Consider the following 54,391-nt stretch of genomic DNA (forward strand, 5'->3'; position numbering starts at 1 on the left):
GCCCCTGTACATTTTCAGCTAGGTTCAGGGGATTCTACAGCCCATCTACCAGTCCTTATGCTTATATTTCACTATATTCATTCTGTTTCTGTAAACTGCCTGCCTAACAGCAGACCGACTCCTGCCCTGTATATTCCATTATCCCCGCGCCTTTTAGTCAGAAAGCATTCTGGTTTCTGGCCAGACAGCGTAGTTCAGAGACGGACATTATTTATCCAGTCAGGTGGCTCCTTCCACCGCACCGCAGCCATCTTTGTAGAGGACTGGCTTTATGACGAGCTGTGTCGTTTCGGCGCCGCCATCTTGGTAGTGGAGGGGCCTGTGACAGTGATGGCCGGAAGGGATGAGAGTGCGCTTCCTCCGAGCCTCGCAGACCGCTAGAGTGAGGTATAACGGGCATGAGCTGGGACTGACGCCTGCGGAGCGGTTTCTCAGGAAAGCTGACCGCAGCGGAGGAGGATGTCGGCGAGCGCGGTCTACGTGCTGGACCTAAAGGGCAAGGTGAGAGGCGCCCCTTGCCAGACGGTGGCACAGGCTGGCCTCACCCAGCTGGCAGTTTTAAAATCCCCCAGTCATGGCGGGATCTGTGCCCTGGGCAGGCGGCAGTATAGGCGTTCTATACTGGGGATATAGAGCGGACACGTAGTATTGTATGGCTAGCCGCAATTTAATGCGGTCACGTGACTGCAGGCTCCAGCTGCGTCCCATCAAGCCTGGTCAGTGTATACTGGGAAACTGCTCGACCAGCAATTACCAAGGAGCTTCACAGCGCTGATGAGGAAAGATCAGTGCATCCCCAAGTACTGCAAACTCAGAATCGCAAGGGGTTCCCATACTCCTGGAATTTCTGGGGTTCTGGCAGCGTAGGAGTCGCCCACAGTGATATTTGGTCATGAGATGTCTTAGGAGGATTCTCAGGGTGCGCACAGTGAATCCGATCTTCAGAGTATGTACAGGAATTGTACTGTAGAACCGAAGATCTGGACTGAGATAGAGGAACTACAGTTAGACCTCATTCCGTGTGACGGCCGTCTAAGTAACACGGCCATTTTTAGCACCAGTGAAAGTCTATGGGGCTATTCACATGGCCGTTCTTTTAACGGGCAGTGAATAGCGTCCGTCCAAAAAACAGAACATGTCCTATTTTTTCACAGTCAGACGGACTCCATTGAAATCAATTGGACTGTTTTTAACGGCCTATTGACAGTGCACCTGTCTAATGGCCGTTAAAAATGGGTACACTTTACCCAGGCCATTTAGGGGTTTAAAAAAAAAACTCGCCTCATCCACTTGCTCGCGGAGCAGCAGTCTCTTCATTGAGCAGGACCTGCCATCTCCATGGTGACGTAACCACGTGGGAGCGCGCAGTGACATTATCGCGCACCTTCGGCAGGTCTCGTTCTGTGAAGAGAGAACAGACTGCTGCAGTGCGAGCAAGTGGATAAGGTAAGTTTATTTTTTTGTAAAATCAACAAACAAAAAAATGCGGAGGGCCACTATGGGGGCATCATTTAAACCATGGGGGAATTTATTTAACCCCTTAAGGACTCAGCCCTATTTCACCTTAAGGACTTGGCCATTTTTTTGCAAATCTGACCAGTGTCACTTTAAGTGCTGATAACTTTAAAACGCTTTGACTTGTCCAGGCCATTCTGAGATTGTTTTTTCGTCACATATTGTACTTCATGACAGTGGTAAAATAAAGTAAAAAAATACCAAATTTACAAAAAATTTGTAAAAAAAATTTGCAAATTTCCAAGTTTCAATTTCTCTACTTCTATAATACCTCCAAAAATAGTTATTACTTTACATTCCCCACATGTCTACTTCATGTTTGGATCATTTTGGGAATGATATTTTTAATTTTCGGGGATGTTACAAGGCTTAGAAGTTTAGAAGCAAATCTTGAAATTTTTCTGAAATTTTCAAAAACCCAATAATAGGGATCAATTCACGTCTGATGTCACCTTGCGAGGCTTACATAATAGAAACCACCCAAAAATGACCCATTCTATAAACTACACCCCTCCACGGTATTCAAAACTGATTTTACAAACTTTGTTAACCCTTTAGGTGTTCCACAAGAATTAATGGAAAATAGAGATACAATTTGAAAATTTCACTTTTTTGGCAGATTTTCTATTTTGTGTCAAATCTGTTTTTATTGGTAAATAAAAGCATATACAAAGTACATACAGTGATAACAGTCTCCTTAAGGAAACCTATTGCAAAAGACAGACTAGACATCTTCACCATTAACACAATCAAGTATCAATTAGGCTTCTAGGGCTATGACCCGACACTACAGGCATGTGAAGACCTCCAATCTTATCGTAATTTCTGATATCTCTAAATGTACATATGGAATATCAGGTGAGTACATACAAAAAGACACTAACAACACATATAACTAATAGAACATATTAGTCCTGTCGCCTATGATGTTGTCCAATGATTACTAATACCTTCCATCCACTGTGTCATATAACTCGTTCCCCAAGATAAATTATTGAGGTTCCGTCAAGACCAGGCTCAATTGGCAGCATATTCCTCCTTAACAGGGTCGAGTTACTTGGGGCGTGTATGATGGGAACCTCACATCAGCTTACTTTCCTAATACCCGATCCTTGTCAATCTCCTCCATATCTATCTTCCTAGTGTACTTTATCCACGGATCCCAGACCTGCAAATATTTATCTCTTGTGTTATAAGTCCAACCCACTAATTCCTCCATTCTGCACATATCGCTCATTTTCTCATGCCACATCCTAAGGGACGGCGGGTCCTTATCTCTCCATTTCATAGGGACTAACAATTTTGCAGCTGCGATCATATGTGTGGGAAGACTCATTCTATTTGGTCTGAATCCAGTTAGGGGTAACCACAAAAGAACTAGTTCTGGGGTAAGTTTCAGGTCCACAGAACATATCTCGTTGATTAATTTTTCAATATCTCCCCAAAATGCCTTCAAACTCGGACAGAACCACCACAGGTGTGATATAGAACCTCTGTCCTTCCCGCACCTCCAACATGAATCATCGGATACCAAACCCATTTTGAATAACATCTCGGGGGTTCTATACCACCTAGTTAGAATTTTTAGGGAATTTTCCTGCGTCAGAATACATTTAGAAAATCCGTGTGAGTGTGACAAGATATAGTTTTTGTCCCTATCATCCAGTTTGCAATTCAGTTCTCTCTCCCATGCGCCAATGTACGTGGGAATACTTTTGAACTTATCTCTCAACAATTGCGTATAGATGAGTGAGATGCATTTCGGGGGGATCTTGGGAAGCAAAATGTAGGATTCCAACCAGGTAGGATCTGCAAGCGGAACAAACTTGGACTTTTTGAGCTTATTACACGTGATCTCAAAGTCCCTGACCTGCAGGAAGTCCCAGCTGGCAGCATTTCCCCCTTCTAAGGAGGCGTAATAGTCATTCTGATGTGACAATTTCACAAGATCTCCTAATACTTTCCCCGGACAGGAGTTCCAGATGGGGCCTGGGTCGACCAATGATTTGTTCAGGATCTGGGGCAACATTTTAAGAGGTGTTAGAGGTGACAACTTCCCTCTCCCCATGTTAAGCTCTTCTGCTCTATTACATGCAATAACTGTACTTTTCGTGAGGACACTGACCAGGGAATCTTTATCTGGTTTTTTGAAAGGGAACCACAGCATGTAGTCTGCTGAGTTTCCCATGAGGGCACGCTCCATCTCCACATGCAATGGTGAGGGTGTGGGCCTCACCAAGGCAATCCATCTCTCCAGATGTACAGCCTTTACATACTGCTCCACATCTGGGAGTGAAACGCCTCCCTGCTTTTTTCTCCTAGTAAGTAACCCAAAGGGTAGCCTAGCCTTTTTGTTCGCCCAGATATATCTCCCTATGATCCTCCTGAGTTTAAGTAGGTAACTGGCCGGTAAATACAGTGGAAGAGATCTTAGGGTATATAACAGCTGAGGCAATATGTAAGCCGTAATCACATTTTTCCTCCCTAACCAGGAAAGGAATGGCAGAGAGCTTTTGGTGAGAAAGGTTTCTATCTTATTCAATAGGGGAGGGAAGTTTAGTCTGAACAACAGGCCAGGGTCGCTAGAGATATTAATTCCTAAATGCTTGATAGAAGTATGTGGCCACTTGAAGGGTGTCAGTTTCTTAAGTTTAATTAGCTGTGCGGGGGATAAAGATATACCTAGCGCTTCAGACTTGTCCATGTTAATCTTAAAGTTGGACAGAGCCCCAAAGTGCTGGAAAATAGTCAAAACCTCGCTCATAGCCTTTTCAGGATCAGTTAGCATAAGTAGTAAATCGTCAGCGAACGCTGCCATTTTGTGGGTGTGTGTACCTAAGCGCAACCCCTGAATAGCAGAGTTTTGCCTAAACTTTAGAAGCAAGGTCTCTAAGGTGAGTATAAAGAGTGTGGGGGACAGGGGGCATCCCTGCCTCGTGCCATTACGTATCATGAAGGCGTCCGACAGAGTTCCATTAACCATGACGCGCGCTGATGGTGAGGAATATAGCGAGAAAATGGCATTAATAAACTGCACTGGGAAGCCAAATGCCTCCAGTACACTCCGCATGTATAGCCAACTGACTCTGTCGAACGCCTTCTCTGCATCCGTACCTAACAGTACCATTGGTATCCGATTCTTCCTAGCATGACAAACCGCATGTACCACCCTGCTAACATTATATCTCCCCTCTCGTCCTGGCACGAACCCCACTTGTTCCTCCTCCACAAGCTCAGGCAGAAGCTTGGAAATTCTGGAACTAAGCAGTTTAGCCCACCACTTCAAATCAGTGTTAAGTAGGGAAATGGGCCTGTAGCTTCCACATACTTCTTGGTCTTTCCCCTCCTTATGAATCACTGTAATATGCGCTGCCTGAGCTTGTGGGGGTAGAGACTCCCCTCCAAGTAATGAGTTGCATAAGCTGACAAAGTAAGGAACAAGTATATCTCTAAACTTTTTGTAATAAGCAATGGGGAACCCATCCGGCCCCGGGGACTTCCCAGTCGGAATGGTATCTAGGACCCGTGCCACCTCCTCTGCAGTAAAAGGCTTCAGTAGTTCGCGGCTATTCGCCTCTGAGACTGACGGGATCATAATAGAGCTTAAGAATTTTTTAATCTGCAGGGCTAAGTCTGGGTGGGTACCTCCCTCTTTCAAGTTGTATAGAGATTCATAAAACTTGCAGAACTCCCTTGCTATGGCTGGCGTGTTTGTTAGCTTACTTCCATCTGACGTTTTTATCCCTTGAATGAAAGACTTATCTCTCTGATGTTTTAAAAGAGCGGACATTAGCTTGGAGCTTTTATTACCATGAAGGTAATGTTTAAAACGTAGGGCCTGTAATATTTTTGCTGTTTTAATATTAAGGAGATCTCTAACCTGCCTACGTAGGGAAGCTAGGGAGTTGTATATCTCATCTGACTGCGATTTTTTGTGTAAACCTTCAAGTGTAGATATTTGCAGTAATAGTGAGTTCAGTTTTTTCACTCTATCTCTTTTTAACCTAGTGCCCAGACCAATAAGCTCTCCTCTGATCACTTCTTTATGTGCTTCCCACAGAATGGGCCTTGAGATCTGATCTGAGTCATTATTTAGAAAGTATTCTCTCAGTTTTTGTGCGATTGCCTGCGCATGAGTTGCATTATCTATTAACGTGGTGTTTAAACGCCAGGTCCAGGATCTACGCGGTAAGTCCGCAAACCTCACACTTACACTTATGGGAGCGTGGTCAGAAATAACTGCATTGTCTATCGTAGCCTCCGTGACCAATGGGAGCGCATGGTTGGATAAGAAAATATAGTCCAACCTCTGGTACGAATCATGTACTCTAGAGTGGAACGTATAGTCCTTATCTTCAGGATGTAACAATCTCCAGACATCCGAGAGACCAAAGTCCGACAGCGCAAGGTGAAGTCTGCGGAGTTGCTTAACGGGCACATTCCTACCTCTGGATGTGGTGTCTTTTATGGGGTCAAAGATCATGTTCAAATCACCCCCCATGATCAACAATCCTTCCGCAAAGGGCTTCAGGATGTCTAGCGTCCGTAAAATCCACTTAATCTGGTTATAGTTTGGAGCATATAGATTTGCCATAGTAATCGTTAAATTAAGAATTTTCCCTTTAACTAACAGGTATCTACCTTCCGGATCCACCATTTTAGCTAACAGTTGGAACGGGACATTCTTTCCCACTCCTATAGAGACGCCCCTTGAGGCCGACGAGTGAGAAGCATGAAACCATTGGGGGAATTGTTTGCTAATCATATTAGGTATATGCATATGCCTGAAGTGAGTTTCCTGTATAAAGGCAATATCAACACGGTCTTTCTTTAACGTGTGATATAGCTGACTCCTCTTTTGAGGGATATTAGCCCCGTTAACATTAAGCGAGTATACTTTCACTTCAGCCATATCCAAACCAACAGTTATCTAAAAGAGCCGCAGTACATTGGATGTCAAGCAGGACAGGACATAAACAATAACATGTAAAAACGAAAATGAACAGAACAAGTGGGCTATAGAGCCCAATGGCGTCTCGCGACGCAGTGAGGCACACTCTGGCCCAATATCTAAGGCCAGTGGGGGGTGACATGTGTGGAGAAGTCACAGGACCCATCTCCATCCACCCGGTCTATCAAGCTGGAAAAAGAGTACCCGTAATTACATCAAATAAACAACTTATGAGTACAGTGGGAAAAAGTTGTAGATTATTATGAAGTAGAACCGTAAACCCCTGACTGGGGAAACCGTCTCTGTTATCTCAGAGAAAAACCCTGTCACATGAGGTGTCTTCCATAAGTACAGAGAAATTAAACACTTTAACATGAAGAAGGACTTCTCTTATGGGAAAAGAGTCCTGTATCTCAGGTGGCTTTCTTCCTCGGCGAGCGACCCTTGCTCGCTGTCTGCCACTGCAGGTTCTGCGGAAGCTGAGGCAAGTCTGGCGGGAAAGACGTTGGTAGCCATGATGGGATTTCTAGCGGTTCCATCTGTAATGCGTCCCACAACCTGGGCAAATCTTCTGGTGCTCGCACCGTATATTGCCTACCCTCAATTGTGGTTGTCAGGCCAAAAGGGAAGAGCCACTTCACCGGGAGCTTCTTCTCCCTTAAGGCATTAGTTAGTGGACGAAAGGCCCTTCTTTTCGCCAACGTACTGGTCGCCAAGTCCTGAAACAGTAGAATCTTATGTTCCTCCAGTAAGAGATCACCCGCCTCTCTCGCAGCTCTGAGCAAGGCCGCAGTATCTAGGTAATTCAAAAGAGCACAAACCACATCCCTGGGGGGTTCTGTAGCCGGCGGTTTCGGGCGCAGGGCTCTATGGGCGCGTTCAATAACAATGGCGTCTGCGCGCTCTTTGCCCACCAGCATCCCAAATAAACTGCGAACTGTGGGTGTCAGCTCCTCTGCAGAAATCAATTCTGGTATCCCTCTAAGGCGTATGTTCTTGCGGCGCCCTCGGTTCTCCTGGTCTTCCAGGTGCAAAAAGGCAGCATTCACCTGTTTACAGACCGAGGCAAGTTGCGACTGCATCCCCGCACTGTGCTGAGTCATGAGGGAGTGCGAGTCTTCCAAGGCCTCCACTCTATGGCCCATATGTAAGACCTCCGCCTTGATGTCCGACAGTTCTTTCAGGACTGGCGACAGAGCTTTGTCTAGCGATTGAGCTAACGACTGTTGTAGGAATGCTCTGGTGATTGGTAAAGCGTCTCGCTCACCTTGTATTTCAGAACAGGCATCCGAGCTGTCGCCATCAGAGTCCTCTTCCCGCGCCTCTGCAGCTAACGTATGGCGCGCTGCTTTCCCCCGCTCCGGCTGAGACGAAGGGGTCTTCTTGCTGAGGTACTTGTTCATATCGCTCTGCGAGCTTTTCAGTTTCGGGGTGCTCTCCACTTCTCCTCTCTTCTCTCTGTTAGTCTTCCTCATAATCTCGTCGGGTAGCTATGAAATAGGCTTAAAGACCGGGCTTTTGGTGAGGAGCTCAGGCGCACACGTCCTCCACCATGCTCAGCCGGCTCCGCCCCCCCAGATTTTCTATTTTAATAATCTTTTTCCAGTTACAAAGGAAGGGTTAACAGCCAAACAGAACTCAATATTCATGGCCCTTATTCTGTAGTTTACAGAAACACCCCATATGTGGTCGTAAACCGCTGTACGGGCACACGGCAGGGCGCAGAAGGAAAGGAATGCCATACGGTTTTTGGAAGGCAGATTTTGCTGGACTGTTTTTTTTGGACACCATGTCCCATTTGAAGCCCCCCCTGATGCACCCTAGAGTAGAAACTCCATAAATGTGACCCCATCTAAGAAACTACACCCCTCAAGGTATTCAAAACTGATTTTACAAACGTCATTAACCCTTTAGGTGTTCCACAAGAATTCATGGAAAATAGAGATACAATTTCAAAATTTCACTTTTTGGGGAGATTTTCCATTTTAATAAAAAACATTTCCAGTTGCAAAGCAAGGGTTAACAGCCAAACCAAACTCAATATTTATGGCCCTGATTTTGTAGTTTACAGAAACACCCCATATGTGGTTGTAAACTGCTGTACGGGCACACGGCAGGGTGCAGAAGGAAAGGAATGCCATACGGTTTTTGGAAGGCAGATTTTGCTGGACTGGTTTTTTGACACCATGTCCCAAATGAAGCCCCCCTGATGCACCCCTAGAGTAGAAACTCCAAAAAAGTGGCCCCATTTTAGAAACTACGGGATAGGGTGGCAGTATTGTTGGTACTAGTTTAGGGTACATATGATTTTTGGTTGCTCTATATTACACTTTTTGTGAGGCAAGGTAACAAGAAATGGCACCGTTTTTTATTTTTTGTTATTTACAACATTCATCTGACAGGTTAGATCATGTGGTATTTTTATAGACCAGATTGTCACGGATGCGGCGATACCTAAAATGTATACTTTTTTTTATTTATGTAAGTTTTACACAATAACAGCTTTTAAAAAAAAAAAAAAAAAAAAAAAAAATGTTTTAGTGTCTCCATATTCTGAGCCATAGTTTTATTTTTTGGGAGATTGTCAGGTAGGGGCTAATTTTTTGCGGGATAAGGTGACTGTTAGATTGGTACTATTTTGGTGGGCAAACGCCTTTTTGATCGCTTGCTGTTGTACTTTTTGTGATGTAAAGTGACAAAAAGATGGTTTATTTTTTTTATGGTGTTCATCTGAGGGGTTAGGTCATGTGATATGTTTATAGAGCCGGTCGATACGGACGCGGCGATACCAAATATGTATACTCCCCCCCTTCTGTATTGGAATGCATTGGCTGTATGAGTAATACAGTGAGTATTACTCATACAGCTTCCGGGGCCTGTGAGATCCAGGGGGCTGGATCTCACAGGCTCTTCACCGGAAGACATCGCTCTGCTTATCATGCCATCGGGTCCCCCCAACAGCCACATGGGGACCCGATGGCGGCGCCGCCGGATAAGGTAAAACCCGCAAACCGCAGGTCTGAATTGACCTGCGGTTTGCGGCGATCGCGCCCCCCGGCCTTGTGACAGGATGCCCGCTGAAATCATTCAGCGGGCATCCTGTCACAATTAATTTAAACTTGGGACGTACCGGTACGCCCTGAGTCCTTAAGGGGTTAAAGGGAACCTGTGACCGGGATTTTGTGTATAGAGCTGAGGACATGGGTTGCTAGATGGCTGATGGCACATCCGCAATACCCAGTCCCCATAGCTCTGTGTGCTTTTATTGTGTAAAAAAAACAATTTGATACATATGCAAATTAACCTGAGATGAGTCCTGTCCCTGACTATCTCGCGTACAGGACTCATCTCAGGTTAATTTGCATATGCCAGGCGTCCACTGTTCTCCCATCTGAAAAAGAAGGAAAAAAATAAGCTAAAATAACAAATCTTCAGGAGCTACCCTTCAGAGCAGGGAGGTCTTGCCTCCTATTGACACTAGAAAAAAACTGAAGCGCTCTCTCTAGGCTGGAGGGAGTATAGCTGCCAGGGGAGGAGCTAACAGATTTTACTAGTGTCAACGCCTCCTAGAGGACATATCTATACGCATGGTTTCTGTGTCCCCCCAATGAATATGGGCGAGAAAGAGATTTTACTGGTAAGTTATACAAACCGGATTCCAAAAAAGTTGGGACACTAAACAAATTGTGAATAAAAACTGAATGCAATGATGTGGAGATGGCAAATGTCAATATTTTATTTGTAATAGAACGTAGATGACAGATCAAACGTTTAATCCGAGTAAATGTATCATTTTAAAGGAAAAATACGTTAAAATTTTCACGGTGTCAACAAATCCCCAAAAAGTTGGGACAAGTAGCAATAAGAGGCTGGAAAAAGTAAATTTGAGCATAACGAAGAGCTGGAAGACCAATTAACACTAATTAGGTCAATTGGCAACATGATTGGGTATAAAAAGAGCTTCTCAGAGTGGCAGTGTCTCTCAGAAGCCAAGATGGGTAGAGGAGCACCAATTCCCACAATGTTGCGCAGAAAGATAGTGGAGCAGTATCAGAAAGGTGTTACCCAGCGAAAAATTGCAAAGACTTTGCATCTATCATCATCAACTGTGCATAACATCATCCGAAGATTCAGAGAATCTGGAACAATCTCTGTGCGTAAGGGTCAAGGCCGTAAAACCATACTGGATGCCCGTGATCTCCGGGCCCTTAAACGACACTGCACCACAAACAGGAATGCTACTGTAAAGGAAATCACAGAATGGGCTCAGGAATACTTCCAGAAACCATTGTCAGTGAACACAATCCACCGTGCCATCCGCCGTTGCCAGCTGAAACTCTACAGTGCAAAGAAGAAGCCATTTCTAAGCAAGATCCACAAGCTCAGGCGTTTTCACTGGGCCAGGGATCATTTAAAATGGAGTGTGGCAAAATGGAAGACTGTTCTGTGGTCAGACGAGTCACGATTCGAAGTTCTTTTTGGAAATCTGGGACGCCATGTCATCCGGACCAAAGAGGACAAGGACAACCCAAGTTGTTATCAACGCTCAGTTCAGAAGCCTGCATCTCTGATGGTATGGGGTTGCATGAGTGCATGTGGCATGGGCAGCTTGCATGTCTGGAAAGGCACCATCAATGCAGAAAAATATATTCAGGTTCTAGAACAACCTATGCTCTCATCCAGACGTCATCTCTTTCAGGGAAGACCCTGCATTTTTCAACAAGATAATGCCAGACCACATTCTGCATCAATCACAACATCATGGCTGCGTAGGAGAAGGATCCGGGTACTGAAATGGCCAGTCTGCAGTCCAGATCTTTCACCTATAGAGAACATTTGGCGCATCATAAAGAGGAAGGTGCAACAAAGAAGGCCCAAGACGATTGAACAGTTAGAGGCCTGTATTAGACAAGAATGGGAGAGCATTCCTATTTCTAAACTTGAGAAACTGGTCTCCTCGGTCCCCAGACGTCTGTTGAGTGTTGTAAGAAGGGGAGATGCCACACAGTGGTGAAAATGGCCTTGTCCCAACTTTCTGGGGATTTGTTGACACCATCAAATTCTGATTCAACATATTTTTCCCTTTAAAATTGTATATTTTCTCACTTTTGTTCCGTGATTTATGTTCTATTCTGAATAAAATATTAGAAGTTGTCACCTCCACATCATTGCATTCAGTTTTTATTCACGATTTGTATAGTGTCCCAACTTTTTTGGAATCCGGTTTGTACAAAAATCTCCTGTTGTATCAAATCTTCTTTTTGCACAATAAAAGCACACAGAGCTATGGGGACTGGGTATTGCGGATGTGCTAGTGGCCATCTAGCAACCCATGTCCTCAGCTCTATACACAAAATCCCGGTGACAGGTTCCCTAGATGGGGACAAAAAAAGAGAAAATTTATACACCATTATTTAAGATGGGGGGCCTACATTGGGGGCATTATTAAAGCTGTAAAAAAAAAAATCATACACTAGGGGGGACATTATTTTAGCTGGGGGCCTACCATCCTGTGGGTGTTCTCAGAAGGGTGGGTCTAGAAATAACTGCCAATCAAATTCATAACGGACATGAAAAACGGATGCAGAATGGAAATTTGAAATGGACACACTGCCAGAAAATTGATGCACACACTGGCTAACAGTGTGTCCGTTTTTAATGGATGTTTTTTTCACTGTCGTGTGCATGAGGCCTAAGGCTGGGTTCACACCTGAGCGTTTTACAGCGCGTTCCTACACGCTGTAAAACGCTCAACAAGGAGAAACCAATGCTTCCCTATGGGGGGAATGGTTCTCACCTGGGCGTTTTACAGCGCATACGATCGCGCTGTAAAACGCCCGACGCCCCAAGAAGTACATGAGCTTCTTTGGGGCGTCTTGTCGCGCGTTCCCGTACATAGACTTTCGGGAACGCGCGACAATGGGCGTTCACTTGTCTCTGTATGCGCGATTGCAAACGCCCGTACAATCAAGCCTACAGAGCGCTCCATCGCGAACGTTCAGGTCTGAACCCAGCGTCAGTGTGGTCACACTTGTGTTTCTGCAGATTTGTGATACGTGATAGGGTAGCATGCTTCAGGAATAAAAACCTGATACATGACAGAAAGCTATGACCGTCAATGGAGAAAAGGAACAGATCATAATGGATCCTGTGGAAATGATCAGTGATAAGCGAACTTGGGTTTTCAAGTTCGGCGTACAAGGTTTGGGTTATCTAAGAATTCCGTTATGGATAACTTACAGTCCATGGTAGCAGAATCCATATCGGAATTCTTAGATAACCCAAACCTTGTACGCTGAACGTGAACACTAGAAATTATATATCACAGCAGCCAGATGCTCATTCACAATCAGTATTGCGTCTGAGAAGGGTCCGTTGTTGCTGTTTTGCCCTCAATGTGCCATCTATAATCCGCCTGCACTGCCAGACTGGAGATATGATTTCCTACCACACCTGAGGGGATAGGGAATGAGCGAACCTTCCATGCGATACATACGATGTGGGCTGTGGAGGGGTTTTCTATTGATGACACCTGGCCCCCTGCTGCTGTTTGAGGAGGTGGTGGTGCTCCATGCCATACATACGATGTGGGCTGTGGAGGGGTTTTCTATTGAGGACACCTGGCCCCCTGCTGCTGTTTGAGGAGGTGGTGGTGCTCCATGCCATACATACGATGTGGGCTGTGGAGGGGTTTTCTATTGATGATACCTGGCCCCCTGCTGCTGTTTGATGAGGAGGTGGTGCTCCATGCCATACATACGATGTGGGCTGTGGAGGGGTTTTCTATTGATGACACCTGGCCCCCTGCTGCTGTTTGAGGAGGAGGTGGTGCTCCATGCCATACATACGATGTGGGCTGTGGAGGGGTTTTCTATTGATGATACCTGGCCCCCTGCTGCTGTTTGAGGAGGAGGTGGTGCTCCATGCCATACATACGATGTGGGCTGTGGAGGGGTTTTCTATTGAGGACACCTGGCCCCCTGCTGCTGTTTGAGGAGGTGGTGGTGCTCCATGCCATACATACGATGTGGGCTGTGGAGGGGTTTTCTATTGATGATACCTGGCCCCCTGCTGCTGTTTGAGGAGGAGGTGGTGCTCCATGCCATACATACGATGTGGGCTGTTGAGGGGTTTTCTATTGAGGACACCTGGCCCCCTGCTGCTGTTTGAGGAGGTGGTGGTGCTCCATGCCATACATACGATGTGGGCTGTGGAGGGGTTTTCTATTGAGGACACCTGGCCCCCTGCTGCTGTTTGAGGAGGTGGTGGTGCTCCATGCCATACATACGATGTGGGCTGTGGAGGGGTTTTCTATTGAGGACACCTGGCCCCCTGCTGCTGTTTGAGGAGGAGGTGGTGCTCCATGCCATACATACGATGTGGGCTGTGGAGGGGTTTTCTATTGATGACACCTGGCCCCCTGCTGCTGTTTGAGGAGGAGGTGGTGCTCCATGCCATACATACGATGTGGGCTGTGGAGGGGTTTTCTATTGATGATACCTGGCCCCCTGCTGCTGTTTGAGGAGGTGGTGGTGCTCCATGCCATACATACGATGTGGGCTGTGGAGGGGTTTTCTATTGATGATACCTGGCCCCCTGCTGCTGTTTGATGAGGAGGTGGTGCTCCATGCCATACATACGATGTGGGCTGTGGAGGGGTTTTCTATTGATGACACCTGGCCCCCTGCTGCTGTTTGAGGAGGAGGTGGTGCTCCATGCCATACATACGATGTGGGCTGTGGAGGGGTTTTCTATTGAGGACACCTGGCCCCCTGCTGCTGTTTGAGGAGGAGGTGGTGCTCCATGCCATACATACGATGTGGGCTGTGGAGGGGTTTTCTATTGATGACACCTGGCCCCCTGCTGCTGTTTGAGGAGGTGGTGGTGCTCCATGCCATACATACGATGTGGGCTGTGGAGGGGTTTTCTATTGAGGACACCTGGCCCCCTGCGGCTGTTTGAGGAGGAGGTGGTGCTCCATGCCATACATACGATGTGGGCTGTTGAGGGGTTTTCTATTGATGACACCTGGCCCCCTGCGGCTGTTTGAGGAGGAGGTGGTGCTCCATGCCATACATACGATGTAGGCTGTGGAGGGGTTTTCTATTGAGGACACCTGGCCCCCTGCTGCTGTTTGAGGAGGAGGTGGTGCTCCATGCCATACATACGATGTGGGCTGTGGAGGGGTTTTCTATTGAGGACACCTGGCCCCCTGCGGCTGTTTGAGGAGGAGGTGGTGCTCCATGCCATACATACGATGTGGGCTGTGGAGGGGTTTTCTATTGAGGACACCTGGCCCCCTGCTGCTGTTTGAGGAGGAGGTGGTGCTCCATGCCATACATACGATGTGGGCTGTGGAGGGGTTTTCTATTGAGGACACCTGGCCCCCTGCTGCTGTTTGAGGAGGAGGTGGTGCTCCATGCCATACATACGATGTGGGCTGTGGAGGGGTTTTCTATTGAGGACACCTGGCCCCCTGCTGCTGTTTGAGGAGGAGGTGGTGCTCCATGCCATACATACGATGTGGGCTGTGGAGGGGTTTTCTATTGAGGACACCTGGCCCCCTGCTGCTGTTTGAGGAGGTGGTGGTGCTCTAGTGTAATTACAAGTGCTTGCCCAATTCAAGTGAATGGAGTGAGTACTATTCCATTCACCTTAGAGGACGTAGCACTCGCACATCTCTATACAGGCGTTTTCTGGTCACACTGCGCAGCCCTCACATCACGTTTCCATGGAAATCTGAGTAGAGGATTAGAAGTTTTCCTAGGATTCCCTACAATGCTGGTGACCTGCAAGTTTCCGTAGATTAAGCAGGCTACTTAAGGAGAATTACGTGTAGGCGTTCCATATTTTTGTGCTTGCAGCAACAATCTTGGAGGTAAGATTTTAAAGGGAACCTGTCACCATGAAATTCTAGTAAGCAGGAGAAGCTGAACAGATTGATATTATTTTATGGGAAAAGATTCAGTATAACTTGTATTTCATTCATTTAAATTCCTGCTTTTTCTGGGCTTTGAAGTCAAGGAGGCGGTCCTATGGGTGATTGACAGCCATCTCTGTATAGACAGTTATAGAGGGAAGGCTGTCAATCACTGATGGGACCGCCTCTGACTTCAAAGACCAGAATGAGATGGAATTTAAATGTATACCGTAAAATACAAGTTTTATTGAATCTTTTCCCACAAAACTATATATCAATCTGCTCAGCTTCTTGTGCTCTATAACATGGTGCCTGTAGCTCAGAGGCCATGTTCAATGTGGCAGGTTACCTTAAAGCGGTTGGCCACTCTGTTAGCACTTAAAGGGAACCTGTCACCTCCAACAAACATCCCAAGCCGGCAGAAGTACCTGAGAGTAGCCAGCAGCGTGTTTGTAACGATCATTTTCTTCCTGCAGGCAGTTGAAGCAGAAGCTGTAAAAACATTCTTTAATCCCCTGCCGGCGCGCTTCTCTAGTCAGGCTTGAAGTCATGGAGGCAGCGGCCTTCTTGCTTCAAGTCATGGTAACCACGCCCCCTTCCCTGCCCCTTCGCTGTGACTGACAGCACTTATGCAGAGAGTTCGGCTGGCTTTGTCAGTCACAGCGAAGGGGCAGGGAAGGGGGCGCGGTTACCATGACTTGAAGCAAGAAGGCCGCTGCCTCCATGACTTCAAGCCTGACTAGAGAAGCGCGCCGGCAGGGGATTAAAGAATGTTTTTACAGCTTCTGCTTCAACTGCCTGCAGGAAGAAAATGATCGTTACAAACACGCTGCTGGCTACTCTCAGGTACTTCTGCCGGCTTGGGATGTTTGTTGGAGGTGACAGGTTCCCTTTAACTATAAAGAAATTGGGGAGATATTACACTTACTCCTGCCTGCGCCACGGCCCCTGCTGCCCTGCTCGCGCCGCTGCCTGTCTCTTCCATCCCTGCAGGTGCCATGGAGGAGCCACCTCGTCCATGCCTGAAGGAGTGTGCTGCTATCTGGGTCCTAAAGCACCCTGCTTGTATCAGAGGTGCTTTCCTTCTGTACTGGCACTCCTGTCTGTGCAGGGCTGGCAGGGGCTTAGCAGGGACACTTGTTAAAAGCTAAAATAAAGAAACTTTTGCAGGAGGAAGGGAGACTGAGGGGAAGCTGTGATGGCTGATCTGACTGCAGCCTCTGCCCCCTCTGTTTCGCCTGTACTGAGAGGATCCTGCCAACGTGTGAGGATGTAGCAGAGCCAGGAAGGTGGTGAGGACCACAAACTGAGAAATCCCAGTGTCTGTCCTGTTTATGGCCCATCTGCACTGTGTTCTTATCCCAGACATGATATTACAGCCAGACCAACAGTTCAGGAGCTTTAACCCCTTGTGAGGTCTGTGATATCAGCAGCAGCCACTGGTCTCACCATCTATAATTGTGTGCCCTCTCCTTACTGCACACTGTATATGGTGATATGTGACCCCCACCACTGCATATAGAGATCCGTGAGCCCCTGTACATTGTATATAGAGATGTCTGACTATACTTGTTTCCCTTTTTCCCCAGGTGAAGGGCAGTCATATTTTCATAGATGACTTCTAGGCTGTCAGCTCGGAGTAAGTTGTGTGATGATAGACAGGACGCTCCTTTCTATGTGAGCAGATCAACTTGTACAAATTTATTCATCACAGTTCTTGTGCAGCAAAGATCTGTCCCCCCACTCAAAAGATCCCTCTCCTCCGGCAGTCCGTGCACCTAAACAAGGTTCTTGTGCAGAAAACTGGCGAAAAGGTACATAAATTGGTTGGGGTGACTGGTCACGCCCCCCCCTGCCATTGCCACACCTTTTTTTTTTTTTTTTTGTCGCAGTTAAAAAGTTGCAAACGCATAGGGCCAGATTTATTAGCTCAAGTCAGAATAATGGTGTGAAAAAGTTGCAAATTTTTGCGCAATCGCTAAAACTGCGCAAAGATTTGCGACTTTTTTCTGCTCTGTGCTGTGCTCGCCAGTTTTCTGAAAGTGGGCGTGTTTTCTTATGTAAATGAATCTCTAGACAGATTTACTATAGTCGCAAAAAAAAAAAGTCCAATTTCACTCCAGTGAGGACCATGCTTATCTTATGAGATTTTTTACGAAAAAGTTGCATGTTCTATTAAAGACGTGCAACTTTTGTAAAGCTATATATCTGTAAAGAATAAATCAAGGCAACTGGACGTACTGGTGATTTATTCTTTACAGATATACAGGGAGTGCAGAATTATTAGGCAAGTTGTATTTTTGAGGATTAATTTTATTATTGAACAACAACCATGTTCTCAATGAACCCAAAAAACTCAATATCAAAGCTGAATATTTTTGTAAGTAGTTTTTAGTTTGTTTTTAGTTTTAGCTATTTTAGGGGGATATGTGTGTGCAGGTGACTATTACTGTGCATAATTATTAGGCAACTTAACAAAAAACTAATATATACCCATTCCAATTATTTATTTTTACCAGTGAAACCAATATAACATCTCAACATTCACAAATATACATTTCTGACATTCAAAAACAAATCAGTGACCAATATAGCCACCTTTCTTTGCAAGGACACTCAAAAGCCTGCCATCCATGGATTCTGTCAGTGTTTTGATCTGTTCACCATCAACATTGCGTGCAGCAGCAACCACAGCCTCCCAGACACTGTTCAGAGAGGTGCACTGTTTTCCCTCCTTGTAAATCTCACATTTGATGATGGACCACAGGTTCTCAATGGGGTTCAGATCAGATAAACAAGGAGGCCATGTCATTAGATTTTCTTCTTTTATACCCTTTCTTGCCAGCCACGCTGTGGAGTACTTGGACGCGTGTGATGGAGCATTGTCCTGCATGAAAATCATGTTTTTCTTGAAGGATGCAGACTTCTTCCTGTACCACTGCTTGAAGAAGGTGTCTTCCAGAAATTGGCAGTAGGACTGGGAGTTGAGCTTGACTCCATCCTCAACCCGAAAAGGCCCCACAAGCTCATCTTTGATGATACCAGCCCAAACCAGTACTCCACCTCCACCTTGCTGGCGTCTGAGTCGGACTGGAGCTCTCTGCCCTTTACCAATCCAGCCACGGGCCCATCCATCTGGCCCATCAAGACTCACTCTCATTTCATCAGTCCATAAAACCTTAGAAAAATCAGTCTTGAGATTTCTTGGCCCAGTCTTGACGTTTCAGCTTGTGTGTCTTGTTCAGTGGTGGTCGTCTTTCAGCCTTTCTTACCTTGGCCATGTCTCTGAGTATTGCACACCTTGTGCTTTTGGGCACTTGTGATGTTGCAGCTCTGAAATATGGCCAAACTGATGGCAAGTGGCATCTTGGCAGCTGCATGCTTGACTTTTCTCAGTTCATGGGCAGTTATTTTGCGCTTTGGTTTTTCCACACGCTTCTTGCGACCCTGTTGACTATTTTGAATGAAACGCTTGATTGTTCGATGATCACGCTTCAGAAACTTTGCAATTTTAAGAGTGCTGCATCCCTCTGCAAGATATCTCACTATTTTTGACTTTCTGAGCCTGTCAAGTCCTTCTTTTGACCCATTTTGCCAAAGGAAAGGAAGTTGCCTAATAATTATGCACACCTGATATAGGGTGTTGATGTCATTAGACCACACCCCTTCTCATTACAGAGATGCACATCACCTAATATGCTTAATTGGTAGTAGGCTTTCGAGCCTATACAGCTTGGAGTAAGACAACATGCATAAAGAGGATGATGTGGTCAAAATACTCATTTGCCTAATAATTCTGCACTCCCTGTATACCATGATTTATTCTTTACAGATATATACCATGATTTATTCTTTACAGATATATACCATGACCTGGATAAATGAGAACCTTGAGACATTTTGTAAAGCTGCTTACTGACTGATAAACTGCTACAGTCAAACCACATTTATTACAGTCTTAAAGGGCCGATCATAAATCTGACTTGCCTAAAACTGACTTTAGCCTTATGTGAAAGTGGAGTGAGCTGTCAGAGTAATGATAAATCTGGCCCACAGTTTGCAAGTTTTTAACGCCACTTTTCAGAAACAAGGAAAATGATAAATCTCCCTCTCAATTCATTCTGATCATGGCTTACCCCCCCCCCCAGAAACATGTGTGGGACGGGTAGTAAACTCTCTCTTTACTGCTCGGACTGGGGCGTTCCTTTTATTACTACGTCTGTACAGCTTACTGCCGGGACTGGGGTGTACCTTCTATTACTACGTCTGTACCGCTTACAGCTGGGACTGGGGCGTACCTTCTATTACTATGTCTGTACAGCTTAGTGCTGGGACTGGCGCGTTCCTTCTATTGCGATGTCTGTACAGCAGTTATTTACTGATGACTGAGTTTTTGATGTCTGAGGGGCTCTTGTCTCTATGGAAACACAGGTGGGCGGGGATGACATGTGACTTCTCCTCTGAAGATGCTTGCTGCAGTGCATGCTGGGATTTTTACTTTCACTTTACAGCTGCTCCTCCCACACATCCGGTCTGAGGAGCTCCTCCAGGGAAGTGTGTCATGGTTAACAGGTTAGAAAAATTATAAATAGACAGTACATTTAGCTTTAGATATTAATACTTCATGGTTTTGGCTATTGTCTAGGGCAGGGCTGGCCAACCTGCGGCTCTCCAGCTGTTGTAAACTACAACTCCCACCATGCACTGCTGTAGGAAGACTGGGCATGCTGGGAGTTGTAGTTTTGCAACAGCTGGAGAGCCGCAGGTTGGCCATCCCTGGTCTAGGGCACTTTGGATTTTTGATACTTAGGGAGGCCAACCCCTTTAATCACTTCAACCCCCCCTAGCTGAAATACCCTTAATGACCAGGCCACTTTTTACACTTCTGCACTACACTACTTTCACAGTTTATTGCTCGGTCATGCAACTTACCACCCAATTGAATTTTACCTCCTTTTCTTCTCACTAATAAAGCTTTCATTTGGTGGTATTTCATTGCTGCTGACATTTTTACTTTTTTTGTTATTAATCGAAATGTAAAGATTTTTTTTGCAAAAAAATGACATTTTTCACTTTCAGTTGTAAAATTTTGCCAAAAAAAACAGCGTCTAATATACCTGCTACCTGGTCCTCTGGTGGTCCCTTTTGTTTGGATCGACCACCAGAGGACACAAGTAGCTGTGTAAAGTAGCACCAAACACCACTACACTACACCCCCCCCCGTCACTTATTAACCCCTTATTAACCCCTGATCACCCCATATAGACTCCCTGATCACCCCCCTGTCATTGATCACCCCTCTGTAAGGCTCCATTCAGACGTCCGTATGTGTTTTGCGGATCCGATGTTTGGTGCTACTTTACACAGCTACCTGTGTCCTCTGGTGGTCGATCCAAACAAAAGGGACCACCAGAGGACCAGGTATATTAGACGCTGTTATCAAAACAGCGTCTAATATACCTGTTAGGGGTTAAAAAAAATCGTATCTCCAGCCTGCCAGCGAACGATCGCTGCTGGCAGGCTGGAGATCCACTCGCTTACCTTCCGATCCTGTGAACGCGCGCGCCTGTGTGGGTGAAATTTAGGTGACTGTTATAACCAGTGGCGTACATAGAGAAGTACGGGCCCCATAGCAAGGATCTAACCAGTCCCCCACACAGGACAGAAGGTTTTCTGCCTAAACCCCTTTCAATGACCCTTGGGCCATTTTTCCAGTGTATCATTTGCTAACAGTTGTTCCTTTAGAGCAGGCATGTCCAAACTGCGGCCCTCCAGCTGTTGCAAAACTACAACTCCCAGTATGCCTGGGAAGCTTACAGCTATTAGGCCCCTTTCACACAGGCGAGTTTTCCGTGCGGGTGCGATCCGTGCGGCGAACGTATGGCACCCGCACTAAATCCTGACCCATTCATTTCTATGGGGCTGTGCACATGAGCGATGTTTTTAACGCATCACTTGTGCGTTCAGTTGAAATCGCAGCATGCTCTATATTATCCGATTTTGACGTGACGCAGGCCCCATAGAAGGGAATGGGGTGCGTGAAAATCGTTTGGCATCCGCAAGCAAGTACGGATGCCGTGCGATTTGCACGCACGGTTGCTAGGAGACCATCGGGATGGAGACCCGATCATTATTATTTTCCCTTATAACATGGTTATAAGGGAAAATAATAGCATTCTGAATACAGAATGCATAGTAAAACAGCGCTAGAGGGGTTAAAAATTAACTCACCTTAGTCCACTTGCTCGCGAAGCCCGGCATCTCCTTCTGTCTCCGCTGCTGATGAACAGGACCTGGGGTGAGCTGCTCCATTAAATAGAGCTTAAGGACCTTCGATGACGTCACTCCGGTCATCACATGGTCTTTTACCATGGTGAATCACCATGGTAGAAGATCATGTGACGTACCATGTGATGACCGGAGTGACGTCATCGAAGGTCCTTAACCTGTATTTAATGGAGCAGCTCACCACAGGTCCTGTTCATCAGCAGAGGAGACACAAGGAGATGCCGGGCTTCGCGAGCAAGTGGACTAAGGTGAGTTAAATGATTTATTTATTTTTTTAACCCCTCTAGCGCTGTTTTACTATGCATTCTGTATTCAGAATGCTATTATTTTCCCTTATAACCATGTTATAAGGGAAAATAATACAATCTTCAGAACATCAATCCCAAGCCCGAACTTCTATGAAGAAGTTCGGGTTTGGGTACCAAACATGCGCGATTTTTCTCACGCGAGTGCAACGCATGACAATGTTTTGCACTCGCGCGGGGAAATCGCGCATTTTCCCGCAATGCACCCGGCTCTTATCCGGGCAAAAAAACTGACGCCCGTGTGAAAGAGGCCTTAGGGCATGCTGGGAGTTGTAGTTTTGCAACAGCTGGAGGGCCGCAGTTTGGACATGCCTGCTTTAGAGGGTAGAGTCCTGACCAGGTTTTCATCTCCAGTAGAAGAGGAGATAATCCAACTAAGACTGGGCCTCCTCTTTCCCTAGGCCCCATAGCAGTTGCATGGTCTGCTGCTATGGTAGTTACGCCCCTGGTTATAACTCTCCCTTGGAGAGTTAGTTTCCCCCTAACCTGGACACAGGCCTCTCACCCAGTTAAGCCAGTACTCTCTGCTCTGCACTGATGAGGGGCAATCACCCCAAAACAGCTGTCTGCAGATGAGGTGCTGGCTTATTTAATATGCAAGTGATGTCTCAAGGCTTATTGGAAGAGCTGAACATTGACTTATAGGACAGCTGCCTTACATCTGGTGGCATTAGAGGCAGAGCTTGTTAGGAGCTCATTTGCATCCCTTCCCTCCCTGTTCTAACTAGAGTTGTTGCGATACCAAATTTTTGATTCAATTTCGATACTATGAAAAAGTATTGAGATACTGGATACCATGCGAAAAAAAGAAACCAAAAAAAGCCACGTGCACTCCAAATTTTAAAAAATGGCGAATCGCACAGTTTATTTTTTCTGTTCCAGCTTATTAAATATTTTAATAGTTTGGACTTTTCGGACGTGGCGATATGTGATATGTTTATTTATTGTTTATATATTTTATATGTGAAATTGGGAATGGGGGTGATTTATACTTAAAGGGGTTCTGCACTTTGTTTTAACTGATTATCTATCCTCTAGCCAGCAGCATGTTTTCGACGATGGTTTTCTTCGTGAAGGCATATGAAGCAAAAGTACTGAAAACATTGTTTTATCCCCTGCCCGGCGTGATTTTGTAGTCATGCTTCAAGTCACGGTAACCACGCCCCCTACCCTGCCCCTTCGCTGTGACTGACAGCCGGCTGTTCGGCAAAGGCAGCCGAACTGTCGTGCATAAGCGCTGTCAGTCACAGAAAAGGGGGCGTGACTTGAAGCATGACTACAAAATCACACGGGCAGGGGATAAAAAAAATTGTTTTCTGAGCTTTTGCTTCATCTGCCTTCAGGAAGAAAACCATCGTCTGAAACACGCTGCTGGCTACTCTCAGGTACTGCTGGCAGCTGAGGATGTTTTTTGGAGATGACAGGTTCCCTTTAAATTCTTTGAGGGAGTTGGGGGTCGAAGTGTGATAAAATGCAGGGGTCGGACTCAACTTTGGCTTACCGACTTCACTGCCCTCATCATTGACACTTTGTGTGCACAGTATAAAACGTGTATGTAGATATTCTGTAACTTTTGAATTATTGATTGAAGTCATTTTATTACATTGAATCTTGATTTTGGGTATATACCTGACACAGATGCACTATTATGCTTGATAAATGCTTGTGGGAGCTGAACGTTGCATAGGTTAATTAAAGGATAATCTTTTTGCTAGGGAAAAAATAATATTTTAATCCATATTTGGCTCAGTGTGCAAGCGTCCACCCTGTCCATTTAGTGTTTCCAAATGGTAATGGCACATACAACAGTGGACAATATGACTTTGTGGACCTAATGCCCAAGCCCTCATTCTAAGAGCTATAACAATTTTTTTTAATCTTTCTGTCACATAACTCATTATACTGTCATTGTCTTTTCACTTTGTATAAAGAAATAACTATCTCTTCATCAGTATCTGTTTGGTGGGGGTCTAACACCCAGAACCCCTGCCAATCCTCTGTTAAGAGGCCAGGCTCTGTGAGCGGTGCTGCCTCCTCCCATGCCATGTGATGTCACCATATATCAGTTGCATGGTCTATATGCAGTTCAGACGATTCGTCATTGGTTCTGATTTCAATACTTTACAGTTGAAACTTCCAAAAAGTTACCCCATTTTGGAAACTACAGGATAAGGTGACAGTATTGTTGGTATTATTTTGGGATACATATGATTTGTTTTTTGTGAGGCAAGGTCACCAAAAAATGGCTGTTCTGGCACAGTTTTCAATTTTATTTTATTTTTACAATGTTCATCTGACAGGCTGGATCGTGTGCGATTTTTATATAGCAGGTTGTTATGGACGCAATGATATGAAATATGTCTACTTTCTTTGTTTCAGTTTTACATAATAAACATTTTTTTTTTTAAATACAATGTATTTGTGTCTCCGTTTTCTGAACATCATTTTTTATATTTTTCTGCCGATCGTCTTGTGCAGGGGCTCGTTTTTTTGCAGAAAGAGTTGTCGTTTTTATTGGTACAATTTTTGGGTACATATGGTATTTTGATCATTCATTATTACACTTTATGGGTCAAGGTGACCAAAAATGTGTTGTTTTGGCACAGTTTATTTATGTGACTGGTTGTTACGGAGGCGGCGATGCCTAATATTTATTCATTTCACTTTAACACAATAATAGCATTTTTGAAACAAAAAAAATTATATTTTAGTGTCTCCATATTCTGAGAGCTATAGTTTTATTTATTTATTATTTTTTTTTGGGGGGGGGGGGCGATTGTCCTATGTAGGGGTTCATTTTTGCAGGATGAGGTTACTGTTTTATTGGTACAATTTGGGGGGGCATATGCCTTTTTGATCGCTTGGTGTTGCACTTTTTGTGATGTAAGGTGATAAATGTCTTTTTGACAGTTTATAAAGTTTTTTGTTTTTCTATATTTTACTATTAAATCAGGGGAAAGGGGCGTTTTTTTTTGTTCATTTTTTTTTTTTACTTACTAAAATTTTTTAACTTTTTTTCTTTTTTTTTTTTTTTTTACTTAAAAAAAAAAAAAAAAAAAAAACAACTCTGTCCCACTATGGGACTTAACTTTTGGGGGTCTGATCCCCTCTACACTGCATCACAATACATCTGTATTGTATTGCCTGTTAGCGTATTACTCTCTGTAATACACTAACAGGTTGCCTAGGAAACCCAGCCTGGGGCTGGATCTCCTCGGCCCCCTTAGAAGGCAGGTCCTGATGCTTTGCCCGATGGGCTTCCTCACCTGCCGCAAATGCTCTCTATGCTGCAGTCAGCGCTAACCGCGGCATAGAAGGGGTTTATCTGCCGGCATCGGCTTTTACAGTAATGCTGTTTGATACAGCAGGGGCCCGGCGATCAGGGACTGCAGGACCCTTGCATGTGATCGGGCGCGCACCGCTCCAGTGCCCGCCTGATCACCATGACATAATAGTACATCAAAATGCAGCAAGTGATCTGCTGCCATCACTTACTATTACGTCATGTGTCTGGAAGGGGTTAAAGTGGTTGTCACGTCAGCAAATGGCATTTATCTTGTAGAGAAAGTTATTACAAGGCACTTACTAATGTATTGTTATTATCCATATTGCCTCTTTTGCTGGCAAGAATGGTTTTTCCATCACAGTATACACTGTTCATATCCATGGTTATATCTACCCTTCAGTCCAGCAGCAGTGGTCATGTGTGCACAATATAGGAAAGAGCACAGGGACCGCAGGAGCACATATAGTGCAGCACTTTTTTCTATAGTGTGCAATCAGGGCCACCGCTGCTGGATTGCAGGATGGTCATAACCATGGAAATGAGCAGTATATAATTTGATGGGAAAATTTATCTAGCCAGCAAGGGAGGCAATATGGGCAATCAAAGTGCATTAGTAAGTGCCTTGTATTAACTTTCTTTCCATGACAAATGCTATTTGCTGAAGTAAGACAAGTCCTTTAATTTGCAAATGTATTTATTTTATGCGCTTGTATAGCACTACTATATTCCGCAGCGCTTAACAGACATTAGCATCATGTTGTCCCCAATAGGGCTCACAATCTAAGATCCTTATCAGTATATCTGGAGTGTGGCAGGAAACCCACACAAACACGGGGAGAAGATACAGACTCCAGGCAGATGTTCTTCTTGGTCAGATTTGAACCTAGGGCACCAGTGCTACCACTGTGCTGCCCATATATCATGCCTGTGGTGCAAAGGGGACATCGCCATTGCTCTTGTTGCACCCAAGCTCCGCTCCTTTCTACGACCAGCCCCTTCCTGGCTGCTTTAATTGATAGGGCCTGGCATTGGAAAAGCAGCTAGGGAGGAGCTGGGCACAGAAATGAGTTGAACTTGGGTGGAAAAAGAGCAAAGATGACTCCTTTTGTTAGGCACTAAAAGCCTAATTTGCATATTAAGAAAAGGTATTGTAACTCTGGAACAGCGTCTTAGATCAACCAAAGAAAAGCTTTTTCCGGTGAACCACAGCGATGTATCTTCGGAAACAGTTGGATAGGGAGGTCGCTGGTGACAGATTTCCTTTAATTCTATCATTTAGACTTTAATAGTCCCACAAGAGGACTTTGACATTTGGTCCTCTGCTTACATAATACACTATACTATACTCTAAAATGTATTCTTCTGATCTGGGCTGTTTAGAGCATGAGCCCCTCTGTCATGTGAGAGCCAAGCTCCTGCTCATCTATACTTGGAAGAGCCACGCAGCACTTAGACTATGCTGCCGTTAATAGTCACAGCCTAGCTGAAGTACCAATCATGACTGCCGTAAAAGTGGTCAGTAATGTTTTCAATTATGTTTGTCTGACATTCTAATCAATGTATTTGCCTAAGAAGCAGAGTTTCACATTGGAAACTATTTACTTAGGTTATACTTTAGACATTGCCCTTTTTTTTTTATTCTTTCAGGTTCTCATTTGTCGTAATTACCGTGGAGATGTGGACATGTCTGAAGTTGAACACTTTATGCCGATTTTAATGGAAAAGGAAGAGGAAGGGGCGCTCTCGCCAATTTTGGCTCATGGAGGAGTCCGCTTCATGTGGATCAAACACAATAATTTATATTGTATCCTTATTCTATGTTTAGACTATAGTATATACTTGTGGCCAAATTAAAGGGGTTCTCTGGGAATTAAGAAAATGAAAATACTTTAATATTTTTATAACTATATTTCCAAATACCTTTCATTAGTTAGAATGACTGACTGACTGATTTTGTCTAGGGAGCAATCATCAGGGGAAATAAAATGGCCACCGTCCTAGTAATACACACAGAACCTGTCCCAATCACACAGGAGGACAAGTTACTTCAGAGCACTGAGCTAAAGAGCTGACTCATTCTCCTCTGATCTGCTTGTCAGGGATGATCTTGAATACAGCTGATAAGATCTTGAGCTGAATCTCTGTAGAAAAGGAGTTCATGAGGAGTCATGAAGTACAGACAGGATAGACTGTGGTAATTTGGGGCTGTGGTAATGGAGACTGCATACAAGTGCTGTTGCTCATTATCCACATCCCCACCCTCCTCTGTACTTCAAGTTTCCACATGACCTAAATTCCGCTGAAGATTACAAATCTGTGTTCAGGATCATAGATCCTGACCAGCAGATCAGAGAGGAGGATGAGGCAGTGTTAGGGAAGTGTTCTGAAGTAACTTGTTCTGCTGTGTAATTAGGACAAGTTTTGTGTGTACTAATAAAACGACGGCCATTTTATTTTCCTAGATGAGCCCATTATAACTAAGGAAATGTATTTAGGAAAATTTTATAATAAAGTAATATTTAAGTATTTTCGGTAGCTTCTTAATTTCCGGAGAGCCCTATTTAAGTATTGTTTAAAAATCGAATTAATAATTTTTAACCATTGTAAGGGGTTACACTCTCAGGCTGGGTGGCGATGACAGATTCTCTTGCAGACCACAGGGTTAAAGTCCAAATGCTGCTTTATATCACACTCCGGCAATACAGGCAACCCCCAGTTATAAATCGCTGGGTAAGGTGAAGGTCCAGCACTACAACACATAAACCAAACTAAAATAAACACCTGCCCGTCTGGGCTCAGGCTAATACAGTGAAGATCCTAGCTCACCTATTGAACACAGAGAACTGTGCTTCTCTAGCCAGCAGCGCAGCCAACTTCCCAGGCTTTCTCCAGGCATTCCTCTCCCCAGACTGACAGCCTGGACTGTGCTTTATTTCCCCTTGATGATCCCAGCTGGCTTCAGCTGGGATCCCTCAGGCTGGGGGAAAACCTGTCCTGGATTTTATTTACCTCACCCAGTTGAGGAAGCTGGGTGGGATATACACCCCTTCCAGGACTTTACCATACACTTTTCTGTTCACCTTACCACACTATTTTAATTAATAATAAGGCAGTAAGACTCAGTCTGAGACAGACTAGTTGATGAGACTTCTACCTTATGACCCTATTGAAAAAGTTGGAGTTGGTAGGCAGCGTAATTGAAGCAACCAGTCTTCCTCAAATGATTTGGCTGATTAGCACATTTCTAGAGTGGCACTGTGCTGGCAGCAGAGGAGGATAAGCGGAGCTAGACAGCAGTCATGTTATGCCATGCCCCATCTCAGACTGCAATTCTTTTTGCAGAGATAGCAGTGATGGCCTCTTTAGTGTGGTACCAGGAAACGTACCAACCAGCCAAGTGATGGCATCATCTGCCCATGTCTCTGCATCTTTGTCAGGAAAGTGACAAAAACAGACAGAACTAGATCAGGATTGTGGCTCCTTTTGAGCTTCATTAGTTAGTACTGGTGGTTTTTAGCAATCCATCATGTCTACAATAGCAGCGACACTACTAAGAGAGAATACTTTTTTTTTTTTTCATTTTAGATTTTCTGTTCTATTATATATTTTGACATCAGTTTCTTTTATGTTTCACTTTTTACTTCTTTTTCATCTACTTGTTTTGACTGCTGTGGCATGTGTTTTGTAAACCTTTTACTTTCCAGTTAACCTTAGCAGTACTTTAGTGGTTGCAACATCCAAAAAGAATGCATGTGTGTCCTTGGTATTCTCCTTCCTTTACAAGGTGATTCAGGTGAGGATAGTTGCTGTTTCTTCTTGTGGACATTACTTTTTGCTATGTTCTTGATGGGTGGGGAGAAATGACAAATGCATTCAGGCAGTCATGTACTGTAGATTAGATGGAATTAAACACATGATAAACTATAGACCTGCATCTTAATTTCGGGATATGTTTATACATGGCAGACACAGTGAATTTTCTATTGTGGAATTGTGTGCGGAAAACTTGCAGCCTATTACAGTGCCATCAAAGTTTGTGAAATATCCACATCTTAAGGTCCCTTTTAGATGGGACAATTCAGCATGCTTCCTTCCTGGCAATCGCTTGCTCGTCAGTAGAAGTGCCCACTGCGTTTACATGTGGCAATCTCCACATTATGGGCAGGATCCATTGCTAATGCGATCGCTCATCCTCATACAGACTCGTTGTTTGCTGGCAGCAGAAATTATTTAATCAACACGATCTGCTGCCGCCAAACAACGATTTAAGTGCCCGCTCAAACCATCCAGTTGCCCAACGAACGAGTGTTTCCAACAAACGCTCGTTAGTTATTATCTGGCTGATTCTTGGCCCTTTGTAAAGGGACATTTAACATGTCATTGTTCAGTCTGTGGTGAGCCAAAACAGAGATGAGGTATAATGAAAAGGTTTACACCTGTTCAAGGTTTTTGACACCTGGTTTTGGCTCACAGTTTGCAATCGGTGACCAAACACTGATGCGTGAGCTAGGCCTTTGTCCTGTAGTCAAGTGAATAGCCATGTAAACTTCATCTTTATTAGCCTTTTTTTTTTCTGTGTTGCTGTTTTTTGTTTTTTGGGGGGTTTGTAAGCACCATGATTTTTTTTTTAAACCTTTTTATTAACAACATAAAAAAAAAAGCTTTTTGTTACCTATAAAGAAGCCTATTTGAAATACTTAGCGCATGCTGTGACCCATAAAACACTGCAATAAATGCACTACTCTAGTCTGTTTCATAATTCCCTGACAGCTAGTGAGGTGTTTTTCGCTGAAAATGTGGCACAAAAGTCAGGAAAAATGTTGCAAAAAGCACAGCGATTTTATTTTATTTTTTCCCTTAAGAAAACGCTATGTGAGGCACCACCCTAGAGTAGCAGAAATGTAGCTCCTGAATCCCTCAGAGAGAGATTTGCTACATGTAAGGCCTCTTGCACACGAGCGTGTGCTGGCTGTGCCCATGCACGGGCACAGACTGTGAGCCAGCCGCATGCAGATCATGGACCCATTCACTTGAACTAGATCTGCGATCAGTGCGTTCCACAAAAAGATAGAACAAGTTCTATCTTTTTGCGGAGCGGAACCCCAGGGAAGCACTCCGTAGTGCTTCCATTCCGGTAAATCACAATAAGGTCATTGCTGTGGGGGACTTCAACTACCCAGTTAAAGCTTTCCCAACTGGTGCAAGACATCTAGAGGGGTAACACTTTTTGACTTGCAGGGGTTATCCTGGAATTTGGTACTGATAACCTATCCACAGAAGCGCCGCTTAGTGCTGCGATTTCTTCACAGCTTTTATATATAAGACTGCTATAGGTGGATAGATTGGAGGCTTGGGCAGATAAGTGGCAGATGAGGTTTAACACTGACAAATGTAAGGTTATGCACATGGGAAGGAATAATGCAAGTCACCAGTACATACTAAATGATAAAACACTGGATAACACTGACATGGAAATAAACTTAGGAGTTTTAGCGGACAGAAAACTAAGAGAACTGTAGAAACTAGTATTGGACAGCTGCTGCCAAGGCCAATAAAATTATTGGGTGCATCAAAAGGGGCATAGATACATGTGATGAGATCATAGTCCTACCACTTTACAAATCATTAGTCAGACCACACATGGAGTATTGTGTACAGCTCTGGGCTCCTGTTAAAAGGCAGACATAGCGGAGCTCGAGAGGGTTCAAAGGAGGGCAACTAGGGTAATAACTGGAATGGGTGGCCTACAGTACTCCGGAGAGATTGAATTGAAAAAGAAATGTTTTTGTGTACATTTGTTATTAGAGTTTGCAGTTAATTGGTGCATTCATGTTGCTACAGGTATTTTCTGAATATTTCAAAGAATTAGAAGAAGAAAGTATCCGGGATAATTTTGTCATAATATATGAGTTACTAGATGAATTAATGGATTTTGGCTATCCGCAAACCACTGATAGCAAAATTTTGCAAGAGTGAGTATTAATAAATGGACCTTGTAACATGCTTGGCGGTTTGTAAAGTGAATATGAATTTAACATCTAATTAAAGGGATTGTCAGAGTAAAAAATAATAATAAAAAAAAAAATTGGGCAGACCCTGTATTCTGCTAAAATAATAAAGGAATACTCCTTTTCGCACTGCTTCTTCCAGTCCTCCCCGCCACCAAGGTTATCCTCCTGGATGCAGCAGCAATGTTTCATGCCCACAGGTCACTGTGCTGCCAATCACTGGCCTCAGCAGTGGAAGGGACATCACTGCAGATGCCAGTGATTGGCTGCAGCAGTTACCAACGCAGGCGGGAAAACAAACAGTAGTGGGGAGGACCACAGCTCATTGCTGAAAGCATCACAGTAGAGGAGGGGTCAGTATCTATTCTTTTGTTGTTTTAGCACATTTACATGGGCTGCCCAAGTTCTTTTTGAACTAAGACAACCCATGTACATATCTTAAATCTTTCATTAACTGGATTCCTGGTTTTGCATAACTCAAGCTTAGTGAAGTGTTCCCATCCTAAACCTATATGGAATATCATTTGGCTACAACCCATCTGCAGCACCCACAACTATCAGGAGAACAAGGACCCTATCACACACGTTTACAGATTCATGTTATAAGATCACAAATTATTAGCTCAGACCAGCAGTGATGTTAAGAATTTATTTTTTTGTAAATTCCTGTCTGGAGAGTGCCCAATGGGCTCTGATATTTCATTGTCTGAGCTCCACTGATGTGAATGGCAGGCCATTTAGTATGTACTACAATTTGTGGCAACTGGCAACCCAAGATCAGACTACCCAGATTTAAAATTCTGTGGCATGTCAGGAGATCACTTTTCGGTGATTTTTTTATTTATTTACTTTTTTCTCCCTTTTAAGAATCTTTACAATTCTTTTATTCCGCAGTGTGAATATCATGTATTGTCCATGAACTATTACAGTACTTAAGAAGAAATTATGATGACTATAGTGTGTCGATACGTGCAGTTTGCTTTCACCCTTGATTCTTCCAAAGAGCAATGATTCAATAAGAAACATAAACTTGATCTGACAAAGATGTTTGTATTAATGTTTGCAAAGTACTTGCATCTCTTATATTTTTAATGTACTGTTACGTATGCATAGGTATATCACTCAAGAGGGACACAAGCTAGAAACTGGAGCTCCTCGTCCTCCTGCCACTGTCACCAATGCTGTGTCTTGGAGATCAGAGGGAATTAAATATAGAAAGAATGAAGTTTTTCTGGACGTGATTGAGTCTGTGAATCTACTTGTAAGCAAAGACAGTATTTAATGATATCCTGGTTATAAAATAGCAGTTAAAGAAACACTTAAAGCGGCTCTGTCACCACGATCAACCCTATACAACTAGGAATATAGCCTGGGAGGGTTCATGAACCTGAGTAAATCGATATCCTTCTTTTCATGGTCATTGCTAGCGTTCAGGAGAAATTAACACTTTAATGTAATGCAAATGAGCTGTAGGAGCACCAGGAGGTGGGCTTATGTAGTTTGAGCACCGCTTCAGCGACTCACCCCTGGTGCTCTATACTGACACCTCCCCTTAGATTGACAGTGCTAGAAGTGAGTCTCACCAGTGAGCCGGCACACTGGTTTCCTAGCATGGTACCAGCCCGCTACGTCTTCTGTTGCTTGCCAAGCAGCGAAAATGATTAGTGCACATGCACCGTGATTTCACTTAACCCAAATTGGAGGCACAACCGGCTTCATCTGCAGTTGCCTCCACCTCTGGTTTGGTGAAGTCACCGCGCGTGCGAACTAGTCATCTTCTGTGCTCGGCAAGCAGCAGATGATGTGGTGTGCAGGTGCCATGCTAAAAAACCAGTGCGCAGGCGAGATAGATCAGCGCTAGACTCGCGTCTAAGGGGATAAAGGCATCAGTATATATAGCACCAGAGGTTAAACCGCATAAGCCCGTCTGCTGGTGCTCCAATAACTTATTTGCATAAAAATAAGGGTTAATTTCTCCAGAACAGGTATCGATTTACTTAGCTTTATCAACCCTACCGGGCTATATGCCTGCTTGTATAGGGTTGATCCTGGGGACACAGCCGCTTTAACCTAGAAACAAATGATAAATATGACTCCATGCACATGACTGTATGTTTTTCTGCATCTGGTCTACATTTTTTTTGTGCCTCCCAAAAAAGTAGAACGTGTCCTATAGTTCTCTATTTTGCGGACAAAGTATAGGACATTTATACAGAAGAAAATATATAATGGGAGCAGAAAAAGAGTAATTGATGGTATTTAAAGGGCTTCTGTCCCCCCGCTAAAGTAATATTATTATTTTTTTGGGGGGTACTTATAATCCCTACACTGCGATATATCAATACATAATGTTATTAATCATTTTGGTTCAGTAGATAATGCAAAAAACAGACTTTTTTTTATCATATGCAAATTACCTGTCTACCAGCAAGTAGGGCAGCTACTTGCTGGTAGCAGCCGCATCCTCCCCTCATAAAGACGCCCCCTCCTCATGTTGATTGACAGGGCCAGCGAACGTGCTCGTTCTCTGCTGGCCCTGTCTGCATTCAAAATCTGGTGCCTGCGCCGTACCTGTCTTCAGTCGGCGCAGGCGCACTGAGGGGAGGACGCTCGCTCGGCCGCTCCTTCCTCAGTGCACCTGCGCCGGGTGTAGATGTGAAGTCATCAGCGCAGGCTCATTGAGGATGGAGCGGCCGAGCGAGCGTCCTCCCCTCAGTGTACATGCGCCGACTGAAGACTGGTACGGTGCAGGCGCCAGATTTTGAATGCAGACAGGGCCAGCCAGAGAACAAGCGTGTCCGCTGGCCCTGTCAATCAACATGAGGAGGGGGCGTCTTTATGAGAGGAGGATGCGGCTGCTATCAGCAAGTAGCCGCCGTACTTGCTGGTAGACAGGTAATTTGCATATGATAAGTCCGTTTTTTGCATTATCTACTGAACCAAAATGATTAATAACATTATGTATTGATATATCTCAGTGTAGGGATTATAAGTACCCTCCCCTCCCCCCAAAAAAAATACTTTAGTGGGGTGACAGAAGCCCTTTAATTTTTCTAAAGTGGGGGCAGGATCTCTGGAGTCACGTAGCATATCTCAGCAGTTCAGAAGTGGATTATGTGAAGCAGGTTGTAACTGCTCTTTCTAAAGAATCATGCAGAGTATGTTACATGATTGTCTTTGAGAGTTGATGACTGGGTATGTTCGCACGAAGGAATACTGCAGCATATAATGGGTTAATCCTCCGTTTTCAGAGATGCCTGCCCGATCGGGGTGCCGTATATGTACGGCAAAGGGTCGGGAAGGGGTTAAAGATGAAGGGCTACTGCTGTTGAGGAAGTCCAGCAATTTGTGACCTCTAAGAGTGGACTTTCACTTTAATGTAGATGTAGGCCAGTCAGGCCGCAGCTTGAGTAGAGTTGGGAAGTTTTGATATTTTTTATTTATTTATACACACTGATTCACACAACGGGGGTCAGCCTGGGAAATGCAGTCCGTGTGTCGCCTGCATCTCCTTGACCTAACCCAAACGGACTGTGTCATAGTACTTAAGGATACAGTCTCCATCTGATTGCTGGGCTATTGCTGAGTGCTGATATGACCACAGTACAATAAATCAGTGGGGACTAACTGCATGTTACCGTCTGTTTGGGTCAGAGGAGCTACGGTTGGCCCGGGAGATGCGGCTGAGGCACACACCCTATGTTTCCCGTGTGAATCAGCCCTAAAGAGAATCTGTCACCAGTTTTATGGTGTCCTAACAAGGGAAGCATAAACTAGTGAACAGTCCCTGCTGGATCGCTTTCTTTAATTGACCTAGCCATTTTTTCAAAACTCTGTATTGAATAGTGCATGTTGAGGAGTAGTCACATGCGCGAGATCCCGTCTCTCCCTTTCCGTTGGAAAAAACTTCAGTGGCAGGGAGGTGGGCACTCGTCAGCAAAGTGAAGTTCTGTAGATATGCTTGTAGTTCCCTTCAGTTAAATGAATTGTCTAATAGGCTTGTTTGTCAAAAACTTTTCTTTGGGGTATGCTAGTAATAAATCTGTGCTTATTTTCCCCCTCTTAGGTCAGTGCCAATGGAAATGTCCTACGAAGTGAGATAGTTGGGTCCATTAAAATGAGAGTCTTTCTGTCTGGAATGCCAGAACTGCGCTTGGGGCTAAATGACAAAGTTCTCTTTGAAAATACAGGACGTAAGTTTTATTCCTTTTGTTAGTTTCACAGCTTTTTTTAAAAAAAAGGTAAATGTTCTAGTCAATGTACCTAGTATTTTAAACTTGTAAACAGTCGAGTCACATTATTATGACCACCCGAGTAACCGCTTTGTACAGCATGGACAGCATCTACACAGGCTGTGTGTGACTAAGGTCTGGTAGGTTGTCACAGGTATCTGGAGCTATGCTGACTGCAGTGCATCCCACAGCTGCTGGAGGGAGGATCCATAGAACTCAATTATTGAAGTAGTCCCACCGATGCTCAATTGGGTTTAAGTCTGCGGAATTAGGGGGCTAGGGTAGTTCTGTCAGTTATTTCTAGCCGTGTGAAGGACTAGCTTTCCCATTGAAGCTTCTTGTAATTACACCTTCTCACTGCTTCGATCAGCTAAACATTGAAGGGAGGCTTGCGCTGGCATAGCACACGGCTTTCTTTAATCAAGGGGTAGGGGTGTCGGACCCCTCCGGTCTGATATTGATTACTTATCCTGAGGATAGGTCATCAATGCAAAATATCCTGGAAAACTCCAGACATGTCAGGAGAGGTTACAGGTCCTCTTTAAAGGGGTTCTGCACTTTGTTTTAACTGATAATCTATCCTCTGGATAGATCATCAGCTTCTGATCGGCAGGGGTCTGGCACCCAGGACCCCCGTCGATCAGCTGTCTGAGAAGGCAGCGGCGCTCCAGTAGCACCGCGGCCTTCTCACTGTTTACCGCTGGCCCACTGATGTCACGACTAGTATCAACAGGGATGATACTTGAATGGAGCTTAGCCCTGCCGACACTAGTTGAGACTCGTCAGTGGGCTGGCGGTAAACGGTGAGAAGGCCGCGGCGCTACTGGAGCGCCGCTGCCTTCTCAAACAGCTGATCGGCGGGGGTCCCGGGTGCCAGACCCCTGCCGATCAGAAGCTGATGATCTATCCAGAGGATAGATCATCAGTTAAAACAAAGTGCAGAACCCCTTTAAAGAGGACCTGTAACCTCTCCTGACATGTCTGGAGTTTTCCAGGATATTTTGCATTGATGACCTATCCTCAGGATAAGTAATCAATATCAGACCGGAGGGGTAAAACTGTTACTTCTATTCTCCTGGTCATTACGATTACAACGATACACCACATATATAGTTTTTCTTGCGTTTTAATACTGAAAACTAAAACAAATTTTTCCTTAGCATTGCCATATTCTGACCACCATAACTTTTTTTTTTTTTTTTTTCTATGTACTGAGCTGTTTTAGGTCTAATTTTTTTGCGGGACAATACTTTTCATTGATACTATTCTGGGGTGTGTGACTTTTTTGATCACTTTTTTTCATTAAATTTTTTGCTGGGAGGTGAAGCGACCATTTTGACTTTTGCCCATTTTTACTACGTACATTCTGTACATTCTTCCTGTTTCTGTATCTAACCATATCCATGATGCACTTCTTTCTCTGCCACAGCTCCAGCACTGCCCCTAACAACGCCCAGCTAGTTTGTAGCTCCTCCCACCCAGATAGTTGCGTATCACTTGCCCCTATTGCTGATTTGATACGGACATAGGCATAACATCACAGGAAATAAGAAAAAGCTGCATGAACATGTTCATGTGACTACAGCCCTGAATGGAAAATAAGTGCAATAAAGTTAAAAGAAATACAATAGAAAATCACAGCTACATTCAGAAATTTATTATTTTGAAGGATGGAATCCGGAAAACCCCTTTAGACAAAAAAAATGGTCGCCTGAACAATATTTGATTAGCATCCAACAAATCGTTTTGTATACCAAATATGCAGTTTTGCACACATTGATGACTTACATGATGTATGTCCTTATAGGTGGTAAGAGCAAGTCTGTGGAGCTGGAAGATGTCAAGTTCCACCAGTGTGTTCGTCTATCAAGATTTGAAAATGACCGGACTATATCTTTCATTCCTCCAGATGGGGAGTTTGAGCTCATGTCTTATCGCCTGAATACTCATGTAAGTGTGCTCATATCTTACACGTGTACTAAAATAGGAAGGGAAATTGCCTGTAGTTGAACGCTCATTCAGTTGCACATTCTAAGTGCTTCTTTTTCACTCTCTCAGGTGAAGCCACTCATCTGGATTGAATCTGTAATAGAAAAACATTCCCACAGTCGAATTGAATATATGATCAAGGTTGGTACATTTATCTTCAGATATCTCCAGAACTCCCATAGAAATGGAGTGGCTGAGCACATGCATGAAGGGCCCCTCCATTTTATTTTGGGCGGCTCCACACTGTACAGGGCCCTAGTTTTCGTGATTATTGGGGGTCCCAGCCCAGCACTGATCTAATAGTTATCCTCTATCCTTTGGATAAAAAAAACGCAATAAAAAGTGTTATGTACCTAAATATGAAAACTGCAAGTTGGCCCGCGAAAATGAAGGCTTCTGTCGAAAGAAAACTAAAAATAATTATGGGTTTTGGAATGTTGCAATACAAAACATTTTAATTTTAATTTTATTAAAGGGTTATCATGTTATTTGTTCCAAAAAATGAAAAAAAAAAATGAAATTTCTCCCAATTTGACCGCCTGAACTAGCCCGATATGTTCTCCACTCTCACAACTTTTGTCTTGAAAGGTCCCTCTTTTTCACTACAAAGGTCTAATACTCCAGTCTCATAGTATCCATTAAAATACCCCATGTCTACTCTAACCCTATTCACATTCGTAATGGTAGGCGCCATGGGTGCCCCCTCTCACCCCTATTTTTCATACTATGTATAGAATCTTTGAAAGCTACAATTAGGGAAAATCCTGACATCTTAGGGATCAGGAATTTAAAGGGGCTATCCCATCTCAGACAATGGGGGCATATCGCTAGGGACCCGTACGTACAATGAGAATGGAGCAGGGAAATGAACGGAGGGTGCACTACGCATGCACAGCTGCCCTCCATTCATTTCTATGGGGCTGCTGAAAATAGCTGAGCGCTGGCTCGACTATTGCCGCCTACCCCATAGAAATGATTGGGAGCATGGTCAATGCTTTGTGGTGGAAATCCGGGGTCCTCCAGCCACAGCGATCCCTGCTTTGTTCTCGTTGGGACCCGCGCCTATCAGACAATGGGGGCATATCCATTGTCTGAGATGGGAATACCCCTTTTTGCTGGTTATATTCTACTTACTTTGGGCAGAGCAATATGAGGGCTAGACAATCTATTTACTCTGCTAGACTCTTAGCTGTTTATCTTGTTATACAATTAACGCTACCAAAACTGAAGCTCTTCTACTTAATATATCTTGTACTCTTCAGTCCTTCTTCAGTCCCTCCTCCAAGTGAATTACAAATTTCATTGGTGTACTAATAAATAAAATATTTAGGAGTATATCTGACTCCCTCTTATAATACAGTATATGCCCATAACTTCCCTCCTTTATTTAGAGAACTTTGTCGTTTATTAACAAATTGGGCCATCCTACTGCTTTCGTTATTTGGTCGTATAGCCTCATTTAAAATTACTCTTCTACCTAAGGAATTATATCTGTTTGAAATGTTACCTGTCCCACTAAAAGATTTCTGTGCCTCAAAGTCCTCAATTTTCCATTCCATTTGGGGTGAGAAACACAGGATACCTAACAGTGTCCTGATGTCACCTAAGCATAAAGGAGGTTTGCAGTTCCAGATGTGGTATTGTATTATTGGGCTACACACTTGTGAAGGCTTCCTGCTTGGTCTAATGTTTATGCATATTTCAAATGGATGGAAATAGAGAAGCTTTGACTAGCTCCAATACATCCTAATTCCCTTCTTTGGTCAAAGGACAAGCCACCCCATGTCTTTCATATGTGATATTTGATATATTTTCTTTAAGAAATCTTTGGTAAAAATAAAATTCCCCCTCCCATGCATTTATTCCATTTTATCCTCTCCCCTTCCTGCTGTACTTCTTAGAAATCCATATATGACCAAGGGCTCATTCACACGACCGTATGAATGGTTCTGCATCCGTTCCGCAATTTTGCAGAGAGGGTGCGGACCCATTCATTTCAGGGAGGCCACAAAAGATGCGGGCATCACACAGTTCCGTTCCGTGGCCCCATGAAAAAGATGGCGCATGTCATATCCTTGGACAAGAATAGGCATTTCTATAATGGGCCGTCTGTTCCACAAATTGGGTAGCATCCGTGTTTTGTGGATCCGCAATTTGCGGACAGCAAGATGGCATGGTCATCTGAATGCACCCTAAATGGGAAGCTTTTCTAGATATTTGGCAGAGAATATGGAAAAGAGCAGCAGTGACTTCTGTATGCACTGCTTATAAAGAAAATCAATATAAACTATTAATGTTTTAGTACCATACTTCTCCCCTAACACATCATTTTAACCCATCTCTTCTGGCTGTTTGATAGCAATGCCAGTCTGAAGTGGGATCTCTTCCTCATATTTGTCGCCCATATTCATTGGGGGACACAGAGACCATGCGTATAGCCATGTCCTCTAGGAGGCGTTGACACTAGTAAAAGCTGTTGGCTCCTCCCCTGGCAGCTATACCCCCTTCAGCCTGGAGAGAGCGCTTCAGTTTTTTTCTAGTGTCAATAGGAGGCAAGACCTCCCTGCTCTGAAGATTTTTAGTTTTATTATAATTTTTTTTTCAGATGGAAAAACGGTGGACGCCTCACTTCCCTGTTCTCCCGGGGTCGAGTTGCGCCAGTGCCAGTCACCTGCACTGCTGCCTCCCCCACAGAAGACAAGGCGGACCAGGGCAGCCTCGCTCTCTGCATCCTGCCAGCCAACGGGTCACCCATCCAAGCCCCCCTTTTCCAGCGTCCTGCCACTACGGTGCCAGTGGCTGAAGGGGTGACCCTACTGGATCAGAGGAGGGGTGAAGATGGCGGCAGGAAAGAGAAGAGAGGTGAGTGCACAGGACTAGGTGAGTATTTAACCCTCCTGGGTACGTCTCCCCCACCCTCGTGGTGGCAAAAGTCTGCGAACAGACAGGGCTTCAGCATAGCCCAGCACCTGCAGCCATTCCAGCACCCCTGAAGCATTCCCCTCTGGCACAGGCCGTTTGGTTGATTGAGTGGAGGACATAGGGGGTTAATAGTGTGCTGTATGCATTACTGGCGTGAATTAGGTGGACTAAGTGCAATGATAGGTGGAGTAACTGCACTACTCCCTAGTGCTATATTCCGTATTAACATGCAGGGAGTGAAGCGCAGCTCCCGCTCTCAAGGCGGCATCTACCCTTCTCCACCCCTTCGGGAGCGGACACTGGGCACGTCGCTCTGGGAGGGGGTTAACCGCCCTGCGTTCGGCCGGCACTGCTTCTGTGCTCCGGCTGCGATATTTTTTTGCTGCCCCGCTCAAAAAATATGGCTGCCAGCAGGGCAGACAGTCACACATGCAGAGGAGACTCCCGCTCCCCGACACCTCCCACATTTACACCCCTTGGAGCGTACGCTGTCGCGCCGCTCCGGAAGGGGTTAACTCTGTCCGATCAGCGCTATCAATGGCCCGGACGGTGGGGTGAATGCCCCCAGTCGGTCCGGCCGATCTGTGACACGGCCAGTGCAGCATTTGGTGGGGGGCACTCTCTGAAAGGCCGTGCAGGGGGGGGGGAGACGACACTCTGGCGCAAAATCTTCCTGCCCTTCTCCCCCTCCCCCAGTCGCTGCTGAGCCACTGCCTTAACCCTTCATGGCCATCCACCATTCTTAGGCCGGCACCTGATTATCTTGGGCCGTTCCCCTAAGTACACTGTGCATGAGTGGAGGATTTAACCCCTTCCTGCCTCTTGTCATTGAGGCCGGCTTCCTAGTTTTTAAAAATGATAATAAAGGAATGTGCGTTTATAGGGGTCCCCCTCCTCAGCCACAGCGCCAACCGGTCTGTGTGGTCGCACACTGGGTCGTGTCCTATATCGGGTATGGGAGACCTCCCATAGTTTCCAATCTGCCCTCTGGGGTCGTTTGGTTGATGATTCTTCACCTGCGCAACTTAGTGAAGGACCACTGCAGGATCCCAATCCGTCCTCCGGGACCATTTTGGTTGATAAATTCTCCACCTGCGCCATACAGTGGAGAACCTCTGGGATTCCCAATCCACCATCCTGGTTGTTGGTTGATAATTCTCCACCTGCGCAATCCAGTGGGTTCTGCTGGAACCTTCCATCCACCCTCTGGGGTTTCCTTGGTTGATAATGCACCGCCTTCGCAATCCGGTGGAGAGACCTCTAGGAGTTTCCGTTCCACCCTCGGGTGGTTTGGTTGATAAGTCCCCGCTTGTGCAGTCCACAACTGGCAGGGGTAAGATTCAGAAGGGTAGCTCTGCGTGCAAGCAAACCGCAGCAGGATCTTTCTCCTCGAATATTTCCGCTCCCCCACTTTTCCTCCCTAAATCATGCTCAGACACACCCTCCCTCACTGGGACGGGTCCGTCCAGGAAGGGGGGAGAATCTCTGACTCTGACCCTGACATGAGTCCGAAGCAATCTTCCAGAGATTGCGTCTAGGTGGCCAGCAGTACTGTTGTATGCATTACCCGCTTCCTTTGGTGGAGTAACTGCACTACTTTAGGATTCAGTACCTGCCTTGTACATTGTCCCCTGCCATAGGTGGACTAAGTACAATGACTTTGGGTTCGGGACTTGCCATATGCAGATCCATCGGTGGCGCGATGACATTATCACTGGTTACATTACGTGCTGTATGCATTACCCCCTTACTTAGGTGCACTATTGCACTCCAGGGGGTACAGGACTCGCCTTATGCACTAGTTCTCGCTGTGGGCATTTCACTGACTCCATATTCTCTATCCACCACTCCCCCCTTCTCTTGGGAAGTGGTTATGCTGGCAACTCTGGTTTAGCTCCTACAGCTTGTTTTCCTCCACAGGTGCAGCTTTTCGCTAATGTTCGAGTTCATGGTTGCTGCAGTGGGACATCCCCCTCTGGTAGGGGTCCTACCCTGGAGCTTGCTTGGCAGTTGCTCCTGTTCAGCGCCCTTCCAGGTAGAATTTTTAAGGTTAGCTCCACATAACTGGGGCAGTGTGGAACGTGGCTTCTGCAGATAGTATCGGGACTCCCCCTCAGTTTTGCGCTGACGGGGCAAGCGCTGGCTACCACTGTGGTAGCGGTATTACGTTTCCACTACATGCTTGGGTTCTTACTGCACAGCCCTTCGCTAGGCGGTGGACTCTTCAGCACTGAATCGGTGGCTTCTACGGGTGTTCCCTCCTCTGCTGGGATATGGGGCTAGCATTGCAGTGTGACTTCCCTTGCCTGGTTTCCTTCTCAGGCAGATTTTTTATTTTTTTTTTGCACGGCCACTTGATCCTTGGCTACTTCTGTATAGCGTCGGTCTCTTACAGGGTATGGGCTTAGACCTAGCCTATTCTTCTGTCTTTTGCTCCTCTGGCTCATGGTTCATTGTCACCCCGTATGCCTTGGTAGTTCCTACGTTGCTACCTTCCCTCACCTGCGTTGCACGGGGTATTTGTTTGGTGGCTTTCCATTGCAGACACGATCCGGTCCCAACTGGTGGGGTGTGACGCCCTCCACATTCTTCCTCCTAAAGGGACTCTTCCATTGGTCCTTGTGTGCTAACGGTATCTGCACAAAAGCATCCCACCTTCTCTCCAGAGCTAGAGTTCCGGAAGCATGCGCCATGGAGGCCCTGATTCTCCTTGGCGGGAGTAGCTAACAGCTTTTACTAGTGTCAACGCTTCCTAGAGGACATAGCTATACCCATGGTCTCTGTGTCCCCCAATGTAGAGCGAGAAAGAGAGTTTACTGGTAAGTTTTACAAAATCTCGTTTTTTTGGTCCTGTGTGACAATACGTACGAGATCTTGTATATCAGGTGATTTGTATAAAATTTCCTTTAGGTCCCTTAGGCTGGTGGCACACAGTGCAGTTCTGACATGCATTCAGGATGCAGTTTTGCATTTAGCCAGTTTAGCAGCCTCATTACCCCCTGGTGTTCTGCATAGTAGAAATTTATTGAATTATTTTCAGCTAGCTACAATAAAAAAAACTGCATCCTGAATGCATGTCAGAACTGCACTGTGTGCCAGCAGCCTTACTCTACTTATTTAATGTGTGACTGTTAGCCCCCGGAGAAAATCTTTCAGACTAGTCATCCATATTCTAACAGCAGTTAGATGCCTTAGGCTATGTTTACATCATGTTTTTCCTATCTAAGGCCTCAGACTGATGCCGTACAGTGGCATCGGTTCACCATAGAGCTCCATTGTAAAAAGAAAAGTATACCTTTTTACCACTGTAAAAAAAAGTGTGTGTGTATATATAATATATATTTTTTTTAACCAAATAGTGCAGCATACAAGAACGTGGTGTGCGGACTGTAAAATACATACGGTCGTGTGCATGAGCCCTTAGTCTGCAAAGTGAATGCTCACCAGATGATTTATCAAGCCCCAACCATCTTCTGTCTGTGTATGGCCACCTGAAGTCACGCAAAGGTTTTGCTTCTTGGATGTATTGTTATGGAACACTCCTACTTAACTTGGATTCCTTCCTCTTTATCACAGGCTAAAAGTCAATTCAAGCGCAGGTCTACAGCCAACAATGTGGAAATTCACATTCCAGTTCCAAATGATGCTGATTCTCCCAAGTTCAAAACCACAGTTGGGAGTGTGAAATGGGTGCCAGAAAATAGCGAGATTGTGTGGTCTATAAAGTCTTTCCCGGTAAGATTAATTTAATTTGTCTTATGGAAGTACCAGGGTTGTTTGTTGCTTAGTTTTTCACCAAGGATTTATTTTTGTTATTTGTGCTTCTTTTTCTGCTCCTGTAGTTGGGATTGGGTATTTATTATTTTATATTTTTTGACCATATCCATATTGATGTGGTGATAAAAATCAGTGCATCTTTTCTTTTGTGCTGCTGCAGGGTGGAAAGGAATACCTTATGAGAGCTCATTTTGGCCTCCCAAGTGTTGAAGCTGAGGACAAAGAAGGAAAGCCCCCTATAAGTGTGAAGTTTGAGATCCCTTATTTTACCACCTCTGGAATTCAGGTTTGACACTACATGAATGGCATTACTCATAGTTATTATACTTATACTATAGCATAGCTATTTTTTTGGTCAAAGTACGTGGTCCCATTGAAGGCAAGTTACCAAGAATATGATTTTCTTTAACACAGTAATGTAGCATTTATGGAAAGGCAAATGGGCAAAAAAAAGGTATTTGTGCATTAACATGATTGTAAATGTAAGAGAGATTAATTCACCTTCCTTTATTTATATATATATATTTATTTTTTCACTGTTTGTCAACAAATTACTTTATTCAGGAAAGGAACTTATAGAAGTTTTATATTCTTCTACAGGTCCGCTATCTTAAAATAATAGAGAAGAGTGGATACCAGGCATTGCCATGGGTGCGATACATCACTCAAAATGGAGGTAGGTGCAGGGTTAGCGCAGCGATAATGAATATTCCTCTGCAAAGGATGACTGCTGTATGTCATTAAAGAGATTGTTCTGCGGATCAATGAAACAAAAACGCAGAATGGTTTAAAATTTTAAACAAGTCTAACCATACTAATCCACTGCTGCTCCCATTCTTAAGGTTCCCAGTCCCCACTGGTGTCTCTTCCCTGGTCCCTCTCGACATGCAGAAAATTACCACTTAGCTGATCACTGGCTGCAATGAATTTAAGCTGTTCTGAGCGTGTTAGGGAAAAAAAAAATGTTAATCTGTCACACAAATAACTGTTTGTGACCTTGATTAACTGCTATTAATGCAGTACTACTACATTAGTACTGTTGACACTGACTTTATATATCTACACTCCCCTTTTCTCCCACTGTGCCGCCTCAAAGCTCCAGTGTAATACATTGAGAAGGCTCCTCAAAAGGTCCTCTGCAGTATGGGGGTAATTTACGGACAGATAAGCCACTTTGAGGCATCTGCGACTTCTTCCGCTCACGCCAGGGCTAAAACACAGGGTGTAGTGTGTGTGCTGAAGAGGACGGGCTGGCATTTGGAGAACTATGTAGTTTATTAACAAAATGGGCCACCCTACCGTTATTTGGTCTAAAATGAATGGTCTTAATAAATGTGTCCCTATATGCGTAAGTCTACTTTCACACTGGCATTTTGGCTTTCCGTTTGTGAGATCCGTTCAGGGCTCTTACAAGCGGTCCAGAATGGATCAGTTTGCATTCTGAATGGAAAAGGATCCACTCAGAATGTATCTGTTCTGTCTCCATTCCGCTTTGCAGCATTTTGGTGTCTGTCTGATGAAACGTAGCCACTGACAGTCTGGCACAATAGAAAACGGATCCGTCCTCCATTCACTTTCAATGGCTGTCAAGACGGATCCATCTTGACTATGTTAAAGATAATACAAACGGATCCGTTCTGAACGGATCAGTCCATGATGGATCTGCACAAAACGCTAGTGTGAAAGTAGCCTAAGCTGATAGGCCTGGCAGTGTATTACATCAGAGCTTTACAACGTAAGCCTAAGATAGAGGGAAAGTATAGACATCTAAAGTACCGATTGAAGGTCCGCATCAGCAGTAGTACTGCAGTTAATAATGGTTAATTGGGGGTCACAGATTCCTTTTAAGACTAAAGTCCACTAATGCTGTTATACCTTAAAACCAATCTGAAAATCTCCTGAATGATGAACCCTGTAATCAAACACAATGGAAGAGAGATTTATTATTACTGATATTAGTATTTGACAGCACAGAACTAAACCAGGCAGGCAGAAGATGTGCCAACGTTATCAGACTAAGGCGACTTTCACACTTGCGTTGTTAATTCCGGTATTGAGATCCGGCAGAGGATCTCACTACCGGAATTAAACAGAACCTTTTTGATTTGGCACATCAGGATGCATCTGTTCCGTTAGGATGCAGTTGTGTGAAATCAAAACGGATCAGTCACTAAACATATTAAGAGTCGATGGGTGATGGATCCATTTTTTTGGGCTCCTAAATAAACGGATCAGTCACCATTGACTTACATTTTTTTCAGTTTCGGAGCTGTTATTTTTCAGTTTTTATGACCAGACACAAAACCTCAGCTTGCAGTGGTTATGTGTCCAGTCACAAAACGGTATGTTGCCAGAATGGAAGAGATCCTGATGCATCCTGAACGGATCTCTTTCCATTCAGAATTCATGAGTACCAAACGGAACACTTAAAGTGTAAAAGTAGCCTAAGGGCTCATTCAGATGGCCGTATGTTGCTTTGTGCATCTGATCCACAATTCCGTGGATTAGATGCAGACCCATTCACAACTGTGGTGCCCCAAAAGACATGGACAGCACATCTTGAAAATCAGGACGTGGCCCCATTGAAGTTTATGGGTCTCCAAAAATGTGGAATGCAATGTGTTTTTTGAGGACATGCTGAACTGTCTGCAAGGGGTCGGGGGAGGGAGGGGAGAGAATAGCTCAGCATGCAGCCTTGTTTTTGTTTCCTCTGTAAAATGAAGAAACTTGATGAATCCTATTATAAGTTAATACAGTTACAACTTATGGCCTCAGTTATAAATGAAAACCACAATGTTGCTGTGAGCAAAGATATAACATGGTTATAAGGGAAAATAATAGCATTCTTAATACAGAATGCATAGTACAATAAGGATGGAGGGGTTCAAATTATTTTTTCTTTTTATAATTTAACTCTCCTCATCCACTTGTTCGCGCAGCCCGGCTTCTCTTCTGTCTTTTTATTTGATGAGCTGGAGGAAAAGCACCTTTGGTGACCTCACTGCACATCACATGGTCATGGACCATGTGATGTGCAGTGACGTCACCAAAGGTCCTTTTCCTCCAGCTCATCCTCCATCCCTATTTTACTATGCATTCTGTATTCAGAATGCTATTATTTTCCCTTTATAACCATGTTATAAGGGAAAATAATAATGATCGGGTCCCCATCCCGATCATCTCCTAGCAACCATCTCCTTGCGGATGCTTGCGATTTTCACTCAGTCCCATTTACTTCTATGGGGCCTGCGTTGCATGAAAAAACGCACATTATAGAGCATGCTGCGATTTTCATGCAACACAAGTGATGCGTGAAAATCACCGCTCATGGGCATAGCCCCATAGAAATGAATGGGTCGGGATTCAGTGCGGGTGCAATAAGTTCACCTCACTCATTGCAGCCGTGCGGAAAACTCGCCCGTGTGAAAGATGCCTTAGGGTGCGTTCACACGCGGCAAACTCCATTAGGTGAATGAAACAGATTTTCAGTCGCAGAATTTTGTGTGAAGGCACCCTTATAGGCATAATTAAAGTGAAAACTAGATTTTATGAAATCCTTGACCTCATGTTGATTATGATAAACACATTATACTGACTGAAGCAGTCATTAGTATTTAATGCCGTCATTAGTATTTAATGCCAGAGATTTCATGTACAAGTCATTTTAATTGAGAAAGACGTTCAGAGGACTTGTTAAATGAAAAAATACAAGCCCAGTTGCCTTACATTGGACCTAGTATTTCAAAAGCGATTTATTAAAGGAGTTACTACCTTTTGCTTCTTGGCTTGAAGATCTGATCTGGTTCTCTACATGCATACATTTGATGTAATTGCAAATTGCATTGTACAATCACCTCAATTCTTTTGCTGTGAACTGATACTTTTATTCTTCCCTCTCTCCAATAGACTATCAGCTTCGAACACAGTAATGAAGTGTCAACCTATGGCTCACGTAACATTTAGTAGAAACCAGAATTATATATATGAAGGTTCAATTAGATAGGTGCATTGTGGAACATGGAAGAAATCTGCTGTAATTGATGGTTACAAGACCCTGTATACAAGCTGCTACACAGTTGTCCATATTTACAGAAAGACTTATCTAGATGGTGTTGACTGACATCATGGAAAGCATTTTCTTTGCGTCTGCATGGTAATTTTTTGTTCTGGATTTTCCAGGATAACCCCACTATAATCTGTTACACACGTCATTTTGTATATATATTTTTTTTTTTTAAGCATATTTGCAATGTGCCTGTATTGAAGTGCCATCATCTTAAATGCATTTCAACCTGAAGATGATTCCTGGATTGATGGGACATGCTGTTTTGCAGCGTCAGACAACCGCCCCTTTTTAATGTTGGATTTCTGTTACAAAAGTAAAAGCTTACCTCAGTAGAGACCATTTTTGAGCTTTACAGATGCCTCGGGTCATGAGGACCTATTTCAGTATTTTATTTTTTCTACGCTATTAAGTATTCAGAAGTCATAGTGTTGGATACTTTATAAGCTAATAGATGTAGTAACTTCCTTTTGATTGGAAATATTTCTCCTAGAGACCAATACAGTTTGTTAAATTTTCACAAGAAAGTATATTAAATCTGTAGGACACTTTCCTTCGTCACTAGATGCCATTTTTATCTGTGCAGATGTTATGTTGGCCTTACTGTGTTTTTGATGCATTAAAATGCAAATTAAATGTTACGTTTTCAGTTTTTACACATTTATACACCCTTTCTATCCCCAGTCCTTTTAAGAACCAAGGAACATAACATCTTAAGCTTTTTTTATATAGATATAGTACAGACAAAGTTTGGACACACCTTCTCATTCTAGGAGTTTTTTCTTTTATTTTCATGACTATGAAAATTGTAGATTCACACTGAAGGCATCAAAACTATGAATTAACACGTGTAATTATATACATAACAAAAGTGTGAAACTGAAAAAGGTGGCTACTTTGAAGAGGCAGATTTTAAGCATCTATGGGAACTCCTTCAAGCCTGTTGGAAGACCATTTAAGGTGACTACCTCTTGAAGCTCATCAAGAGAATGTCAAGAGTGTGCAAAGCAGTAATCAAAGCAAAAGGTGGCTACTTTGAAGAACCTAGAATGACATATTTTCAGTTGTTTCACACTTTTTTTGTTATGTATATAATTCCACATGTGTTAATTCATAGTTTCCCACTTCACCTATGACAGCAACCCTGGAGAGTAAGCAAGAAAACTTACTAGGCGGGACAGCAGCCCTAGCCTGCTTTACAGATTTGCTCTATGGAAGTGAAATCACTCTCTGCCCAAGAAGTAGCAACTGACCTAGTAGAGTGGGCCCCGAAGGAGATTGCCTGACTAATCCATCTAGCTTTTGGTCTGGGACGAGGCAGCAGATCCCTTCTTAGGACCTTGATATTGTAACAGCCAGAAGAAGACCTCTATGCCTGTAGGTATTGAATGATGCATCTTCTAACATCCGAGCAATAGAATTCTGATTCCTTACTGTTCTTAGAAGAGCAAAACCACTTTCTGGGTGCGATGAAAACTGGAAGAGACCTTAGGTAAGAAGGATCAGGAGAAATAATCACCCAATCCTCCAAAACTACCAGGTATGGATTGTCGGTAGAAAAAACTGCTATTTCACTAACCCTTCTTCCAGAGGTAATGGCCAAAAGAAAAGCCAGCTTAAGCCCGAATGCATGGGGTCCGTGGTATCCCAGCCTGGCATCCTGCTGACAGCAGGAGCGCATGGCATCAGTGGTTGCTATGACGCAGTGCGCTTCATGCTGCCGCTGCACTACAGTAATACACTCTAATAGATCATATGAGTGTATTACTGTAGTGCAGCGGCAGCATGAAGCGCATGGCGTCATAGCAACCAATGACGCCGTGCGCTCCTGCTGTCAGCAGGATGCCAGGCTTGGATACTACAGACCACTCACAGCCGTGTGCCTTCGGCCTAAAAGAGATCAACTCCAGGGAGAATTTGATGGGCTCAAAAGGCTCTGAAGTGATGCCTGAAAGAACCATGTTCAGAACCCAGGGAGGAACCCTGCTCTTACTAACTGGGGACACCTTGGAAACTGCTGTAATAAATCTTTTAACCCAAGGATGCTCTGCTAATCTGAATTCAAAGAGAGCACTTGAGGCCAAGATTTGTACCTTCAGGGTGCTGGATAACACGCTCCTGCAAAAAAAAAAAATAATAATAATCTAAAACAAGTGGTATATGAGGAACTGCTAACGCATCCACTGGTCTATTGGCAGATAATCCCCTCTTCCTTAAAATCTGCCTTTCACCAGCTAGGCAGTCAAAGATATTTTTTTATTTTCTCTGGATAAAAAATTGGACCTTGACTTAATAGATCATGGGACTCTGGTAGAACCTAAAGAGGGGCAATCGACATCCTGTGGAACCATGAGATTCAAACCCTCCTTGGCCAAAAGGGGCAAATACCTATCACTTGTAACCCTTTCTTCCCTGATCTTAAGAACCCTCAGAAACAATGTGAACCCTCCCTTAATGTGAGCTTCTAATTGACCCATCCATAGCTTTCTACGCTTCGTCCCTCTGCCCAACCCAGAAAAGGGTTGTCACCCACCTGCAAGCAACACCTGACAATGCTGGCAGATGGATGTACAGAACACGGCCCACTGATCCTCAGATACCCAAAAAGGCCGACCATGACCTGCCCATGCCAGTAAGGAGATTGCATTGGGGTAAGACGAGAAAGGAGCCCAGACTTAAAGCAGTGGCTTTCTCAGCACAGGGTAACCCTCCTTATACAACCTCCCACAGCTCTTAAAATCCAACAGTTCCAATTCCTCCTGTCTCCTTAGGACAGGAAGCAGGACTAGGGATAGAGAGGGCGGTCCCTCTTTTAAAGCGGTTGTTGTTTAGTTTCTGAACTGAAGAAGGCAGTCTCCAGGGGTGCTTTCATAGCCAAAGGGGAAATCCTCCATGTTGCACAAGACAGAGTTTAATTAAGCAGGTGTTCTGTCAGTGTTCTCCATGGACCACACGTGTATATTTATGTTAATGTGGCAGTAGAAAAACAGAAACTTGCACTACTTTGGTGCCACCATTTTGTGTTACAAAATAAACATGCCCATAGAAGAATATGGCCAGAATACAGATACCATTTGGTTCTGTCTTTTTATACAGTGGATCAGTGAAAACAATGTTTAAAGCCACCCGTGCTTGCCAATCCAAGGTCAGCATAAGGCCTCATGCAGACGACCATGCTGTCTTTTGCAGTCCGCAAAAAACGGAAGCCTTCCGCAATTTGCAGAACGGGCGGCCTATTGTAGACATGCCTATTCTTGTCCGCATCAAGAACAAGAATAGCTAAAATTTTTTTTGTGGGGCCACGGAACAGAGCAAAGGATGAGGACAGCACACTGAGTGCTGTCCGCATCTTTTGCGGCCCCATTGAAGTGAATGGGTCCGCACCCGAGCCACAGAAACTGCAGATACGGACCACAACTACGGTCGTGTGCATGAGACCTAGCTTGGTGTACAAAATGCAGTGTGCTTCAGCTAGTCTTGAGTAGTTATGCCACCATTTTGAATGACAGAAGAGCCCAGGCACCAGTGTTATTTCTGCTCTAGTTAATATAAAAAAAAATAAAAAATTCCCTTGAACCAATCACTTACAAACAAACGGCATATATATATTTTTTTTATCTACAGAAAACACCCAAAAAACAACCATGAAAAACCAGCCACAACTGAACTCGGACCTTTATGGATGCAAAGCTCAGAGGCAAAAATGTCAAAAGTATACTTTTTGCTTTGTGTGGATACACAACAGCAAATCTGAGCACACAGAGCTGCTGCCGAAGGAGAGAGAGAGAGAGAGACTTTGACTGCCGTTTCCGAGCCATTGATCAGGCTCAAAGTTTCACACTTTTATACCTTAGTCTCAGTTCAAGTGCATACATTTGTACAAAACCTTGGCGTCAGATAGGTCATCAATTTCTCAATGGGGGGGGCTCCAGCACTGGCACTGATCAGCTATTTTCTGGAGCCGCCAGTGCTGGAATATGAACTGAGCTTCTGGTCCATTCAAAGTGCAGACTCTGGCAAATTTAGTGAACAGCTGATCGGTGAGGGAGCTGGGCATGATTGGATATTAATAAACTATCCTGAGGATAGGTCATCAATATTAGTGAGTGAGTTTTCCATCAGGGTGCAATGCTTTTTTTATTTTTATTTTTTTAATTTATATTCACACATGGTTTCTGCATTCAGGGGAGAAATAATAAAATAAATTGCACCATGTTCTATATTCTGTTTTTCACTCAGCTCTGGTTCCATAGAGGTGAATGAGATTTCAGTGAAAAACTGATTACATCCAGATGCAGTGCATTTTTCACTGATGGTTGCTAGGACATGCAGATTGTTAATCCTTAGTGTTTTTTTCACATGTGTGAAAAATGCTTCAAAAACTGTTTACACCTGCACAAAAAAATAAAAAAAGACTGAGTCAATGAATGCAATGACAGGCAAAACTGACTGAACTTGTGTGCAAAACCATCAGTTTTTTTTCCTTAACAGAACCTGAGAGAAACCATAGCGCTTATGTGAAAGAGGCCTTAGAAGACTGAAAACTGGCGTTGGCGAAGCAGTTCAACAGTGGCCATGGATGCTTTCTCCTCTTTAACTAGCCTGCCCTGCCACCCATAAAGCGTGAGGGCAGGAAGCAGGCAGTATCCCCCCTTTACAGCACTATCGGTTGCTGCATAAATCCATATTGTAGCGATCAGCTCCCTGTGCAGCAGCCACTACTCTTCATGCTAAATTGCAGAAGGTGCCTGCCGCAGTGTTCCCACTTCCACTCCTCCATCTATAACTGGTATAACAATTTAGTCCTGCAACTATTTGTGGACTTACATTGATCTAACTTACACCTCTGTTCCATCTACCTCACTATTCCTAAGTACTGAGCAAATACTTATACTATGCCTGATAAATACACCTGTAGTCTTGAAAGCTTGCAATTTTATCTTTTCAGCCATTAAAAAGTAACCAACTACTAACATAGAATGTGTCGGCAGATAAGAACCATTTAGCCCATCTAGTCTGCCCAATATATCTGAATACTATGAATAGTCCCTGGCCCTATCTTATATAAAGGATGGCCTTATGCCTATCCCATGCATGCTTGAACTCCTTCACTGTATTTGCAGCTGCCACTTCTGCAGGAAGGCTATTCCATGCATCCACTACTCTCTCAGTAAAGTAATACTTCCTGATATTACTTTTAAACCTTTGCCCCTCTAATTTAAAACTATGTCCTCTCGTAGACGTTTTTCTTCTTTTAAATATTCTCTCCTCTTTTACCTTGTTGGTTCCCTTTATGTATTTAAAAGTTTCTATCATATCCCCTCTGTCTAGTCTTTCTTCCAAGCTATACAGGTTAAGGTCCTTTAATCTTTCCTGGTAAGTTTTATCCTGCAATCCATGTACCAGTTTAGTAGCTCTTCTCTGAACTCTCTCCAAAGTATCAATATCCTTCTGGAGATATGGTCTCCAGTACTGCGCACAATACTCCAAATGAGGTCTCCCTAGTCTCTGTAGAGCAGCACGAGTACCTCCCTCTTTCTACTGGTAATGCCTCTCCCTATACACCCAAGCATTCTGCTAGCATTTCCTGCTGCTCTATGACATTATCTGCCTACCTTTAAAGGGGTTGTCCGGGTTCAGAGCTGAACCCGGACATCCCTCCATTTTCAACCTGGCAGCCCCCCTGACATGAGCATCGGAGCAGTTCATGCTCCGATGCTCTCCTTTGCCCTGCGCTAAATTTCGCAGGGCAAAGGCATTTTTAGGAGTTTCGATGACGTAGCAGGGCTCTCCATGGGGCTGACAGGAACCCCGGTGACGTCACCGGCTCTGATGGGCGGCATTTAGCTCTGCCCTAGCCAGTAAAACTGCTAGGGCAGATCTAAAGCCCGCCCCTTAGAGCCGGTGACGTCACCGAACACACTGCCGGGTGGAAGTTACCACCCGGCAGTGTGTTACTGAAAACAAAAACAAAACACTGTGCCCTGCACGACTTAGCGCAGGGCACGGGAGCGCATTGGAGCATGAGATGCTCCTATGCTAGCCTCAGAGGGGCTGTCTGGGTGAAAATAAGGGTAGGTCTGGGTTCAGCTCTGAACCCGGACAACCCCTTTAAGTCTTCTGAAATAATGACCC

General features: G+C 44.3%; 1 protein-coding gene across 1 annotated transcript; it reads left to right on the plus strand.

Moving 5' to 3' along the window:
• Positions 1–313: 313 nt before the first annotated feature.
• AP1M1 (adaptor related protein complex 1 subunit mu 1) lies at positions 314–48,897 on the plus strand. The gene is made up of 12 exons (XM_044268838.1): positions 314–501; positions 26,913–27,069; positions 28,991–29,058; positions 31,107–31,237; positions 32,387–32,534; positions 35,340–35,466; positions 37,313–37,455; positions 37,564–37,635; positions 43,993–44,151; positions 44,354–44,479; positions 44,794–44,869; positions 48,100–48,897. Exons 1-12 carry the CDS (start codon positions 460–462, stop codon positions 48,120–48,122), a joined length of 1,272 nt encoding a protein of 423 aa, XP_044124773.1. The 5' UTR covers positions 314–459; the 3' UTR covers positions 48,123–48,897.
• The last annotated feature ends 5,494 nt before the right edge of the window (positions 48,898–54,391 follow it).

Source organism: Bufo gargarizans, chromosome 1, assembly GCF_014858855.1.
Source record: "Bufo gargarizans isolate SCDJY-AF-19 chromosome 1, ASM1485885v1, whole genome shotgun sequence".
Lineage (NCBI taxonomy): Eukaryota > Metazoa > Chordata > Amphibia > Anura > Bufonidae > Bufo > Bufo gargarizans.

Excerpts from the sequence above, each read along its gene's own strand:
- AP1M1 (XM_044268838.1), top strand. The coding sequence starts at position 460 with ATGTCGGCGAGCGCGGTCTACGTGCTGGACCTAAAGGGCAAG. Across the intron at positions 35,467-37,312 it reads TCTCTTTGAAAATACAGGAC|GTGGTAAGAGCAAGTCTGTG; the intron begins GTAAGTTTTATT and ends ATGTCCTTATAG. Across the intron at positions 44,480-44,793 it reads TTACCACCTCTGGAATTCAG|GTCCGCTATCTTAAAATAAT; the intron begins GTTTGACACTAC and ends ATTCTTCTACAG.